The following is a 72,089-nucleotide window of genomic DNA, read 5'->3' on the forward strand; positions in this document are numbered from 1 at the left end:
TGTACCCACTTCTGGATAAGGGTTACCACCTGTACATGGATAACTTTTATACCAGTATCCCCTTGTTCCAGTCCCTTGCCACCATATCCAAGTCCGCTTGTGGGACAGTGCGGAAAAATCAACGCGGCCTCCCTGCTTTCCCCCTCCAGGTACCTATCCCCAGGGGTGCGACCCGTGCCCTTACCACTGGAAACCTGTTGCTGGTCAGGTATAAGGACAAGAGGGATGTCCTTATGCTGTTCACAATTCATGGTAACGGCATCACCCCTGTCCCTGTGCGAGGTACCGTGGCAACGGTCCTCAAGCCCGATTGTATCGTCGACTACAATCGGTATATGGGAGGAGTTGATCTCTCTGATCAAGTCCTCACGCCATATAATGCCATGCGCAAAACCCGGGCATGGTACAAAAAAGTTGCGGTCTACTTGGTACAGGTTGCCATGTACAACTCTTTTGCACTATCCCGAAGCGCTGGCAGCACAGGGACATTCCTCCAGTTCTATGAAGCAGTCCTCAAGGCCCTGATCTTTTCGGACCGGGAAAGAGCAGGCCGGAGTACCTCGGCAACTGGAGGCGCCCGGATCGTCCCTGGCCAACACTTTCCAGGTGTGGTCCCCCATACTGGAAAGAAGGGACGAACCCCAAAAAGGTGCAGAGTGTGTCACAGGAGGGGGATACGGAAGGACACCACAACTCAATGTGACACGTGCCCCGATCATCCGGGCCTCTGCATTATTGGTTGCTTCAGGGAGTATCAGACTTCCATGGAGTACTAAATAAAACCGTTCGCTCGTCCCGCAAAAAATGAGCCCCAACATAAGATAATCGGCTAAAAAAAATTAAAAAATGACCGACTTTAGAGATACAATTTTTTTTGTTTGTATCAAAAAGGATAATATAGTCAAAAACCTAAATAATTGTCAAAAAATTGACTTATTAGGTATCTCCGCGTCCGTAAGAATCTCCTCTATAAAAATATCCCATGACCTAACCCCCCAGATTAACACGGTTAACAAGGGTTAACAACCAAACAAAAGGTAATATTTATTACCCTGATACTGCAGTTTACAGAAATGCCATAAACTGCTGTATCTGTAAAAGGGAGGCCGCAAAAGGAAAGGACCGACATGGTTTCTGGAAGGCCGATTTTGATGGCCTTTTTTAATTACACCATGTCCCTTTTGAAGCCCCCCTGATGCCCTCCTAGAGTAAAAACTCCCTAAAAGTGACCCCATCTAAGAAACTACACCCCTCAAGGTATTCAAAACTGATTATACAAACTTTGTTAACCCTTTAGGTGTTTTTGGTAACCTTGCCTTACAAAAATGTAATATAGAGCAACCAAAAATCATATGTACCCTAAACATAGTCCCCCAAAAAATGCCACCTTATCCCGTCGTTTCCAAAATGGGGTCACTTTTAGGGAGTTTCTACTCCAGGGGTGCATCAGGGGGGTTTAAACAGGACACGGTGTAAATAAACCGGTCCATAAAAATAAGCCCTCCAAAAACCAAACGGCGCACCTAAAGGCTTAACAATGTATGTAAAATCAGTTTTGAATACCTTGAGGGGTGTACTTTCTTAGATGGGGTCACTTTTAGGGAGTTTCTACTCTAGGGGTGCATCAGGAGGGCTTCTAATGGGACATGGTGTAAATAAACCAGTCCAGCAAAATCTGCCTTCCAAAAACCAAACGGTGCTCCTTTCACTCTACGCCCCGCTGTGTGGCCATACAGTAGTTTACGGCCACATATTGGGTGTTTCTGTAAACTGCAGAGTCAGGGCAATTAAGATACAGTCTTGTTTGGCTGTTAACCCTTGCTTTGTTAGTGGAAAAAATGGGTTAAAATGGAAAATTAGACAAAAAAATGAAATTCTCAAATTTCATCCCCATTTGCCAATAACTCTTGTGCAACACCTAAAGGGTTAACAACGTATGTAAAATCAGTTTTAAATACCTTGAGGGGTGTAGTTTCTTAGATGGGGTCATTTTCGGGTGGTTTCTATTATGTAAACCTCGCAAAGTGACTTCAGACCTTAACTGGTCCCTAAAAATTTGGTTTTTGTTCATTTCTGAAAAATTTCAAGATTTGCTTCTAAACTTCTAAGCCTTAAAACGTCCCCAAAAAATAAAATATCATTCCCAAAATAATTCTAACATGAAGTAGACATATGGGGAATGTAAAGTCATCACAATTTTTGGGGGTATTACTATGTATTACAGAAGTAGAGAAACTGAAACTTTAAAATTTGCTAATTTTTCAAAAATTTTGGTAACATGTCTGTGTATTCTGTGGGGACAGTGGAGAGAGACGTCGCCAGACAGATTCTGGTGGCAGCTTATGTCACTAAAGAACAAAAACAAAACATTTCATTTCAGCAGATCCTTTTCTCCTCTGACATCATCTGTGAGGGGGGGGGGGGGGGGGGTCAGAAGCTCGCCAAACATATTAGGGGGGCAGCCAAACCTAAACCAAAAAAGTGGCCTAAACGGGTGAAAATGCTCCAAACCCAGACACTGTAGCGTGTCTATAACCGGGGGAGCAATTCCTCCGCATGAGGTCCGCAGACAACGGCAATCCCCAGCAAAAAATGCGTACAACGGAGGATGCCGGGGCGGACCGCATGCACCACAAGAACATCTTACACAAAATGGAAGATATTGGCAAAGTTCTCAGCTTTTATCATCGGCCTGAGGAATTAGCTAGTATTGTCAGTTGCGTATCATTTTGGTGCATTTTTTGCAGTGATTTGTGCAGCCAAACCTGCTGTTCTCAGTGGGTTCAGATGACAAAAGACTAATGTGTAAGTTTACCTTTAGACCGTCACTGATTACTACACTTCACTAACATTACAGTTGTTCAGACTGGCCATACTTATTAAGTGAAACAGGGCGATGGATGAAAGATAATTCAGGGAACATTCTTCTAAAGAAAGATCTTTCATCCCCACTTTTTTATCTGACTACTGGCTGAAAATTTCAAACACGGCCAACTTCTTTTGAGACGATGATGGGATGTCATCAGTCGGCTAAAACGATTGTTTGTTAAATTTCACCCAACGAATATTCCGTTTGTTGAAATCTTCCGTTTTGATCAACTTTAGACTGATGTGTATGGCCACCTTTACAGTCTACAAGAAAGAGCAGTGATCGTTCCTGTCATTCAATCCACAGGGTCCTATTTCCTCTGTTCTGATTATCAATTCTAAAAAACCTTGTTGTGCAGGTGCACAGTGATATCACACCTACAGGAAACAACCTGTTTCATACAGCAGACACCCTGGGCTAATGTCTGCGAATGGTGATAAATCTGATCACAGGTAATGGTCAAATGTGACCTCAGCATCTGAGAGTGCAAAATCCAAAAGTGCTGTGCTTCCGAGCCTGGAATGGCTCCCTCACACGGCTAGTGGGGAAGCTGTTCGTTGGATGTAAAAGGCTGGAGCCTGCTGGAGGTTCCGATGCCTTTCACATGTATAATCCAATGTAGGCCTGCAGATGGCAGCACTAGATTGCAATTTCCTAAATCTATTTTCAATGGATTAATTTCCATTGATATATAGAAGTGGCCTAAAAAAATGTAGGGAAAAAAGTAAAAAAAAAAAAAGTTTAAAAAGATATTAAAAAAATTAAAATTTAAAATCGCCCCCTTTCCCCAGAATAAAAATCAATAATTAAAAAAATAAACATCATAGTCATCGCTGCATCTGAAAATGCCCTTACTATTAAAATATAAAAATGTTTATCTAATATGGCTAATCTTGTAACAGAAAAAAGTCAAATTCACTTCACCTCTCAAAAAGATTAACTAAAAATTGATAAAAAAATCAAACATATTCCAAGATGGTATCTATAAAAATGACAATAAAAGAGCCCTCACTCAGCTCCACAGACATAACGATAACAAAATGCTGGGGGTCAGAATATGGCGATGACGAGAATTGTTTGTTTTTGTCTTCCAAAGGTTTAAAAAAAAATCAGTATTAAAACACAAGAAAACCATATAAATGTACATGTGGTGTCACTGTAATCGCACCGACCCGGAGAATGAAGAGAACAGGTCAGTTTTATCTCATAGGAAACGCTGTAAAAACAAAACCCCTCTACATCTTTGCTTCCCGGAGCACACAGAGCTCCCCCGGACCCTGCAGAGCATCACACCTTCATCTCCTCCTGTGAAAACATCTCCAGAACTTCCCCTCCCTCACAGGAATATGGTCACATGGTTGTGATGTCATCACAGGTCCTTTACTATAACTTCTCTACTGCTTAGCTCAACCCCCTCCTGATCACATGATGGTGACATCATCACAGATCCTCACCACCAATTTTTCTGTCCACTGCTGAGCTCCGCCCCCTGCACTGATCACATGTCAGTGACATCATCACTGGTCTTTCGCCACAACTTATACTTTCCACTGCTGAGCTCCGCCCCTCCTGATCACATGATGGTGACATCATCCCAGGTCCTTTAGCTCTTGTAGTATAGCAGATACAGAGCAGTTCCTGGTCGGTAGTCATTGCTGTGGTGTCTGGAGCCTCTTCTTCTCTCTGGTATCAGCCATTTCTCCAGAATCCCCCTTTATCCCCGGTGCTGGGGGCTCTGAGAAGCGGGGTCTCTCCAGGAGCAGTAAGTGCGGTTCTGGATCTCACTAATGCTCTTGTCCCTGGAGGATTTCCAGCCTCTCCTCTCCTCATAAAGGCGCCTGCAGTACTAGAAGCCTCCAGCTCCTCCAGTTCTCTCCTCTCCTCATAAAGGCGCCTGCAGTACTAGAAGCCTCCAGCTCCTCCAGTTCTCTCCTCTTCTCCTGAATCACCACCAAGGATGGACAGGAAGGAGATCAGCAGAAGAATATTAGACCTCACCTTGGAGATCATCTCCCTGCTGAGCGGAGAGGTAAACTTTTCTAGATTTCTCTCCTCTTTATTGTATTCTGTAACAAGTCAGACATCGGGAAGGAGAATCCATCATAGGAAGTGATAGGAAGAGTCCAGGGTCCTGGAGAACGGCCTGCAGACCTTCCAAGTGACGGGGAACTGAAGATCAGCCACCAGTATGGTCAGTGATGTATCATGGAGACCAATAGTCTAATGTTGTAGGAGGCATGAGAAGGTAAGTAGGCATGTTGTACCCAGGAGGAGAGGAAGCAGAGGAGGAGATGGCCGGAGTGTGGCCTGAAGGGAGGATTTCTACCACTAGTCTGATATCTAGATGATAGTGGACTGTAGCAAGGAGGCCTCCACTACGTCTAAAGGAAAGAAGGTTTCTCCACCAACTTAGAAGAGGATTCTTTACTGTAAAAGCAGTGAGACTATGGAGCTCTCTGCCAGAGGAAGGAGTCATGGAGGGATTCTCTAGAAGAGTCCAGAAGGGTCTGGAGGGTAATAATATTCCAGCTTCTAGTGACTAGATTACTGGAGATGGGGCCATGATCCAGGGAGGGATTCTGATTATAGATCTGGAGTCAGGAAGGAATTTCTTTCCCTAAGTGTCTCTCTCCATCCACAGGATTACACCATAGTGAAGAAGACATCGGAGGAGACTCCCATCATCCATGAGTCAGGAGGGTGGAGCAGGACCCCCATCACAGAGCCTCCCCCCCTGATACATGAGCAGAAGATCCTAGAACTCACCCACAAGATGATGGAGCTGCTGACTGGAGAGGTGACACTGCTGGGAATGCTGGGAAATTCTCCAGTAACAGCACTGGAGGGGTCTGGGTGATGACGGTGTCATTGTGTTGTCAGGTTCCTGTAAGGTGTCAGGATGTGGCGGTCTATTTCTCCATGGTGGAGTGGGAGTACATAGAAGGACACAAGGAACTGTACAAGGAAGCCATGATGGAGGCTCCCCGACCTCTGACATCACCAGGTAAGAAGAGACGAGGTGAGAAGAGGCCGTGTTAGAGCCTCAGTTCGGTCATGTGCAATGTGTACACGCGTGTAATTACATGTAATGTAGGAGCTCCACATGTTATTCTCCGGTCACATCACATTAGAGCCTACATTTCCCATATATATCACACTTCTCCATAGGCTCCATCCTCCTGACATATATAGTGTCCTTTTGGCCTCCATCGGCCGGTACAGTAGATGACACTATTCTATACAGAGGATCCTGCAGGAAAACCTGCGCCGTGCCGTATACATGGGGCTTATGTGTGACGTCTGCCCCTGTGTGACTATATAGAATGATAGGACTGTACAGGGGAGACGTCACCTCCTTCTATCTGAGATCTACTTTAGGAAGCCCTCCTGATATCTACCTCTGATGGAAGGCTCAGATGTGGTGTGAACACATCCTTATTCCAGTAGTTCTCCTCCCTTCATGTCTGGGATCCTCTAGTCTCTCCACAAGCAGAGTAGACACAAAGTGCTATATGTGACCGGAGAAGAAGGTGGGATCACCGGGCTCTTCTCTCTCCTCCTCCAGTTTGTGGTCCTGTCAGAGCGGACATGTGTCTTCTAGCAGTAGATGTACGGCTCTGAAGTGTATTCAGAGGTCGGGTGTCACCGCCAGCTCTGTGAGAAGATCTGGCAGATGTTCTTCTCTACCTGTTGTATGATGTTCTTTGTTTTGGTTTCACTTTCTAATATCCTTTCCTTCTCCCAGCTGTCACCTATTTGCACTGATTGTCTACCTTTATATTCCCTCCCATACTGCCTCACTTTACGATTTATACTTCTTCCTGGATTGTGTTCACTGCTGGAGGCTGCTTCTCCTGATTCCTCAGATAAGTTTATTTCCTATTTGTGTTTCCTTGCTGGCTTGATTGTAGGTGACCCTGACTCCGTCCGTATTAAGTGCAGGGAGCCGGTGGTCGTGTCCCTTCACTATTATAGGGTTTTCAGGTGTCCCATAGTATAAGGTACGAGGGCATGCTATAGTCTACCATAAAGACCTTTGCATGGGCATAGCAGTCAGGGAGAGCTCTAGGGGTTTTATAGGGCTCACCCATATGCTCCTTAGTTTGGGATCAAGCCAGTCGGATGTTTATTTATAAGTTCCAGCTTTCTGCAACACCATCCGTGACACCGGGCCGTAGGGTGGGTGGCTGGATGGTGCAGTAGTCGTACTCGCGGTTTTCTGAAGCTCTCTGGGCCAGTGTGTAGTGATGGGAAGGGCACACAGGTTCTTCCCTTCAGGACACACTCTGATTCTGGAGTTCTCTTGCCCGATGGTGGTCGAGGTGCCCTTGATGTTGATGTTTAAGGTGCGAGGCAGGGTCCCTTCAGTGCAACTGTAGGATAGAAATAATGAGTTAACAGCAAACAATTCTTTACTGAAGTTTAAAGTTCTGGTGCATTAATCATAGGGAGAGGTTAGCGAATCGAGCTTCAGATCCAAGATCCAAAGTCGATTTGTTGCAAAACTTTAATGCTGTATGGAGGCCTGTCTCTGTGCAGCATAAAAATGCACAAAAAAAGAGGAGAAGAAAAGCTGGTGGAGCGCCAAGTATTGAAAGAGGATTAATGGGAATTTGATACCACTGATAGAGGCTTGTAGTGCCTCCCCAGAAATAAAGAAGACCAAACGGTGTATAGCCAATAAGAAATAAAGATAAAAAAAATGTGTTCTTACATAAAAACAATAATCATCAAAGTGAGTATGTTCGCTGTATTATGTAACAGATTATATATATACACGCAATCGTGTTTTACTCACTTCACCAGGGAAGGGGGGGGCACAAGATAAAGCTCGAGACATGACGCCAGGAAACCCCCCCCCCTCGCCGAGGTCGCCTGTAGAATGTAAGTTCCCCTTGTCGTCCTGTTGATTGATAACTTACAGGACTTCAGACGTTGCACAAGGTAACTTTTATTAGATTACCTTGACGCATTTCGGGGCATAGACAACCCCTTCCTCAGGAGCATATACACATAGACAAATACAGAGCAGCTTTTTTAGATGGTCGCATAAAAAATGAGGAGGAGGAATCTCCACGTGGTGGAGCGCTTCCTCCCGGTCCTGTGAACCGGAACCGGAAGTGCGTTCCATCCGTGGAACGCATGTTTATTGCTTATATTCACATTAATTTAAAACTGCCCCTAGGGAAAATACATGTGGACACCTAATTAATTAGTATGTCTGCACGGGTGACTGCCCAGCTATGTTTGTAGTTTCACCCCCGCTTCTGTAGGTAGTTTCGGGGCCTAGATGTACGGGCCGGAGATTCACTTCCGGTCATGTGATGTCAGGTGGCGGACTTGCATTCCACCTGTGGAACGCATGAAGGGGCGATATGCGGCTTCAGGTCCTAACGGGGGCGTCTAGGGCCAGTATACCCGATGGTTAGAGGTATATTAAATGGAAAAAGAGGAACGGATAGGGATAGAGTGTAATACATATATATGGATTGGATAAAGGATGAGAACGCAAAGTGTCTGTAAACGATCCAATCAACTGACGAAACGTGATATTAGGTTTACTCGGGATTATTTTACCGATAACTGGATCTCAGTGGAGAATGGACCAATGTTTTTGTAGAATCGCTTTTATAGAATTATAAGGGGAGTTGTACCTAGTAAAAAAGTTCTTGTGTGTCTCGTGGTTCAGTTTTAGGGGTAGTCGTCACACAGTTAAACTTTTTTTACCAGGTACAACTCCCTTCATAATTCTATAAAAGTGACAGTTTGAAAAATATATTGGCACCCTCCTGTCCAAAACTGACCACCTGAAAACGTGATTCTACTAACGACAATACTATAGGTCCAGCCATAGGTTCCTTTAAATTCAGATCTAAACGCTGCATGTGCTGCAATAGCTGTCACAGCGGGGAGTGGGGAAAACCCCCTGCCGTGCAATTGCTGCGGCTGCTACGCCAAATAGCAGGGAACTGGGAGCAGGTCACCTCCTCACGTAACCCTAAACGCTCTCCCTAGACTCCTAGCGCATGAGCCGCCTCATAAGGTAAGGGGGCTCATGCTCACCAACCTAGGACCCTGCTATCCCTGCTATGCCCTAGGCCTGATGACAGGGCAGAGACCACCCATTCATCCTACACAACGGATGAAAAGGTGTCTCTAGAGACCCAGTGGCAGACAGGAAACAAGAACATGGGTAAAGCAGTACGGCAGGTAAGTTACACAGCAAAATAACAATGTTATCTACTCTTACCTGCCGCAGCCAAGATGGACGGAGGCTCCAGGCTGGGAAACCCATGGTCTTGCCTTCGCTTAACCCCTCCGGGAAAGCACGCCCCTTCCGGAGCAAAGACACCACCAGAAAACCTCCATACACCAACCACACCAATACAACATACACCAGGTGGGGGAGGAAAACAGAGACACACCGGAGGGGACACACAGCCAGGGTAAGGAATCAATATAATAAATAAGGGTGACTCACACAGACACAAAGACATACCGCCAGGGAGCAGAGCTCCTACACAGGCAGACAACAAAATAAGAATGACCACAGGCTCCAACACACCATCTTATAAAGAGGCCTGAGGTCACACCTACCACACCTAGCAGACACACCTAAATTAACCCCGTGACAACCAAAAAGGAAAGTGTACGTGCAGACAAAAAAACCTACACGTTGCCCCCGGCAACCAGTCTGCATGCAACAGCATCACGGTCAAACATAAATTGGCCGTGACAATAGCATTTCGGATAATGTCAATGTAGTGTTTGTCGCCAACACTGGGGAATCTATGTCCCTCAAGCATCATATGAACTGCAATTCCAGGAATGTGGTCTATATGTTGGAGTGCCCTTGCGGACTACAATATATAAGCCGCACCACCCAAACAGTAAGGGAAAGACTTATTAGTAGGGTTGAGCGAACCCGACCTGTAAAGTTCGGGTTCATACCGAACTTTAGGATTTTTGGACCCCGGATCTAAACCTGAACATTTCAGTAAAAGTTTGGGTTCGGTCTTCGGCGCTTTCTTGGCGCTTTTTGAAAGGCTGCAGAGCAGCCAATCAACAAGTGTTTATCTGTCTGACCTTAGAAGCCATCACAACCATGCCTACTACTGGCAGTGCAGCATGTGACCCAGGCTCTATATAAGCTGGAGTCACGTAGCGCCGCACGTCACTCTGCTGTTACTAGTGTAGGGAGAGGATGATGCTGGTGATTTCAGGGAGAGAATAGGAGAGAGTCTTTTCTCAAAATCTGAATCTAAACAATTAAAACAAACACTCGTTTGGGCAGAAAAAAAATTACTTGGCAGCCTTTGATGCAGATGTCATTGTGAGATACACCCTTAATACATTTGGGTTAGTATCTGATATTTGAAATACCGCCATTTGGTGCGCAAATCTTTAATTGAGGCCTACTGTGGGTCAGGCCGTGTGAGATACACCCTGTATATACAGGGCTTATATTCTTTCATTAATAAAGCACCCTTTTTGAGTCAAAATACACAATATTTCAGGCCTTGCAGCATCTTGGCGTTTGGAATTCCTGGGTTATATACTGCTGCCATATTGAGTTATTAGATTCAGATATTTGAAATACCGCCATTTGGTGCACAAATCTTTAATTCAGGCCTACTGTGGGTCAGGCCGTGTGATATACACCCTGTATATACAGGGGTTTGATTCAGGCAATTGAAATACAGACATTTTGGGCAAACAAATCTTTAATTGAGGCCTATTGTGGGTCAGGCCGTGTGAGATTGTCACCACCAGATCTTTGAGAAGTTCTGATAAACGTTCTTCAGTACCTCCTGCGTGATCTTCTTTTGTTTTGCTTATGTTTTAACATCTCTCCTCCCTCTCCCAGCTGTCATCTATTAGCAGCGATTGCCTCCCTATATATCTCCTCCTCCTTATACTGCCTCACCTTGTGGTTTATATTACATCCTGGATTGTGTTCTCTGCTAGAAGTTGCTACAGCTGTGTTTTCAGATAAGTCTATTTCTGTATTTGTTGTTTTCCTGTTGGCTTGGTTCTAGGTGACCCTGACTCCCTCCGTATTAAGTGCAAGGAGCTGGTGGTCGTGTCCCCTCACTATTATAGGGTTTTCAGGTGTGATTCAGTCTAGGTACGTGGACATGCAACCTTCTATCACTTTGCATGGGCTGAGAAGACAGGGAGAGCTTCAGGGCTTTAATAGGGGTCACCCTTTTGTTCCTTAGTTTTGGATCAAGCTATTAGGATCCTTATTTGTAACTTCTTGTTTTCTGTTACACCATCCGTGACAGAGATACACCCTTTACAAACAGGGGTTTGATTCAGGCATTTCAAATACAGCCATTTTGGGCAAACAAATCTTTAATTGAAGCCTACAGTGGGTGACATACTGTCATTCTATTCTACTATTAATTAAACACCCATTTAGGGCAAGATCCTAAATTCAAGAAATATAAGGAGAGCGTCAAATAAGGGACGTGGCCCAGGTCGTGGTGCTGCTGGTGGAGCTCCTGTTGCAGGGAGAGGACGTGGTCGATCTGTGCCAGCTACACGCACAAGTGAAAACCCTTCCTCAAGTGCGAGTAGGTGACAGAACCTGCAGCGGTATTTAGTCGGGTCTAATGCGGCTCTACGAATGGTGAGGCCTGAACAAGTACAGACGATAGTAGATTGGGTTGCTGACTGTGGATCCGGTTCATTAACTATGAGTGGGTGCTGCTAAGCTTGAGTGACTAACCCAGTCACAAATGGAAATAAATGTAATATATAGAAAGGCTGAGCACTCCCCCAATGGACCACACAGAAACTATTCAAAGATTATTAAAATTGATTGTGAAAATCAGGAGTTTGAGCAGCTCTCACCTTCCAAGGATTCCACTATTATAGCGCGGACCGGCTCCTTCACCCGAAGTAGGAGAAATAGGTATGAAAACGAAAAAGGAATGGTAGGTCCAGCTTGTATTCGTGGAAGTCCAAAGCTTTATTCAATATTCAATAAAAATCCAGGTACAGGAATGCAGGTCTACATGTTTCAGGCACAATCAAATCCTAGCCCTTATTCATGACATGTTCCAGCACACTGCAGAAAGTTTTTATAGAGAGGAGGGAGGGACCGACTTTCTCACCTGAATTAATCAGGCTGAAGTTCAACCACTCCCAACCCATCCACAAAACAACACTCCATTAAAAGCATACCATACATTTATGTGATGTATAAAAAACATAAGAGAAATACAGTTATAATAACGGAACTGGGAAAGGAGAATAAAAAAGAGATGGAGGAAAACTGTATGATCAATAATCAAAAGATCAATATTGTAGGATGAGGTCAAGTTTTTTATTCAGACCATGAGGTTGGCGACTTCCTAACTGGAAAATCCAGTAGGATTCTCTGTTCAAAAGTTTACGTTTTCTGTCACCACCTCTTAAGGGTTTTTTAACTTTTTCTATACCTTGTGCTGACATATATGAGACATCCCCACCATGCACTGTGGCAAAGTGGAGACTTGCCGCAGATACATTGCGATTGGCATGGTGCGGTATGTCTGATATATGTTTCCTAATGCGAGTTTTTATGGCATTTGTTGTACATCCTATATATTGCAGCTTGCATTTGGTGCATGTTATGCAGTAAATGGCAAAGGTGGTATTACAATTGAGAAATGAATGAATCTTGAAAGTCTGTCCATTGACAGTAGATTCAAAATTCTGGCTGATTTTCATGTATTTGCTACAAATACAAATGGAATGACCACATTTGTAGTTCCCTTTTGTAGATAACCAAGTGCTCTGAATAGAGTGAGATTTATCATTTCTAAAGAGGGAAGGACTTACTGAGCTAGCTATGGTAGGTGCTTTTTTAGCTGCACATTTTACACCCTTTTGTGCCATAGCTGCCCATGCCTTGTCGCAAGCCAGAACCGGAAAGTGTTTTTTTACAATATTACAAATTTGAGTATATTCCCTGCTGTATTGTGTTACAAAGATGTTTTTTCTTTCGTAATTCAGTGTCTCTCTGGTATTGTAGCTAGATTGTTTTACATTGTTAGTTAATAGTGAATTTCTATCAATGTTCAATACCTCTCTGTTACATTTGTCTAGCATTTTTTGTGAATAAGCCCTATGTGTTAATCTTTTGGTGATATTTTCTGCCTCTGTTTTGTAGGCTGACTCATCGCTGCAATTCCTTTTGGCTCTGATTAGTTCACCCTTAGGTATATTCCTGATGGTATGGGTGGGATGGCATGATTGTGCATGCAGTAGTGTATTACCCGCTGTTTGCTTTCTGTGTGTGCTGGTGTATATGGAGGCTGTGGTGGAGTCCCCCCTGAGTCTGAGATCTAAAAATTCGATGTCATTCATGCTGTGTTGAACGGTAAACTGGATACCATTCACACAGGAATTCAGATAATCCGTGAATAGCGGTACGGCCGCCACATCGCCCGACCAGATAAAGATCAGGTCGTCGATGTAACGGCCATACCACCTCACGTGATCCGAAAAAGGGTTGGTGTCGATGAGGAGAAAGCTCCTCTCCCACCATGCCATAAAAATGTTTGCAATGGAGGGAGAGAACTTGGCCCCCATCGACACACCTGATGTCTGCAGGAAAAACTTTCCATCAAACATAAAGTAATTTCGTCTCAGAAGGAAGTCCACCACAGCCACCACATACTCTGATAGCACCGCAGAAAAATTTCCAAAGTTTTCCAAGAACCAAACCAGCGAGATGTAAACCATATTATGAGGGATGCTAGGATAAAGAGCAATTACATCCGCAGTAACCCAAGAGAATTCCTGGGTCCATTCAAGCTCCTGTATCGCTTGTAAAACTGATTTGGTATCCCTTAAAAAACCAGGAATGTTGGGAATCAGAGGTTGCAGTAACGAGTCAACCCACTGACAGAGACGTTCAGAATAGGACCCTATACCCGAGACTATTGGTCTCAGGGGAGGTGGAAAAATCAACTTGTGAACTTTTGGTAGGGCATGTAGAATAGGGGTAACAGGGAAGGCAACATAGATATAATCATGGTCTTTTTGGCTAAGAATACCTAAGTTGGAACCATGCATCAATAACGTTTTCAATTCTGATTGAAAGGAGGGGAGCGGGTCACTTGGTAAACTCCTATAGGTCTTATCTTTTTGTAACATCTGATTAATTTGACATCTATAGAGTTCACTATCCAAAATGACCACAGCTCCCCCCTTGTCAGCTTGTTTCACAACAATGTCATCTCTATTTTGAAGACTGCGCAGTGCTAATGATTCTCTCTTAGTCAAATTGTCATTGTGAGAATCATTATGTTGTGAAGCTACAAGCAAGTTCAATGAGACAAGATCCCTTTCAACCAATTCCTGAAATCTATCCAGTGCATGAGACCTGGATTGCACTGGATAGAAATCACGGTTGGAAGGGTTAAAGTCTGGTGAGCGATGCAAAGTGTCAAGTGGGACACCAGTGTTTTTCAATTCTATTAAATCATAAATATGTAACATTTCAGTAAAAGACATACTGGTAACATTGGATATCTGATCTGATATAGAAGGAGCAATAACTTCATTAGGGTCCGGTTTAATATTGGAGGCGAACACACTGGTCGCAGTATCACTTAGATTACACAATTGTGAATCGGCTGATTGAAAATGCTGCTGCAGAGTTAGGCTGCGGGCCAGTTTGTTCACGTCCAATATCGTTCTATATAAATCAAAATGACAGGAAGGTGCAAAGGTAAGACCCCTTGCCTAGAACCTTAAGTTCATGTTCCGATATAATACATGCCGACAGGTTGATTATCTGTAGTTCATTTTCCCCCGTCTGGATCTTGCAGGATAACGACGGTTTTCTGTGTCTCCGTCCCCCTCTGCGTTTTTTGACGTTTGTCTATGTGAACCAGGACCTTGTGTGGAGCGAGTGCTTGGTGTCTCCATCTGAAGTTGATTGGTGTCACTTTCCGATTCGGCAGAGTCAGCTTCAGTTGAACTAAATGAAACTTGGCGGCGTTGGGCTTTTTTAGATCTTAAGCCTCTTAGGATGGATCTCGGTATGTGTGACCGCATTTCTGGCCAGGTATATACTTCCTTGCGGTTATAGTCCAATAGATCTCTGTTAAATTTGGATTGCTTCATTTGCATGAGGGCTTCCTCTGTAGCCGCAAGGTCCTCCTTTAGTTTGTCATCAAATTTCAAGAATGCTGGATTATTAATGTATTCCACCAGTGAATCTTGTGTGATTTTGATCTCCCTTCGTAAATCCTCCAAAGTCTGTTTTTCGTTTTGAACAATTAAGTCCATAAGTTTTAGGGAGCAGTTTGATAAAATGGATTCCCATTCCGTAAGAAATAAATCTGAATAAATGGTGGATGGTTTCTTTTTTAGGCGTAGGCCCCTGGGGATCATTTCTTTTTCAATATACTTTTTTAGTGACGTATAGTCCCACCAGGTGCGAAGCTCTTTTAGAAGCAGTTTTTCTAGTGTAGACATCAGTGTAATAGAACGCAAACTGTCCTGGATATCCTGCTGTGGCTGTTCAAAAATGGCATTTATTTTCAGGAATCTATCCTGTTCATCTTCCATCGGACGCAATGAAGCGTGTGCCATGTTGTTTGCCAGTATCGCAGGTAAAACAATGAAAATAGAAAGCTATGGGAGGGAGTGCACGCTCCCGGGTTCAATTCAAATTGTGAAAATCAGGAGTTTGAGCAGCTCTCACCTTCCAAGGATTCCACTATTATAGCGCGGACCGGCTCCTTCACCCGAAGTAGGAGAAATAGGTATGAAAACGAAAAAGGAATGGTAGGTCCAGCTTGTATTCGTGGAAGTCCAAAGCTTTATTCAATATTCAATAAAAATCCAGGTACAGGAATGCAGGTCTACATGTTTCAGGCACAATCAAATCCTAGCCCTTATTCATGACATGTTCCAGCACACTGCAGAAAGTTTTTATAGAGAGGAGGGAGGGACCGACTTTCTCACCTGAATTAATCAGGCTGAAGTTCAACCACTCCCAATATATAGATCTAAAATTCAACAAAATTACAATAAAACTATAATAAAAATAAAAATACTCTATAAAAATGCACTACAAGTGTGATAAAAGGTTATACAGATTAAGAGCATAATTAGTTAAATGGCGTTGGCTTACAAAAGTATAATGTATCTAACTTTGATGAAATATGTCCTGGATATGCAGAAAAATCAATGATAATTTGCAGATAATTCGATGTATAAATATTCGACAGTCAAAAAATATATGATGATATTTTCGGGTATATATTCGCATAAATGTCCAGACTGGAATTGAATATGTGCTTGCGATAATTAGTCAATATCCCCTGTGTGGCAATTTAAAGGAAACACTTACTCTTGCAGACAGCCGTCTGACTATCGCACACGGTGGCGTCCCACGTGGCTAATGGAGTTGAGTTTCGGCGGTGTCTGTTACTTGCAGTACAGCAGGAGCAGTGTAAGCGATATAGCCCTCCGTATAGAGATTCTTTGTAAAAAAAAGTTAAGATTGTAGCTCTACTTCATGGGACTAAATGTTCGCTTTATGCCATAAAGTTCCTCAGGGTAAAAGGAATCGATTCAAATTGTTAACATCGGGACGTCCATCAGCTGATGTGCGGGTCTTTTGAAACCAGACGCGTTTCGGGGTCTTTTCTTAGCCCACTGAGGAAGGGGCTAGGAAAAGACCCCGAAACGCGTCTGGTTTCAAAAGACATAATTTCCAGTTGCAAGCCAGTGTGTGTCAGGCCCACACAGACTGTACTGTGCCCACTGGCTAGGCCTCCACTCATACCGTTACAGGGTGTCATCCATTAAAATACCTTGCAGATAAAAAAAAATCTATTTAAAATTTGCCAGAGGATGTAGATAACAGGGATATGTCTCAGTCAGGCAGCATTACACACATGGACGTACAGTGTGATGATGATGTTGTACCCGCTGCTGCTTCCTTTGCTGAGGTGTCAGATACAAGTGAAGTGGTTGATGATGACGATGTGTCCGTGGATGCCACGTGGGTGCCTGCTCGAAGAGAAGAAGAGGGGGAAAGTTCAGAAGGGGAGACAGAGGGAAGGAGGAGATGAGTTGGAAGCAGGGGGAGGTTGTCGCAAGGAGCTAGTGGCACAGTCAGACAGCATGTATCGGCACCTGGGGTCTGCCAGACAGCACGCCAATCAACGCATGCTGTTGCCACCACCAGATTGCCGTCATTGCAAAGCTCAGCAGTGTGGCATTTTTTTTGTGTGTCTGCAACCTGTGCCAAAAGAAACTGAGTCGTGGGAAATCCAACACCCACCTAGGTACAACTGCTTTGCGACGGCACATGATCGCACATCACAAACGCCTATGGGATCAACACATGATGACGAGTAGAAGCAGCACACAAGCTCAAAGCCACCATCCTACTCCTGGTCCAGCATCTTCAGCCACGTCAACCACTGCTGTCCTCCTTGCCCCCTCTCAACCACCCGCCACTCAGCCTCTCACCTTCAGCAGTTCCATCTCATCTGCCCACAGTCAGGTGTATGTAAAGGAAATGTTTGAGCGTAAGAAGCCAATGTCACAGAGTCACCCCCTTGCCCGGCGTCTGACAGCTGGCTTGATGGAACTCTTAGCCCGCCAGCTTTTACCATACTAGCTGGTGGAGTCTGAGGCCTTCAAAAAATGTGTCGCTATTGGGACACCACAGTGGAAGGTACCCGGACAAATTTTTCTTTCAAAAAAGGCAATCCTAAACCTCTACTCAGTGATTGAAAAGGAAGTCATGGCATCTCTGGCATACAGTGTTGGGGCAAGGGTCCACCTGACCACTGATACCTGGTCTGCAAAGCACGGTCAGGGCAGGTATATAACCTACACTGCGCATTGGGTCAACCTGCTGACGGCTGCCAAGCATGGAATGCATGACTCTGGAGAGGAGTTGGTGACACCGCCACGACTTGCAGGCAGGCCTACTGCCACCTCCTCTACTCCTCCTACTCCATCCTCTTCCATAACCTCCTCGGCTGAGTCCTCTTCTGCTGCGGCGTCTGGCTGCACATCAACTAAACCCACCCAACTCCCCAGGGGCTATTCCACATCCCGGATACGACAGTGTCACGCTGTCTTGGGGTTGACTTGCCTGAAAGCAGAGAGCCACACCAGACCAGCACACCTGTCCGCCCTGAACGCACAGGTGGATCAGTGGCTGACCCCGCAGCAACTGGAGATCGGCAAAGTGGTGTGTGACAATGGAAGCAATTTGTTGGCGGCATTGAATTTGGGCAAGTTGTCACATGTTCCGTGCATGGCACATGTGTTGAATCTCAACGTACAACGCTTTGTGTCTAAGTACCCAGGCTTACAGGACGTCCTCAAGCAGGCCAGGAAGGTGTGTGGCCATTTCAGGCGTTCCTACACGGCCATGGCGCACTTTTCAGACATTCAGCGCCGAAACAACATGCCAGTGAGGCGCTTGATTTGCGACAGCCCGACACGTTGGAATTCAACACTCCTAATGTTCGACCACCTGCTTCAACAAGAAAAAGCCATCAAAGAGTATTTGTATGACCGGGGTGCTAGGACAGCCTCTGCGGAGCTGGGAATTTTTTTGCCACGTTACTGGACGCTCATGCGCAATGCCTGTAGGCTCATGCATCCTTTTGAAGAGGTGACAAACCTAGTCAGTCGCACCGAAGGCACCATCAGCGACCTCATCCCATTTGTTTTCTTCCTGGAGCGTGCCCTGCGAAAAGTGCTGGATCAGGCTGTAGATGAGCGTGAAGAGGAAGAGTAGTCACCATCACCACCAGAAACAGCCTTGTCATCATCACTTGCCGGACCTGCGGCAATGCTGGAATAGGAGTATGAGGAAGAGTAGTCAGAGGAGGAATGTGGCTTTGAGGAGGAGGAAGACCAACCACAGCAGGCATCCCAGGGTGCTCGTTGTTGTCACCTATCTGGGACCTGTGGTGTTGTACGTGGCTGGGGGGAAGAACAGACCGTCAATGACATCAGTGAGGAGGAGGAACGGGAAATAAGTAGCTCGGCATCCAACCTTGTGCAAATGGGGCCTTTCATGCTGTCATGTCTGTTGAGGGACTCTTGTATAAAAAGGATGAAGGAGAACTACCTGTACTGGGTGGCCACGCTACTAGACCCCCGGTATAAGCAGAAAGTGGCAGAAATGTTACCAAATTACCGGTCAGAAAGGTTGCAGCAGTTCAAAACCAAACTAAAAAATATGCTTTACACAGCTTATAAGGGGGATGTCACAGCACAACGGGAATCTAACAGGGGAAGAGGTGAAAGTAATCCTCCTCCTACCACGACCACGGCGGCAAGGACAGGACGCTTTACAGATGTGTTGTTGATGGAGGACATGCAGCGCTTTTTCAGTCCTACACATTGCCACAGCCCTTCGGGATCCAGCCTTAGGGAACAACTCGACCGACAGGTAGCAGACTACCTCGCCTTATATGCAGATATCGACACTCTGAGGAGCGATGAACCCCTTGACTACTGGGTGTGCAGGCTTGACCTGTGGCCTGAACTATCCCAGTTTGCGATAGAACTTCTGGCCTGCCCCGCTTCAAGTGTCCTGTCAGAAAGGACCTTCAGTGCAGCAGGAGGCATTGTCACTGACAAAAGAAGTGTCACGGCCACGGTTATGGTCGTGACTCCTTGGGAGCCGCATACAGTTGCCCGCGGTTGTGGTTGTGGTGTCAACCGCAGCTGAGGTATAATGTAGTTGGCCTCAGTGCGGTTGCCGCGGACAACAGCTATGTGTGCGGTTCCCGGGGAGTTGGGTGCGTGTGTGGATGCACTTTGTTTGTATGTCTGGTGTGCACTTGTTGATTGGTGCGCACGTACATCTTCCTTTCACTGTGGCAGCGTCTGGTATGTTGTACATGTGGTGGCAGTGTCCTGGCCTTCGGGCTGTCTTTCTGGACGGCTGCCACCCATGTCGTTGCCAGCGGCAACAGCCACAGTGTGATCTGTTGGACACTTCCCCTGTCTGTGACTTTCCCTTCTTTGGTGCTGGAAGGGTTAACTCCCTTCCCAGTGTGTGAGTGATGTCACTGGGTGTGTCTGACTGTGGGTGTGGCTTCTTGGCCTATATAGCCTGAGTGTTTTGCATGGTTCAGTAGGTTGCTTCAGCCCTGCTAGCTGGAGCAGCCTCCTGTGTATTTGACCTGCCTGTGAGAGCCACCCCTGTGGTCATAAAAATTATTGTTCTTGTTGATTGTCTCTATGTTGGTGAGGTTGTATGTTCTCCTGTTGGGAGCTTTCTATGTTTTGGTGCAGCTAATGGTTCTGGACTCCTGTCTCTTGAGGGATCCAGTCAGCAAGGCTGTGGCAAGTGTTGGTAGAACTACTTTGTTCGCCTGCCATTTCCATTAGCCTGTTAGTGTTCCCCTTTTCCCAACAGCTTGGCCACTGAGACTCCTGCTCCTCCGTGCCAAGGAGGAGTAGGTCGTCTACCCAGCTCCTAGCGCAGGGATCTACGGAGGGTAAGATAGGGCTCCGAAGTTCCTGCGCATGGGTCCTCCTACCTTTAAGGTCGGCCCATGCAGGTTAGGAGTTAGGGTCAGGTTAGGGATGCGTTGAGGAGGTGACCTGCTCCCTATCCTGTGCTCATGGCCGAGTAGCCACTACAACACCTGGCATCTCACAGCTGAGGGTTTCCCCCATCCTCAGCCGTGACAGTATGACCACAGCGGCATCTCATGTGGCGACTCCCTCGAAAGAGGGTAGAGCATGCACCGCCGTCTATGGATGGGGTGCATGCGCGCTCCTCGGAGGAAGAGCGTTATGGGGGTTTCGCTTCTGACGGCGCGGTGAGTGGCTTTTCCCCGCCACTTCCTCATCGTGTTCGTTTGGCGTCCCCTGTTACTTAAATGAAATTAAATTAAAATTAAAATGCAAAATCTGCAAAAAAAAATTGAAATTTTGAAATTTCACCTCTATTTTGCTTTAATTCCTGTGGAATACCTAAAGGGTTAACAACATTTCAAAAACCAGTTTTGAATAGTTCAAGGGGTGTCGTTTCTAAAATGGGGTCATTTATGGGTTGGTTCTATTATGTAATCCCCACAAAAGTGACTTCAAAACTGAACTGGTCCTTAACCCTTTAACCACTTCAGCCCCGCTAGGTGAAACCCCCTTCATGACCAGGCCACTTTTTACACTTCGGCACTACACTACTTTCACCGTTTATCGCTCGGTCATGCAACTTACCACCCAAATGAATTTTACCTCCTTTTCTTCTCACTAATGGAGCTTTCATTTGGTGGTATTTTATTGCTGCTGACATTTTTACTTTTTTTGTTATTAATCAAAATGTAACGATTTTTTTGCAAAAAAATGACATTTTTCACTTTCAGCTGTGAAATTTTGCAAAAAAAACGACATCCATATATAAATTTTTCGCTAAATTTATAGTTCTACATGTCTTTGATAAAAAAAAAATGTTTGGGCAAAAAAAAAATGGTTTGGGTAAAAGTTATAGCGTTTACAAACTATGGTACAAAAATGTGAATTTCCGCTTTTTGAAACGGCTCTGATTTTCTGAGCACCTGTCATGTTTCCTGAGGTTCTACAATGCCCAAACAGTAGAAAAACCCCACAAATGACCCCATTTCGGAAAGTAGACACCCTAAGGTATTCGCTGATGGGCATAGTGAGTTCATAGAACTTTTTATTTTTTGTCACAAGTTAGCGGAAAATGATGATGATTTTTTTTTTTTTTTTTTTTCCTTACAAAGTCTCATATTCCACTAACTTGCGACAAAAAATAAAAAATTCTAGGAACTCACCATGCCCCTCACAGAATACCTTGGGGTGTCTTCTTTCCAAAATGGGGTCACTTGTGGGGTAGTTATACTGCCCTGGCAATTTAGGGGCCCAAATGTGTGAGAAGAACTTTGCAATCAAAATGTGTAAGAAATGACCGGTGAAATCCGAAAGGTGCACTTTGGAATATGCGCCCCTTTGCCCACCTTGGCAGCAAAAAAGTGTCACACATGTGGTATCGCCGTACTCAGGAGAAGTTGGGGAATGTGTTTTGGGCTGTCATTTTACATATACCCATGCTGGGTGAGAGAAATATCTTGGCAAAAGACAACTTTTCAAATTTTTTTATACAAAGTTGGCATTTGACCAAGATATTTTTCTCACCCAGCATGGGTATATGTAAAATGACACCCCAAAACACATTGCCCAACTTCTCCTGAGTACGGCGATACCAGATGTGTGACACTTTTTTGCAGCCAAGGTGGGCAAAGGGGCACATATTCCAAAGTGCACCTTTCGGATTTTGCAGGGCATTTTTTACACATTTTGATTGCAAAGTTCTTCTCACACATTTGGGCCCCTAAATTGCCAGGGCAGTATAACTACGCCACAAGTGACCCCATTTTGGAAAGAAGACACCCCAAGGTATTCCGTGAGGGGCACGGCGAGTTCCTAGAATTTTTTATTTTTTGTCGCAAGTTAGTGGAATATGAGACTTTGTAAGGAAAAAAGAAAAAAAAAGAAAAATCATCATTTTCCGCTAAATTGTGACAAAAAATAAAAAATTCTAGGAACTCGCCGTGCCCCCCACGGAATACCTTGGGGTGTCTTCTTTCCAAAATGGGGTCACTTGTGGCGTAGTTATACTGCCCTGGCAATTTAGGGGCCCAAATGTGTAAGAAGTACCTTGAAATCAAAATGTGTAAAAAATGGCCTGCGAAATCCGAAAGGTGCACTTTGGAATATGTGCCCCTTTGCCCACCTTGGCTGCAAAAAAGTGTCACACATCTGGTATCGCCGTACTCAGGAGAAGTTGGGCAATGTGTTTTGGGGGGTCATTTTACATATACCCATGCTGGGTGAGAGAAATATCTTGGCAAAAGACAACTTTTCCCATTTTTTTATACAAAGTTGGCATTTGACCAAGATATTTTTCTCACCCAGCATGGGTATATGTAAGAAGACACCCCAAAACACATTCCCCAACTTCTCCTGAGTACGGCGATACCACATGTGTGACACTTTTTTGCAGCCTAGATGCGCAAAGGGGCCCAAATTCCTTTTAGGAGGGCATTTTTAGACATTTGGATCCCAGACTTCTTCTCACACTTTCGGGCCCCTAAAAAGCCAGGGCAGTATAAATACCCCACATGTGACCCCACTTTGGAAAGAAGACACCCCAAGGTATTCAATGAGGGGCATGGCGAGTACCTAGAATTTTTTTTTTTTTGCATAAGTTAGCGGATATTGATTTTTTTTTGTTTTTTTTCTCACAAAGTCTCACTTTCCGCTAACTTAGGACAAAAATTTCAATCTTTCATGGACTCAATATGCCCCTCAGCGAATACCTTGGGGTGTCTTCTTTCCGAAATGGGGTCACATGTGGGGTATTTATACTGCCCTGGCTTTTTAGGGGCCCTAAAGCGTGAGAAGTCTGGAATATAAATGTCTAAAAATTTTTACGCATTTGGATTCCGTGAGGGGTATGGTGCGTCCATGTGAGATTTTATTTTTTGACACAAGTTAGTGGAATATGAGACTTTGTAAGAAAAAACAAAAACAAACAAAAAATGTCCACTAACTTGTGCCAAAAAAATGTCTGAATGGAGCCTTACAGGGGGTGATCAATGACAGGGGGGTGATCAATGACAGGGGGGTGATCACCCATATAGACTCCCTGATCACCCCCCTGTCATTGATCACCCCCCCCTGTAAGGCTCCATTCAGACGTCCGCATGATTTTTACGGATCCATGGATACATGGATCGGATCCACAAAACGCATGCGGACGTCTGAATGGAGCCTTACAGGGGGGTTATCAATGACAGGGGGGTGATCAGGGTAATCAGGGTGATCACCCCCCTGTCACTGATCACCCCCCCTGTAAGGCTCCATTCAGACGTCCGCATGATTTTTTACGGATCCATGGATCGGATCCACAAAACGCATGCGGACGTCTGAATGGAGCCTTACAGGGGGGTTATCAATGACAGGGGGTGATCAGGGTAATCAGGGTGATCACCCCCCTGTCACTGATCACCCCCCCTGTAAGGCTCCATTCAGACGTCCGCATAATTTTTACGGATCCATGGATACATGGATCGGATCCGTAAAAATCATGCGGACGTCTGAATGGAGCCTGACAGGGCGGTGATCAATGACAGGGGGTGATCAGGGAGTGTATATGGGTGATCACCCGCCTGTCATTGATCACCCCCCTGTAAGGCTCCATTCAGACGTCCGCATAATTTTTACGGATCCATGGATACATGGATCGGATCCGTAAAAATCATGCGGACGTCTGAATGGAGCCTGACAGGGCGGTGATCAATGACAGGGGGTGATCAGGGAGTGTATATGGGTGATCACCCGCCTGTCATTGATCACCCCCCTGTAAGGCTCCATTCAGACGTCCGCATAATTTTTACGGATCCATGGATACATGGATCGGATCCGTAAAAATCATGCGGACGTCTGAACGGAGCCTGACAGGTGGGTGATCAATGACAGGGCGGTGATCAATGACAGGGGGGTGATCAGGGAGTTTATATGGGGTGATCAGGGGTTTATAAGGGGTTAATAAGTGACGGGGGGGGGTGGGGGGTGTAGTGTAGTGTAGTGTGGTGTTTGGTGGGACTGTACTGACCTACCTGAGTCCTCTGGTGGTCGATCCTAACAAAAGGGACCACCAGAGGACCAGGTAGGAGGTATATTAGACGCTGTTATGAAAACAGCGTCTAATATACCTGTTAGGGGTTAAAAAATTCGGATCTCCAGCCTGCCAGCGAGCGATCGCCGCTGGCAGGCTGGAGATCCACTCGCTTACCTTCTGTTCCTGTGAGCGTGCGCGCCTGTGCGCGCGCGTTCACAGGAAATCTCGCGTCTCGCGAGAAGACGCGTATATGCGTCCAGGAGGAATAAAGCAACCTCCTCCCGGACGCATATACGCGTACGGCGGTCGGGAGGTGGTTAAGGACCTATTACGTATCTGTACGTCTGATCCCTAAACATGGCGCCCACCTGCCCGCTGGCTCGCTCGTGCAGTGGGCGCCTTAGCCACAGAGTTTCTGCTATACTGCATCTTACCCTTCAGATGCCGTGGTCAAATGTGACCACGGCATCTAAACAGACCGCAACGGAAAGTGGCGCGCTCCCGGTCCGGTAACAGCTTTCCCCGGCTGAGATCGGGGAACCTGTTACATTGTGCTAATTGACCGAAGCCTCAAGCAGGCTTCAATTAGATGACTATACCAATACAGGCCACTAGGTGGCAGCCTTGTATTGATATAGTGCAAATGAAGTCTTCAATGATGGCTATTTAGCCATCACTGAATACTATGGGCAGTTTAATGATTGCCAGTTATTGTCACCCAAGCTGACTTTAAAAAAAGTAAAAAAAAAAAAAAAGTTTTTATAAATATAAAAAAACCTAAAAGTTCAAATCACACCCCTTTCCGTAAAATAAAAATACTAAACCAATAATAAAAAAAATTCAAACATCATGGGCATCACCACGTGCGAAAATGCCATACTATTAAAATATAACAATATTAATGACATATGGCAGATGGAGTAGCGGGGGGGAATAAAAACATCAAATTTTCAATTTTTTGTCACTTCAACTAACATAGTAACATAGTACATAAGGACGAAAAAAGACATTTGTCCATCCAGTTCGGCCTGTTTTCCTGCAAGTTGATCCGGAGGAAGGCAAAAAAAAACCTGTGAGGTAGAAGCCAATTTTCCCCACTTTAGGGGAATAAAAAATTCCTTCCCGACTCCAATCAGGCAATCAGAATAACTCCCTGGATCAGCGACCCATCTCTAGTAGCTATAGCCTGTAATATTATTACACTCCAGAAATACATCCAGACCCCTCCTGAATTCCTTTATTGTACTCACCATCACCACCTCCTCAGGCAGAGAGCTCCATAGTCTCACTGCTCTTACCGCAAAGAATCCTCTTCTATGTTTGTGTACAAACCTTCTTTCCTCCAGACGCAGAGGATGTCCCCTCGTCACAGTCCTGGGGATAAATAGATGATGGGAGAGATCTCTGTACTGACCCCTGATATATTTATACATAGTAATTAGATCTCCCCTCAGTCGTCTTTTTTCTAAAGTGAATAACCCTAATGTTGATAATCTTTCAGGGTACTGTAGTTGCCCCATTCCAGTTATTACTTTAGTTGCCCTCCTCTGGACCCTCTCCAGCCCTGCTATGTCTGCCTTGTTTACAGGAGCCCAGAACTGTACACAGTACTCCATGTGTGGTCTGACCAGTGATGTGTAAAATGGTAGGGCTATGTTCTTATCACGGGCATCTATGCCCCTTTTGATGCAACCTTTTATCTTATTGGCCTTGGCAGCAGCTGCCTGACACTGGTTTTTGCAGCTTAGTTTGCTGCTTATTAAAATTCCTAGATCCTTTTCCATGTCAGTGTTACCGAGTGTTTTACCATTTAGTATGTACGGGTGACTTGCATTATTCCTTCCCATGTGCATAGCTATACATTTGTCAGTGTTAAACCTCATCTGCCACTTATCTGCCCAAGCCTCCAATCTATCCAGATCCCTCTGTATACTGCTGTCCTATGTAGTGTGTGTATATATATATATATATATATATATATATATATATATATAGTATACTGTCCTCTTCAGTGTTAATTCACTGCAAAATTAACACTGTCATCTGCAAAAATTTACACTTTACTATGCAAGCCTTCTACAAGATCATTAATAAATATATTGAAGAGAATAGGGCCCAATACTGACCCCTGAGGTACTCCGCTAGTGACAGTGACCCAATCTGAGTGTGTACTGTTAATAACCACCCTCTGTTTTCTATCATTGAGCCAGTTACTTACCCACTTACAGACGTTTTCTCCCAGTCCGAGCATTCTCATTTTATATACTAACCTTTTATGTGGTACAGTGTCAAATGCTTTGGAGAAGTCCAGATACACAACATCCATTGATTCACCGCTGTCAAGTCTAGAACTTACCTCCTCATAGAAACTGATTAAATGAGTTTGACATGACCGATCCCTCACAAAGCCATGCTGATATGGCGTTATTTGCTTATTTCCAATCAGTTGCTCTAACATCGCATCTCTCAGAAAACCTTCAAACAGTTTACCCACAACAGATGTTAAACTTACCGGCCTATAATTTCCAGGCTCTGTTTTTGGACCCTTTTTGAATATTGGCACCACATTTGCCATTCACCAATCCTGTGGGACATTCCCTGTCAGTATAGAGTCCGCAAATATCAGAAATAAGGGTCTGGCTATTACATTGCTTAATTCCCTTAGGATACGGAGGTGTATGCCATCTGGTCCTGGTGATTTGTCTATTTTAATCTTTTTAAGTCGCTGATGTACTTCTTCCTGGGTCGGACAGGACACTTTTAATGGGGAATTTATTTCAACATTCGACATGTCATCTGACAGTTAATTTTCCTCAGTGAATACATTGGAGAAAAAAATATTTAACAGCTTTTCTTTCTCCTCGTCGCTCTGCGACTCCCCCCTCATTACTCTTTAAAGGGCCGACACCTTCAGATTTATACTTTTTACCTTTATATAATTGACGAACATTTTAGGGTTAATTTGACTCTCTTTGGCAATTAATTTCTCGGTCTCTAGTTTGGCCGCTTTTATTTGTTTTTTACGTGTTCTATTTTTTTCCTTTTAGTTTTTCAGTGCTTCCGTGCTACCCTCCTGTTTTAGTGATTTATATGCTTTCTTTTTGTCATTTATTGCTTTCTTTACAGTTCTATTTATCCACATTGGTTTCTTTTTGTTCCTTAACCTTTTATTCCCATACGGTATGTACCTCTCACAATGAGATTTTATGATGCTTTTAAAGTTATCCCATTTTGTGGCTGTATTTTTATTTTTGAGGACTTTGTCCCAGTTAGTTCGGCCTATGGCCTCTCTTAGTTGGCAAAATTTAGCTTTTTTGAAGTTTGGTATTTTTGTTCCTCCCTGTAGAAACGCTCTTTTGAATGATAATTGGAAGGTTATTACTTTATGGTCACTATTTCCTAGGTGTCCCCCAACCTACACGTTTGTTGTTCTGTCAGGCCTATTGGTTAATACTAAGTCCAGTATGGCCGTCCCTCTAGTCTGGTCCTGAACCAGTTGGGAGAGGTAATTGTCTTTGGTTATTGCCAAGAACCTGTTTCCTTTATGAGATATAGAAGTTTCAGTTTCCCAGTCTATATCTAGGTAGTTGAAGTCCCCTATAATAAGCACCTCATTATGATTTGCCGCCTCGTCTATCTCGTTTAGTAGTAGATTTTCTGTGGACTCCGGTATATTAGGTGGTTTATAGTAAACTCCTATTAGTAATTAAATGTTGTTTTTAGCTCCATGTATCTCTACCCACAGTGACTCCACATGTCCATGTCCCTCACTTATATATTCCCGGAGTGTGGGCTTTAGACAAGACTTTTCATAAAGGCAGACCCCTCCCCCTCTCCGGTTTTGACAATTTTTTCTAAACAGACTGTAACCCTGTACATTAACTGCCCAGTCATAGCTATCATCCAGCCATGTCTCAGTTATTCCCACTGTCATAGCTATCATCCAGCCGTGTCTCAGTTATTCCCACTGTCATAGCTATCATCCAGCCATGTCCCAGTTATTCCCACTGTCATAGCTATCATCCAGCCATGTCTCAGTTATTCCCACTGTCATAGCTATCATCCAGCCATGTCTCAGTTATTCCCACTATGTCATAGTTCTCCTCACACATCACTAATTCCAGTTCCTCAGATTTATTAGTCAGGCTTCTGGCATTAGTATACATACATTTGAGAGGTCTATGTATATTTTTTACCCTACACCTTTTCTTCTAAACTATTCTAGTCCCTCCTTCCATTCCTCTCCCGGTCTCTATCTGCACTATCTTCCCCTCCTATAATGTAATTTCTCTCCCCCCAGTCCCTAGTTTAAACACTACTCCAACCTTCTAGCCAACTTTCTCCCCAGCACAGCTGCCCCTTCCCCATTGAGGTGCAGCCCGTCCCTACGATAGAGCCTGTAGCCGATAGTGAAGTCGACCCAGTTCTCCAGGAACCCAAACCCCTCCTTCCTGCACCAGTTCTTGAGCCACTTGTTAATCTACCTAATCTCCCGCTGCCTTTCTTGTGTGGCTCGTGGTACCGGCAGTATTTCGGAAAATATTACCTTTGAGGTCCTTGCCCTAAGCTTTTGATCTAAATCCTTAAAATCATTTTTAAGGACTCTCCACCTACCTCTAACTTTGTCATTGGTGCCGATATGGACCATGACCGCTGGATCTTCTCCAGCCCCTCCCAGTAATCTGTCAGCCCGATCCGCGATGTGTCGAACTCTAGCCCCAGGAAGACAGCACACTGTTCGGCGATCACGGTCTTTGTGACAGATTTCCCTATCTGTTCCCCTAATAATGGAGTCTCCCACTACCAGCACCTGTCTGCCCTGCTCTCCTGGTCCCTTGCTTACTGGAGCTGACATTCCCCTGACTGGCAGAGGAAGTGTCCGGCTGCAGCAGTGCCGTCCCTGGACTAACATCCCCCTCATCTGCCAAACGTGCAAACTTGTTGGGGTGTGTCAGATCAGGGCTAGCCTCCCTGGCACTCTTCCCTCTACCCCACTTTCTAACTGTTACCCAGCTAGCTACCTCACTTTCCTCAACCTCCTCTCTGTCACCCTCCCCCTCATCTACCCCAAAAAGTGCTTGCTCGGTGAGAAGCAAACTCTTTTGCAAATTGTCAATGCCTCTCAGTGTTGCAACTTGCCCGTTTAGAAACTCGATTTGCGATTCCAAACGGGTAATTTTCTCACATCTTGACCAAAATCTTGACCTCTTTGTCTTAAACTCCTTTTCCTTTAACTCGACATAATGAGAAGCCCACTTAGTACAGCAAGCCTCAGGAAGAGCCAATCATTTTTTTATAAAAAGTGATCAAAAGTTCGCACACACTTAAAATTTGTATCACTGAAAAGAACAAATCAACCCGCAAAAAATGAGCCCTCACACAGCCCCGTACACATAGCTACAAAAAAGTTATAGGGGTCAGAATATGGTTATTGAAAAAAATAAATTCCTCAAAGGTTTACATTTTTTCAGTATTAAAACGCAAGAGAAATTATACAAGTGTGGTATCGTTGGAACCGTACTGATCTGGAGAATGAAGATAACAGGTCAATTTTACTGCATAGTGTACAGTGTAAAAAAAAAAAACGCTTTTCCAGAATTGCGTTCTTTCCCAATTCTACCCCATTTGGATTTTTTTTTACCACTCTCTTCTACATGGTATGCAACCCTAAATGGTGCCATTAGAAAGTACAACATGTCATGCAAAAGATAAGCCCTCATAAGGCTGTGTAAATGGAAAAATAAAAAAGTTAGGACAATGGGAAAGCAGGGAGTGAAAAACGAAAACACAAAAATGGAAAATGCCAGGGTCCTTAAGGGGTTAAAAAAGTTGACTTGAAATTTCTTTAAAATTAAAAAAATTGCTTCTAAAATTCTAAACCTTCTAACGTCCTAAAAAAATAAAATTACACTAAAATGATGCCAACATAAAGAAGACGTATGGGGAATGTTAATTAAAAAATATCTTATGAGGCATCACTATATGTCTTAAAAGTAGAGAAATTCAAATAAAAAAATTGTGAATTTTTTCACATTTTCTTTAACGCTTGGATTTTTTTTTTATAAATAAAGGCGAAACATATTGACTCAAATTTACTATTAAATGAAGTACAATGTGTCACGAGAAAACAATCTCAGAATGGCTTGGATAAGTAAAAGTGTTCCAGAGTTATTACCACATAAAGTGACACATGTCAGATTTGCTAAATTAGGCCTGGTCAGGAAGGGGGCAAATTTCCCGGTCTGGAAGTGGTTAAAGACGACGATATCCCTGTTCACAGGATGGGATAAATATGTGACCACTGAGACCCCACTGATCATGACAACGAGGGTCCCGTGTCCTTGTTGTGGATGTAACAGACGTTCTCATAGATATCTCCAGCATTTTCACTGACCGTGACGGGAGCAGCAAACATGTACAGCCACCACTCCATCCATGTGAGGACACAGGACCCCTGTTCTCATGATCTAGGAGGGTCCTAGTAGTGGGATTTCTATGTGGGGTGACTGTAAGAGTTTGGGGTTTGGTAGAAAGTGGGTGAGGAGCGGAACATTGTTATTTAGGCCCCAATAACTAAACCTAGAAGTGAAGGAGCTGAGAGAACAGTCTGATCTATAGTCAGATATACAGGAGGCCATGTATTCAGTCACTGTGTTCTTGTGTCTCCACAGATGGATCCAGGAGGAGAAATTCCCCCGAGAGATGTCCCAATCCTCTGTATTCCCAGGACTCTCCAGAGGAGAAGCTCCCAACGAACCATCAGGTAGATGGAGCTGAAGTCTCCCCAGAATCTGACCAGAAAGTGATTGGACCAAAGATGAATTTAAATTTTTCTTGTTTAGGATGAAAATCTGATTGATATTAAGGTTGAGGTTAAAGATGATGATGAAGAGGAGATGGATTTATGGGGCGATCATCAGTGTAAGAATTGTCTGCATTGAGGGTCACCTGGATGCTACTACCATCATCTTATCATCACATGTAATCAATCTATCCTTTCACTATGTGATTCTTACAGATGGAATCATAGAAAGAAATCCCCCCAAGAGATGTCCCCGTCCTCTGTATTCCCAGGACTGTCCAGAGGAGAAGCTATCAGAGAACCATCAGGTAGATGGAGCTGAGCCCTATACACATCTATATAGTGGGGTCCTGCAGTCATAGAGGGGTCATAGATGGTGGGGGTCTCTTATGTGGATCTGTTAGATTTCCCACCTGTCTGCTGTATTGTCCTGAATTGTTACAGATGACAAATCAGGGGGAAGATCTGACTGATATTAAAGTGGAGGATGAAGAAGAGCGGATGATGGGCGATCCCCCGTGTAATAGTGAGGTGGAGGAGGACATTTCAGTCCATGTGACCACAGGTATGGAATAATGAATGGAGAATGGCGAACTCTGTGTGCACACCAAGCTAGGTGTGTTTAGGCCACTCATTCAGCTGACCGCTATCCCTCCGACTCCCCCATATACCTCCATGCTTGGCTCGGCTAAGTGTCAGGGTTTTCAGTGGGGCGTCCAGATACTTCTTGTGGATATTTATCTCCCGGGAGAACAAAATGATCGGTTACTGAAATTCCGAACACCCGATTCTTCTCTCCCATGACCTGATCTGCCCTCAGTGAAGCAAGGCTGTTATTTTATGTTCTTTTTCAGTAGTCTCCATTATTCTGACTGCTATTGATGTTCTGCTGCTGGTCCATGTATACCAGCTCCAAAGGAATAGGAAATATGAAGGGAGGACGTCTCCTCCTCCTTCTTGCTGGATCCACTTCTGGATTTGGCTGAAAAACTCCATCAAAACCTCAACCATTTTCATTGACCATTGTAGCCCATTTACTCCAGGGGTCCTAGATGTTATGATATCTGCTTAAGTTGTCGGTTTTTCAAAGTATCTTCTCATTTCCTAACATAGGATTTTAAGATGGCCTCCCTCCCATACCCGTATCTGTCCCCTGCACAGTTTTTAGTATCTTTTGCTCTTCCTGAGGCTTGCTGTACCAAGTGGGCTTCTTATTAAGTGGAGTTAAAGAAAAGGAGTTTAAGACAAGGAGCAAGAAACTAAGGTTGGATATAATTTCCTTGTGTGTTGTTGGCTTGATTCCAGCTAGTCCATCAACTACTGCAGACAGGGTCTAATTCTAACTCATATTTACTGTTTTCATTCTTTACTCTTCATCCCCAATAAACATCTGCTCCATGGACAATGCCACCAAGTGTGTGTCCTATGCAGTGTGTCCGTGCCTTGAAGAGCTGATTTAGGGTGAATACATTTGCACTAGATGCAATCATGTTGCATATTTGGAAGCCCAGATCTTGGATCTAAATAAGCAGCTTGAAATACTTAGGGGCATTGCAAAACTGGAGAGAGGAAATGGGGGGGGTCAGCAGTTGGGTTAATGTAGAAAGAAGGGGTAGAGGTAAAAGTCTTAGGGAGGCTAGTCTTGAGCTGGCACACTCTAGTAAATATGCCTGTTTGGCTGATATTAGGGATGAAAGCCCAGGGCCAGCAACACTGCAGCAGGTAGTTTCTCCTAACAACCAGGAGGAAGACCGCTGCAGGAAGGATGGGGAAAAGGAGTGCAGCAAAGGTCAGACAGATGCTGGTGGTAGGGGACTCTATTATTAGGCGGACAGATAGGATCATCTGTCGCCGAGACCGTGAATGCCGAACAGTGTGTTGTCTGCTGGGTGCTCGGGTTCGGCATATTGCGTATCAGATTGACAGATTGCTGGGTGGGTCTGGCGAAAACTCGGCGGTCATGGTACACATTGCACCAATGACAAAGTCAGTGGGAGATGGAAGGTCCTTTAAAAATGATTTTAGGGAGCTAGGTGAGAAGCTCAAGTCCAGGACCTCCAAGGTAGTGTTTTTAGAAATACTACCAGTGTCACGAGCCTCACCAGAGAGACAACAGAGCTTAGAGAGTTAAATAAGTGGGTCAGAAGCTGGTGCAGGAAGGAAGGGTTTGGGTTCATGGAGAACTGGGCCGACAGTAGGGACGGGCTGCACCTCAATGGGGAGGGTGCAACTGCCCTGGGGGAAAAAATAGTTAGATGGCTGGAAGAGCTTTTAAACTAGGATCTGGGGAGGGGTGGGGGGGGGGGTCATACTAATAAGGGGGTAGATAGTGTAGATCATGGGTGTCAAACATGCGGCCCGCAATGAATATCTTTGCGGCCCGGCAAGTATTTCTGAACATGAGCGCGCTGCTATCGGCGCTCTCATGTTCTCTCAGCAGCACGGGGAGAAGGAAGCTGTCCTCCCTCCCCCTGTGCTGCTGCCGCTGCCACCAATGAGAAGAGAGGGGGGGGGAGGAGGGGCGGGCGCACTGCGCCACCAATGAGAATAGAGGGGGGGAGGAGGGGCGGGCGCACTGCGCCACCAATAAGAATAAAGGGGGGGGAGGAGGGGGGGGGCGCACTGCGCCACCAATGATTGGACTATTTCCACACAGAGCGGCGCCCAGCACTCACCATTAGTCCTGGGCGCCGCTCCGTTCGCCCGCAGTGCCCCATTACTGTCTCCTCTCCTGCTCCACATGCTGCTGATTACTATCGGAGCGATGGGAGGAGACATCAGCTTCACTAGTGGGCGTTCCTTCTCCCTGCGCTGCGATTGGACAGCGCTACAGCCAGGAAGAAGGAACGCCCACTAGTGAAGCTGATGTCTCCTCCCATCGCTCCGATAGTAATCAGCAGCATGTGGAGCAGGAGACAGTAATGGAGCACTGCGGGCGAACGGAGCGGCGCCCAGGACTAATGGTGAGTGCTGAGACATCGCTGGGTGCCGCTCTGTGTGGCCTGATAGTGAAAGAAGTTTAACACAATACAGGAGGCGGGTGCCGGCAGCAGAATCGCATTGCCGGCACCCTGCCCCTGACAGGGAGCTGCGATCAGAGGCAGTTAACCCCTTAGGTGCCGCACCTGAGGGGTTAACTGCTGATCTGCCAGTACCCGCCTCCTGTATAAAGGGGTAATTTATCATTGGTGGTGCAGTGTGCCCCCCCCCTCAACCCCCCCATCCCATTAAAATCATTGGTGGCACAGTGCGCCAGCCCCTCTCAACCCCCCCAGTATTGAAATCATTGGTGGCAGTGGCCACAGGGACCTCTCCCCTCCCCCTCATTGGTGGTGCAGTGGCAGCTTCTGATCGGAGCCCCAGCTGTGTGAGCCTGGGGCTCCGATCAGTTACCATGGCAGCCAGGACGCTACAGAAGCCCTGGTTGCCATGGTAACATCCCTGATGCTGTGTGCACAAGGCACAGAGCAGCAGGGACAGTGTGAAGTCCTATTCACCCTGATAGAGCTGAATAGGACAAGGGATGAAAGATCCCAGGTTCTCGCCCCTAAGGCTACTTTCACACTTGCGTTCAGAGCGGATCCGTCTGAGACGGATCCACTCATATAATGCAGACGGTGGATCCGTTCAGAACGGATCCGTCTGCATTATATTGTAAAAAAAATTCTAACTGTGAAAGTAGCCTGAACGGATCCGTCCAGACTTTTACATTGAAAGTCAATGGGGGACGGATCCGTTTGAAGATTGAGCCATATTGTGTCATCTTCAAACGGATCCGTCCCCATTGACTTCCATTGTAAGTCTGGACGGATCCGCACGCCTCCGCACGGCCAGGCGTTTTTATGCGGCCCACATAAACTTAAATTTTTTTTTTTTGGCCCATGTTAGCCTTTGAGTTTGACATGCTTGGTGTAGATAGAAAGCGGGTTATAGAAGGGGACAGTGGGGATTTAGTGGGGGCCGGGGTTAGCAAGGAAAATAGGGAGAAGACTGGGAATAACGATACATTTATAAAACATAGAACTGCTGGTAACAAGAACCTGTTACATACAAAAATTAACCAAGGTAACAAAAAAAAAACGGATAATCACTTTACAGGTAATAGTAATTTAAAATGTATCTTCACAAATGCCAGAAGTCTAGCTAGAAAAATGGGAGAGCTGGAGGCTATGGTACTAGAAGAACACATAGATGTAGTTGGTGTGGCTGAGACATGGTTGGACTCTTCGCATGGCTGGGTTGTTAATATTGAGGCTTTTACACTATTTAGGAAAGACCGGGTCAATAGAAAAGGTGGTGGCGTGCGCCTGTATGTGAGGAGTTATCTGAAGACAAGTGTGAAAGAGGCAATTGTGGGTGCGGATGGTGAGGATGTGGAAACCTTATGGGTGGAAGTTCAAAGGGCTATAAACACTGAAAAAATAATACTTGGTGTAATCTATAGACCCCCTAACATCACAGAGGAGATATAAACGCAACTGTATAACCAAATAGAGCGGGCGGCACAGGCGGGTACAGTGGTCATAATGGGAGATTTTAACTTCCCAGACATTGACTGGGGTCACGGTTCTGCGTCAACTGCAAAGGGGAGAAAATTCCTCAACTTGATGCAGGACCACTTTATGGGCCAGTTTGTAGAAGCTCCCACTAGGGGCGATGCTCTGTTGGATCTGGTAATTTCTAATGATGCAGAGCTTGTTGGTAATGTTACTGTTCGAGAAACACAAGGTAATAGTGACCACAATATAATTATATTCCCCCTAAACTATAAGAAGCAAACTCTGTCAGGCAGAGCAAAGACACTGGATTTCAAAAAGGCTAATTTCCCTGGGTTGAGGGCAGCATTTCAGGGCATAGACTGGGAGCAGCTACTGTCACATAATAATACTGAGGATAAATGGGAGAGCTTCAAATCCACATTGAGTAATTGCACTTAAAAAATCTGCAAAAAGCAGATAAAATTTGCAAAGGTACAAAACGAACAGCAGGTAACAAAAGAAAGCAAAACAAATCCCAAAAAGTTTTTTAAATATATAAATGCTGAAAAACCTAGGTCTGAGCAGGTAGGTCCCCTAAATAATGGTAAAGGGGGGAGGGGTAGTCACTGAAGATAAGGAAAAGGCAGAGTTCCTAAATAGGTTTTTTAGCTCTGTATATACAAATGAAGAGAAAGGAGCTGATATCTGTGGCGCCAGGGTTGTTAGTACATCCAGCGATATACTCAATTGGCTAACTGTAGATATGGTCCAAGAGAACATAAATGGGGTCAATGTGAATCCAGATGGATTACACCCAAGAGTGCTTTAGGAGCTCTGTTCAGTCATTGCTGTGCCCCTGTTTATAATTTTTAAGGATTCTTTAGGGACTGGTACAGTGACAAGTGATTGGCACAAGGCAAACGTGGTGCCCATATTCAAAAAACGATCAAGGTCCTCCACAGGTAATTATAGACCAGTTAGTTTAACTTCTGTTGTGGGAAAAATGTTTGAAGGAATCTTAACCCCTTAGGGACCGATGATGTACTGGTACGGCATGGTTCCTGAGTCCGCCCGGCGGGCGGTGATCGGAACCCAGTGCCTGCTCAAATCATTGAGCAGGCACCTCGGCTAAATGCGTGGGGGGGTCCCGTGACCCCCCCATGTCGGCGATCGCCGCAAACCGCAGGTCAATTCAATTGCGGCTTTTACCTGGGGGGGGCGGCGGTGGTGCCATTGGTTCCCCATGGGGCTGCAGGGGGGAACCGATGGCATGGAAGGCAGCGCGATGCCTTCCTGAGGCATCGGCGCTGCCTTCCTATGACGTGCCTGTGAGATCCAGCCCCCTGGATCTCACAGGCCGGTAGCTATATGAGTAATACACACGGTATTACTCATACAGCCAATGCATTCCAATACAGAAGTATTGGAATGCATTGTAAAGGATTAGACCCCCAAAAGTTAAAGTCCCAAAGTGGGACAAAAAATAAAGTGAAAAACAAAGTTGAAAAAATAAAGTTTTCCCCCCCAAAAATTAAAAGTTTCAAGTAAAAATAAACAAAAACGTCATTTTCCCCAAATAAAGTAAAAAAAAAAGGTAAAATATAGGGGGAGTGGGGGGGGGAGGTATACATATTAGGTATCTCCGCGTCCGTATCGACTGGCTCTATAAACCTATAACATGACCTAACCCCTCAGCTGAACACTGTAAAAAATAAAAATAAAAACTGTGCTAAATAAACCATTTTTTGTCACCTTACATCACAAAAATAGTGATAGCAAGCGATCAAAAAGTCATATACACCCCAAAATAGTGCCAATCAAACCGTCATCTCATCCTGCAAAAAATGACACCCTACGTAAGATAATCGCCCGAAAAATGAAAAAACTATGGCTCTCAGAATATGGAGACACTAAAACATGCTTTTCTTTTTTTTTTTTTTTATTATATTATTGTGTAAAACTTACATAAATAAAAAAAAGTATACATATTAGGTATCGCTGCGTCCGTATCGACCGCCTCTATAAAAATATCACATGACCTAACCCTTCAAATGAACACCGTAAAAAATTTAAAATAAAAACTGCTAAATAAACAATTTTTTGTCACCTTACATCACAAAAAGTGTAATAGAAAGAGATCAAAAAATCACACGCACCCCAAAATAGTGCCAATAAAACCGCAAAAATCATACCCTACACAAGGTAATAGCCCAAAAACTGAAAAACAGACTATGGAAACACTAAAACATTATTTTTTTTGCTTCAAAAATGAAATCATTGTGTAAAACTTACATAAATAAAAAAAAAGTATACATATTAGGTATCGCCGCATCCGTAACAACCTGGTCTATAAAAATATCACATGATCTAATCTATCAGATGAATATTGTAAATAACAAAAAATAAAAACGGTGCCAAAACAGCTATTTCTTGTTATCTTGCCTCACAAAAAGTGTAATATAGAGCAACCAAAAATCATATGTACCCTAAACTAGTACCAACAATACTGCCACCCTATCCCGTAGTTTCTAAAATAGGGCCACTTTTTTGGAGTTTCTACTCTAGGGGTGCATCAGGGGGGCTTCAAATGGGACATGGTGTCAAAAAAAACAGTCCAGCAAAATCTGCCTTCCAAAAACCGTATGGCATTCCTTTCCTTCTGCGCCCTGCCGTGTGCCCGTACAGCTTTTTAGGACCACATATGGGGTGTTCCGTAAATTACAGAATCAGGGCCATAAATATTGACTTTTGTTTGGGTGTTAACCCTTGCTTTGTTACTGGGAAAAATTAAAATGGAATATTTTCCCAAAAATTTAAACTCTAAAATTTAATCTCCATTTGCCAATAACTCTTGGGGAACACCTAAAGGGTTAACGACGTTTGTAAAATCTGTTTTGAATACCTTGAGGGGTGTAGTTTCTTAGATGGGGTCACTTTTATGGAGTTTCTACTCTAGGGTTGCATCAGGGGGGCTTCAAATGGGACATGGTGTCAAAAAACCAGTCCAGCAAAATCTGCCTTCCAAAATCCGTATGGCATTCCTTTCCTTCTGCGCCCTGCCGTGTGCCCGTACAGTAGTTTACGACGACATATGGGGTGTTTCTGTAAACTACAGAATCAGAGCCATAAATATTGAGTTTTGTTTGGCTGTTAACCCTTGCTTTGTAAAAGTAAAAAAAAATATTAAAATGGAAAATCTGCCAAAAAAGTGAAATTTTGAAATTGTATCTCTATTTTCCATTAATTCTTGTGGAACACCTAAAGGGTTAACGACGTTTGTAAAATCAGTTTTGAATACCTTGACGGGTGTAGTTTCTTAGATGGGGTCACTTTTATGGAGTTTCTACTCTAGGGGTGCATCAGGGGGGGCTTCAAATGGGACATGATGTCAAAAAAAACTGTCCAGCAAAATCTGCCTTCTAAAAACCGTATGGCATTCCTTTCATTCTGCGCCCTGCCGTGTGCCCGTACAGTAGTTTACGACGACATATGGGGTGTTTCTGTAAACTACAGAATCAGGGCCATAAATATTGAGTTTTGTTTGGCTGTTAACCCTTGCTTTGTAACTGAAAAAAAATTATTAAAATGGAAAATCTGCCAAAAAAGGGAAATTTTGAAATTGTATCTCTATATTCCATTAATTCTTGTGGAACACCTAAAGGGTTAACAAAGTTTGTAAAATCAGTTTTGAATACCTTGAGGGGTGTAGTTTATAGAATGTGGTCATTTTTGGGTGGTTTCTATTATGTAAGCCTCGCAAAGTGACTTCAAACCTGAACTGGTCCTTAAAAATTGGGTTTTTGAAAATGTCTGAAAAATTTCAAGATTTGCTTCTAAACTTCTAAGCCTTGTAACATCCCCAAAAAATAAAATATAATTCCCCAAATGATCCAAACATGAAGGAGACATATGGGGAATGTAAAGTAATAACTTGGAGGTATTACTATGTATTATAGAAGTAGAGAAATTGAAACTTGGAAATTTGAAATTTTTTACAAATTTTTGGTAAATTTGGTATTTTTTTTATAAATAAAAATTATTATTTTTTATTACTTCATTTTAACCAGTGTCATGAAGTACAATATGTGACAAAAAAACTGTCTCAGAATGGCCTGGATAAGTCAAAGCGTTTTAAAGTTATCAGCACTTAAAGTGACACTGGTCAGATTTGCAAAAAATGGGCAAGTCGAGAAGGTGAAATAGGGCCGAGTCCTTAAGGGGTTAAGGGACTATACACAGGAGTATGTGACTATAAATAATATTATAAGTGATAACCAGCATGGGTTTACCAAGGACAGAAGTTGTCAGACTAACCTGATTCGTTTTTATGAGGAGGTTAGTAGTAGTAGCCTGGACAGAGGGGCGGCTGTGGATGTAGTGTTTCTGGATTTTGCAAAGGCTTTTGATACTGTCCCTCATAGACGCTTTATAGGTAAAGTAAGGTCTATAGGCTTGGAAAGTATAGTTTGTAATTGGATTGAAAACTGGCTGAAGGACCGTGTCCAGAGAGTTGTGGTCAATGATTCCTTTTCAGATGGTCCCGGGTTATAAGTGGTGACCCCAAGGTTCAGTGCTGGGCCTTTTATTATTTAATTTATTTATTAATGATATTGAGGACGGGATTAATAGCACCACATCTATTTTTGCAGATGACACTAAGCTGTGTAGAACTGTACAGTCTATGGAAGATGTCCACAAACTACAAGCTGACTTGAACAATCTGAGTGATTGGGCATCAACTTGGCAAATGAGGTTCAATGTGGACAAATGTAAAGTTCTGCATCTTGGTAGTAATAATCTCTGTGCTTCATGTCCTAGGTGATGTAGCACTGGGAGAGTCACTTATAGAGAAGGATTTGGGTGTCCTTGTGGATGGTAGATTAAATTATAGTATACAATGTCAATCAGCTGCTTCTAAGGCCACCAGGATATTGTCATGCATTAAACGAGGCATGGACTCGCAGGGCAGGGATGTAATACTACCACTTTACAAAGCGCTAGTGCGGCCTCATCTGGAATACGCAGTCCAGTTCTGGGCACCAGTACATAGAAAAGATGCACTGCAGCTGGAAAAAGTACAGAGGAGAGCGACTAAAATGATTAGGGGCATGGAGGGTCTTAGTTATGAAGAAAGATTAAAAGAATTGAATTTATTTAGTCTTGAGAAGAGACGTCTAAGGGGGGACATGATTAACCGGTACAAGTATATAAATGGGCCATACAAAAAATGCAGCGAAAAGCTGTTCCATGTAAAATGTGCTCAAAAGACAAGGGGGCGCTGCCTCCGACTAAAGAAGAAAAAATTCAGTCTCCAGAAGCGTCAAAGCTTCTTTACTGTAAGAACTGTGAATCTGTGGAATAGACTTCCTCAGGACATGGTCACAGCAGGAACAGTGGACAGTTTCAAAAAGGGTTTAGATGAATTCTTAAAAGTAAAAAACATAAATGCTTATGAAAACGTGTAGAAATCTGAGTCTCACTTCCTTCTGGGATTCGCGTCCCCACCTATCCCTTGGTTGAACTTGATGGACATTTGTCTTTTTTCAACCATATTCACTATTTAACTATGTAACGGTGCTGATAACTTCCCTGTGATCTGTGCATCTGGGGGCAACACCACCACATCTGTTTCCGGCTTCCACAACTACAACACTCATCATTCTCATGAAAGCCAATTCTATACAAAATGTATAATACAATCTTCGTAGATCTCTCTCAAGGACTCTGAGATACTGTTTGGAAATTTCTCGCTATTATATCCTAGGTCGACTCGAGAGGATCCACCCGCCATTTCTCATAGCGTTTTTGAATATTTTTCAGTAACCGGCTTTAACCCCTTAAGGATGATGACTTTTTAAAAATAATTTTCATTGTTAACTCCTCCCCTTTCCAAGAGCCATAAATCGTAGTCTGAAGTTATTTACTGAAGTCTTGCGAGACTTCAGAGATAATTTCCCTCGCCAGAGCGCATACATTTGAATGGATGGATCTCCATGCAGCATTAAAACTAAGTTTTGAGATCTATAATCCAAAGCTCAATTCGCTCAACACTATTGAAACCATTGAAACTTCAGTGATCGGTTTTAAAGCCCCAAAATTTCATCAAAGATAAATGAGCAGATAACGAAGACAGATAAAACAGTCAGAAGTAGCTGCTAAGGAGCATCTAATCCAACTATTTTACCAGAGAAATGTCCTTGATTGGTTGGATCTGACTCTGGTTTTAGCTTATGCAATAAGCCGCCGCCCAGGGTCCTATTGCGTTCCAGGTTTAGTGGAATGCAGAGTGGTTTGGTGCGGCCTATATGTGTCACGGTGCTCCTACCTGGGGACAATGGACCCCAGGCTTAGGCTCCCAAGCAAATAAAGGGGAAATAGTTGAGGTAGGGGATAAAGAATAACTTGAATCCAGACCTTGGTAAACTTTAACAGCAGCTTTACTTGGGTAAACTTGATTCCAGACAATATTCAGGCTTCTCTTACATTCAGGCTTTCTCTTGATTCCAGCAGGCTTTGGCATAAACTGGCAGGCAAACTTGATAACTCTGCTTTCTCTCTTTCTCTGCTGGGCTGAAAGGCTTGCTTAATAACTCTGATTTCTTTCTCTCTGCTGTGCTAAACTCTGCATGGGTCTAGTTACTGGACTTTTGGTAGGTTCTGGTATACTTGGATTGGGGTGCCTTGGGCTGTTATCCTCCTCCTGACACTCAGTAAAGTAAATTAGCATGGATTCCGAGTGCTCTCCAAGCTACCCCCCTTTGGTGGCTCCTGCTCCAGCCAAACTTCTTTCAGGTCTTCTTAGCTCTACTATTGAGTCTAAAACTGGAACAATCTAGAACTGTAGCCCCTCACTTCTGGTAGGAAGCAGGACTTGCTAATTCCTGCCCAAAAAGAGGAGAATGGAATGGTAAGTTTCATTATATCCATAGATCTATCTCTCTTCCAGATACGCTGCCACCTGCCGGTGAACCAGGCATATTACATGTACAAAACAGTTGCATAACAATAATATCAATGCACAATAGTGAAGGACCTGGAAGTAAATACAAAGATGACATTCATGTTAACCATATTAGACAGTAGCGGAGTGCAGAAATGGTAATACCACTCCAGGATATTACACTTATTACAACTTTTTTCAGACTGATTCCCTTTTTCATTTGAATTTCTATTGCATGTCTCAACTTCAGATAGAAAGTGCATTAGGTAAATCATATTCTAATAAAATACATACAAATAGGGTCATTTATCAAACTGGTGTAAAGTAGAACTGTCTTAGTTGCCCATAGCAACCAATCAGACTCCCCCTTTCATTTTTGACAGCTCCTTTACAAAATGAAAGGTGGAATCTGATTGGTTGCTATGGGCCAGTAAGCCAGTTCTATTTTACACCAGTTTGATAAATCACCCCCAAATTATTTTACCCCAGACATTGTCATCTGGGGTAAACTCAATTTTTTAAACAAAAGTTGCATCTATAACTCTCCTACTATCCTTCATTTCAGTAACCTCTTCCTAATACAAAATCTAATTTTAACCCTAACAGAAAATCTCAAGAATTCTGAGGAAAATGTCATATTAACAGTAGACTATAAAGAAAAAGATGAAGATATCGGGCAGCGCTCTTCAGAAGAAAACCTAATTACCTGTAATGTACATCAAGGACTTAACTTTACAGACCCGTCATATAATCCTCCTAATCATGAGGAACCTGCTCCTGACCAATCACAGATTGTTACCACAATTATTGGGCAGGAAGGGGGTAAAAGGTTTAATTGTGGGAAATGTGGAAAACATTTAAAAAACAGATCCACTCTTAATGCCCACAGAAAAATTCACATTGGAGAGAAAGCATTTTCATGTCCAGAATGTGGAAAATGTTTTACAAATAAAGCACATCTTGTTAGACATAAGATAATTCACACAGGAGAGAAGCCATTTGCATGCTCAGTGTGTTCAAAATGTTTTTCAAATAAACCCGGTCTCATTATACATGAGAGACGTCACACAGGAGAGAAGCCATTTTCATGTTCAGAATGCGGGAAAGGTTTTAAAAGTAAATCAGAACTTGCTGCCCATCAGAGAAAACACACAGGAGAGAAGCCGTATTCATGTTCAGAATGTGGGAAATGTTATAAAACAAAAGTCATACTTAAAGAACATAAGAAAATTCACACTGGAGAGAACCCAATTTCATGTTCAATATGTGGGGGCCGCTTTAAATGTAAATCAAGTCTTACAAAACATATGAGAACTCACACAGGAGACAAGCAATTTGCATGCTCAGTGTGTTCAAAATGTTTTTCAAATAAACCCGGTCTCGTTATACATGAGAGAAGTCACACAGGAGAGAAGCCATTTTCATGTTCAGAATGCGGGAAAGGTTTTAAAAGGAAATCAGAACTTGTTGCCCATCAGAAAAAACACGCAGGAGAGCAGCCGTATTCATGTTCAGAATGTGGGAAATATTTTAAATCAAAAGCCATACTTAAAGAACATCAGAGAATTCACACTGGAGAGAAACCATTTTCATGTTCAATATGTGGGAGCCGTTATATAAGTAACTCAAGTCTTACTAAACATGTGAGAACTCACACAAGAGAGAAGAAATTTGCATGCTCAATGTGTTCAAAATGTTTTACAAATAAACCCGGTCTCGTTATACATGAGAGAAGTCACCTAGGAGAGAAGCCATTTTCATGTTCAGAATGTGGGAAAGGTTTTAAAAGGAAATCAGAACTTGTTGCCCATCAGAGAAAACACACAGGAGAGCAGCCGTATTCATGTTCAGAATGTGGGAAATATTATAAAACAAAAGTCATACTTAAAGAACATCAGAGAATTCACACTGGAGAGAAACCATTTTCATGTTCAATATGTGGGAGCCGTTTTATAAGTAAATCAAGTCTTACTAAACATGTGAGAACTCACACAGGAGAGAAGAAATTTGCATGCTCAATGTGTTCAAAATGTTTTACAAATAAACCCGGTCTCGTTATACATGAGAGAAGACACACAGGAGAGAAGCCATTTTCATGTTCAGAATGCGCGAAAGGTTTTACAAATAAATCAGATCTTGTTAAACATCTGAGATATCACACAGGAGAGAAGCCGTATCCATGTCCAGAATGCGGGAAAAGCTTTGTTACAAAAACCAAACTTAAAGATCATCAGAGACTTCACACAGGGGAGAAGCCATATTCATGTTCAGTATGTGGGAAATGTTTTGCAGAGAAATCATATCTTAGTAGACATGAGGAAATTCACATAGATAGATCAAATGTAATAATATATCAAGGAGGTCAAACTGTGCTACTGCAAGTGCTATAAAGATATATTGGGTTTTATTATACATCAGAGAATTTACAGGAGTGAAGCCCTTTTCATGTCCAGAATGTAGAAAATGTTTTACAAGTTAGTCAATTCTTGATGTATATCAGAGATTTCAGACAGGAGAGAAGCTATTTACATGTTCAGAATGTGGGAAATATTTTAGACAAAAGTCAAGTCTTGTTGCACATGAGAAAAATCACACGGGAGATAAATGATTTTGATGTTCTTTGGGTACTATATGTTTTACACCATCATAAAATCAAATTTTGAAACTCACATACAGAAAAAAACACCCAAATTCGATTAACCTGAGGTCAACAGTGATCAGGATCAATGGAGGAAAAGTATTGTGGATTTGAGGAAGAAAATAAGAGCCTTGTTTACTGTAGAGCAGTGAAGATGAATTGTCACAATGAACCTTGCTTCCTACTGTATTCATACCTCGACTCCAGGCTCGGACTCACTCACAGGGAAACAGGTGAATACCTCTGTGGTCCACTGACAAAGATGGGCCCTCAGTAACCCATTACAGCCTCTCAGCCAGCCTACATCCATACAACTCAGTGGTTAAGGTGACTTCTCGGTACAAAAGCAAGCCAGACAACCATAACTTTGACTTTTCAGTGTTGAAACATGTTTCATTTGTGATATGTTTGCAACAGTCTGTTGTGCAGTTCAGCCCTTCTGGAAGTCCTTAGGGTATGAGTACCAAGATCTATTGTTATCTATCGGGCTGGCAAAGGTAAAGTCCAGTTCTGCAGTCTGTGTTGTTGCCAATACAAGATACTCACCAAAAGACACAGATGTCAATGAGGCCGTACTGTCTACTGGTCTCTTACATGTGAGGTATGGTTTCCTATTCTTCCATGAAGAAGCATAGCATTCTTATAAAGGCTAAGGATTACTAGAGCGCACAAGGACTAAACATTAAAGTATAAAGCTTTAATACAAAAACTGTATAATTGTGTTACTATCCACACAGCAGGGATTCTACATGAGCCGGTCCTGACACAATCATCTCCCATCAACCTGCTCTGTACATTATAACATTGTTGTGATCATAGATACACTAACAGCTCAGCTTCATATGATTCGGTCATGTAACCAGTGGTACGGCCACTTCTCCAAAGTCTCCCAAGAGACATTTTTTTAATAACTGTTCCAGGCTGCATATTTTTTATGCTACTGTGAGCAGGATGTGTGTAAACGTGCTACCATGGCCGCAGTATCTCCAGACTTGTCTCCCATCAAGCACTTCTGGGGATATTGGTTAGAAATTGCAAATGGAGCTGCCATCGGCGGATCTTGATGATTTGCGTGCCCAAGTGCATTCAGCATGGTAGAACTTTCCTCAGACCACCATTAATAACCTCTTTGATGGCATGCCAAAACGTGTAAGTGTGTGTATATCTGCACGTGGCACTTATACCCCATACTAGATAAATTGAGATGTTTTCAATGTGTTGCCTATCATCTATATGTATATTGATCCTGTGATTTCCATAATGCCATGTCTTTTCATTCTTGATGTTGAAATTTCAATGTTGAAAAGTGTAATACTTTAAAATCCTTTTGTGACTTTTCAAATAAAAACATCTTGAAATTCTAGTTTTCTTGGCCGTCCTACACAGCAGAACTCAAGAACAGTTAACTTAAGTCACCAGCTGCTGGTAATTCACATGATGAAAAAAAAGGCCCACCAAGCCGCCCCACCCTCGTCTGTTTTTCTACTACTCTGCTGGACGGGTGGCATTCTTCCTTGTGTCAGGTTTGGTATTTTTTCATGTTTAGTTTTGCTTTGATGGAGCGTACTGGTTCATTAAGGTTCATGAACCTTTTTGACTCCTTTCTAGATTGGCATGTGGTTTGCTTCCTGGCAGTAAGCTTGACGGCCACATTCAACTGGTTCTTGAAGCCTGCCCCTTTTGGTGATGCATCTAATGACACAAGCAGGTCCAGGTTATTCGTGACGTGGGTGCAATCTTGGTGGAAGTAGAGTGTTGTCTCCATTGTTTTTTGCACATTTTTTCCTAAGTTTCAAGTGGTGAAGCTTGTTTCTTCAAATTCCTCTGGGAGTGGGCTTACTTTTGGGTTTTTAAGGATTATAGGGATTTTCATTTGGTCTCCACTCTGGTTAGAGCAAGGTTGCTCCGAGGATGTAGATGGGTGAAGTTTCTGTCATCAAACATTTTTAAGGTGCAATTTGATTTGTGTCTTCGAATGCTTTCTCAAGGCCTACTGGAATACAGTGGCTATGCTGTTAAGTCCCCTGCCATGTGTCTTATCTTAATTACAAAACATCACTAAATCTTCAACAGATAGTTCCAGATGAAAAGATATCAAAATTCATGTATAAAACACTCTTATTAGCATAAACAAGGTGGTCATACACATTACACAGAAGTTGGTTGGTAGTTGCACAATCATCTGGTGAACAAGCGGTTTGCAGACATGTCAGAAATTAAATGCCTCATTCGATGGTCAAATTTCTCCACAACAAAGCATCCGAATGCACTTGGGCTTTGAAACAGCTCATACACATTCAATAGGTGTCAACCAACAGCTATCTCTCCCAAATCCCTCCAGTCTCCAGCTTGGCCGAACATGTCTGTGTATTCTGTGGGGACAGTGGAGAGAGACGCCGCCAGACAGATTCTGGTGGCAGCTTATGTCACTAAAGAACAAAAGCAAAACATTTCATTTCAGCAGATCCTTTTCTCCTCTGACATCATCTGTGGGAGTGGGGGGGGGGGGGATGTCAGAAGCTCGCCAAACATATTAGGGGGGAAGCCTAACCTAAACCAAAAAAGTGGCCTAAATGTATGAAAATGCTCCAAACCCAGACACTGTAGCCTGTCTATAACCGGGGGAGCAATTCCTCCGCATGTGGTCCACAGACAACGGCAATCCCCAGAAAAAATGCGTACAACGGAGGATGCCGGGGCGGACCGCATGCACCACAAGAACATCTTACACAAAATGTAAGATATTGGCAAAGTTCTCAGCTTTTAACATCGGCCTGAGGAATTAGCTAGTATTGTCAGTTGCGTATCATTTTGGTGCATTTTTTGCAGTGATTTGTGCAGCCAAACCTGCTGTTCTCAGTGGGTTCGGCTGACAAAAGACTAATGTGCAGGGCCGGCTCCAGGTTCATGTGTGCCCTTGGGCGATAAATCCCAGTGGGCCCCCATGAGGCATTTTTTTACATTGACATGTCCCCCTGTGGCTCCCACACGTTATAATGACCCCCAGTGGCCCCTATACAGTATAATGACTACTAGTGGCCCTTCACACAGTATAATGAACCCCCAATTCCCCCCCCCCCCCACTGTATAATGACCACCTGTGGCCCTGCATTCAGAATAATAACCCCCAGTCGCCCCCATTCAGAATAATGACCCCCAGTAGCCCCCACACTGGGGGAATACTGTATGGAGGGGGCTCTGGGGGTCATTATACTAAATTGGGGACACTGGGGGTCATTATACTATGTAAAGGGCCCTCACAGTATAATGACCCCACAGTGACCCTCCATTCAGAATAATGACCCCCAGCCGCCCCCACACTGGGGGTTATACTGTATGGAGGGGGCACGAGGGGTTATTATATTTAATGGGGGCTCTGGTGGTCATTATGCTAAATAGAGGGTCAATGGGGATCATTATACTAAATGGGCGGCACTGGGAGTCATTATACTGTGTAAGGGGCCCTCACCGTGTGATGAATGACCCCCCAGTGGCCCCCTCACATACCTATCATTGCAGGGGAGCTGGCGGTCCTGTCATTCAATAACCGCAGCTCCCTGCGCTCCTTCTCTCCGGCGGCCGCTGCAGTGAGCCCGGCCTGGAGGAGAGAAGGAGATGTGCAGTGATGTAGCTAGAACTGACTGGGCCCCACAGCAAATTTTAGTACGCCCCCCTCCCCCCCAATGTGTGTTCACATCACGTTTTTCCTATCGGTTTGATGTATACCAGGCATATCCAAACTGCGGCCCTCCAGCTGTTGCAAAACTACAACTCCCAGCATGCTCTAATAGCTGTAGTCTATCCAGGCATGCTGGAAGTTGTAGTTTTGGAACAGCTGGAGGGCCGCAGTTTGGACATGCCTGATGTATACAAATGTGCAGCATTTCACGTTTTTGTATCCTGCAGAGTCAAGTAAAAAATGCATATGTTTTTTTACAATGGAACTGTGTAGTGAACGGACGCCACTGTACGGCATCAGTCTGAGGATTGTATAGTGAACGGACGCCACTGTACGGCATCAGTCTGAGGATTGTATGGTGACCGGACGCCACTGTACGGCATCAGTCTGAGGATTGTATGGTGACCGGACGCCACTGTGCGGCATCAATCTCAGGATTGTATGGTGACCGGACGCCACTGTATGGCATCAGTCTGAGGATTGTATGGTGACCGGACGCCCCTGTAAGGCATCAGTCTGAGGATTGTATGGTGAACGGACGCCACTGTGCGGCATCAGTCTGAGGATTGTATGGTGACCGGACGCCACTGTACGGCATCAGTCTGAGGATTGTATGGTGACCGGACGCCACTGTACGGCATCAGTCTGAGGATTGTATGGAGGCAAACTGCTTAATGAAACAGTAATACAACTAAATAGAATGAAGCAGCAGCCGATCGAAAAGTCCCCCCCTTCTGTCCCACAGACAAGAGACAGTCACAGACAGTGCAGACTCACTCACAGACTGTCTACACACTTCTCTGCTCCAGCCTCCAGCCCTCCGGTCTCTCTCCTCAGGCAGCATGTGTCCTGTGTAGAGGGGGCATGTCTGAGTCTCTGCAGCTCAGGGGGCGTGTCTGAGTCTCTGCAGCTCAGAGGGCCCACCAAAGGGGTACTGCGTAAGTGAAGTGACGACAGTGAGAGCTCCCATCTGTATTGATGGAAGTGCTCATAGCAGCTCAGTGGGCCCCCCAGGAGCATTGGGCCCCGGCACTTGCCCGGGGATGCCGGGTTATGACGCCGGCCCTGCTAATGTGGCCACCTTTAGACCGTCACTGATTACTACACTTCACTAACATTACAGTTGTTCAGACTGGCCTTACATATTAAGTGAAACAGGGCAATGGATGAAAGATAATTCAGGGAACATTCTTCCAAAGAAAGATCTTTCATCCCCACTTTTTTATCTGACTACTAGCTGAAAATTTCAAACACGGCCAACTTCTTTTGAGATGATGATGGGATGTCATCAGTCAGCTAAAACGATTGTTTGTTGTTAGTAGTAACAAATTCTCCTTTCTGATAGTCGATTTACGCTTACTTAATCGATCTTTAATTCTCATGGAGGTTTCTCCCACATACATTAAACCGCAGGGACATTTGAGAATGTATACAATAAATCGACCATCACAGGTGAAGACTCCCCTAGAGATACGGGACACTTTTTGTCAGAGATCGGTACATTAGTGACTGATAAGAACTGCATACTCGTCACATTCCATGTATGTTGTTTATACACCTCGATCACACATGAGAAGGGCCTGATAGCGGTTAGAGAACTATTGAATACTAGTGTTATGGACTATTGATACAAAATGGATACTTGCTTGTTGAGCTAAGATGGCGGCCAGGCATTCTGCCAACACCTATAAACTAGAATCTTACTTTGTGTTTTTATCATATGTTTCTTTGTGGTTTCCGTTCAGCTCAAGCAAGCAGTTACAAAGAAAGAAGTAGTAACGGTTTCACCCAGAAACAAGGGGGGGGGAGGGAGGAGGAATTTCCTCTGGCCGTCAAGGTTACAGAAAAGTAGAGAGTTCATAGCCAATAGAAAATATATACTTTATCTTTCACCCCCCTTCCCCTCCCTCCTCTCGTGAAAACTATGTATTGTCTGTTTTTTTAGAAATAAACCAGAGATCCTTTTTAACTCCATGTAGTGAGTTGTCTGTCTGATCTCTCCGTGCACGTATCTTAATTAATTTGGAGCAGTACATCAACTGAACTGGCAGCTTTGTCAGAACCAGAACAATTTTGGCGCCAATCGTGGGGCTCGAGGATTGGACCCTCTGTTCCCGTACCCCCAGAGACCAGACGAGAAGAGGTGCACTAACGGACACCGGGATCGTAACCCGTGATATGAGGTAGGAAAATTGAGTCATCTTGCCCATAAAGTGTCCCCTGGTGTAGCCTCTTGGTGTTCGTCTGAGGGAGGGGTGCGGAAGCAGTCTGGGACGTCCTCGAGGGCATGAAAGTAAGAACCCCATATGTTTTCTTAAAGTCTTGATGTACTGTGTTGTGCCTATAAGTTGTGAAGACCCTGTTGACAAGTATCATTGAATGAGACACGGAGTTCTCCTGTGTACCTGTATCGGAGTTCAGCCCGGTGTCTGACTCGAATCTCCATAAAGGGGACGATCACAGATGGGTGGAGAGCGGTTCGCGGTAGCCCAGAGTGTGCTGACCGGGACTCAAAGGTCTTCACGTCCAGTGATTACTCTATGCAGAGATCTTTAGGCGGCTTCAGTAGGTACGAGAGATAATGGGAAATGAGGAAAGTGTCCCGAAGGGTTACTGTTCACCTGAACAGTATGTGGCGGACAGGAGAGGCAAACGTTTCATAAAAGGATTAACTAAGTTGGAGAAGAGTTATAGTGTCTGTAAAGGAGGCATCCTATGTAGTGCTACCTGGCAAGTGTTGTTAAACGAGAAGAGAGGGAAGTTAGAAGATGATAAATTGACAGACATGGTCCGTGTGGCGGAGCCTGACCTCGCTTCATGGCGGTTGCATCGGAATAGAGCTCCCGTCACCAAGCTCTCCATAAGCCTGTCTATAGCACGTTTTGCCTACTATGGTGAAGATTCAACCTAAAGACTCTGTAGAGAAGATGTCCAGCGTGAGTAAAGTCGCTAAGCAGGACAAATCTATGGAGAAATACCTGAATAAACCGAGACCTCGCACGGATACAGTGCAGCCCAAGATGGCGCAGGCTGGCGCGAAGCGGAGGGACGGAGGGGCCGGTGGCCTGATTGATAGCTCGGACGCAGAGGAGGATTACATTTCTGCATCTTCAGGAGCAACGGCTGACCCTCTGTTGACTGCAACTTACTTGGACTTAGCCTTGAGTAAGGCTTTAGCCCCGCTAGCTGAAGATCTTTCCCTCATTAAAGCTGATATCCGCCATATTGGGGACAGGGTTGAAACCCTGGAACAGCGGAGCGAGGATCAGCAAGCTCTCAATACAGAGGTCAGACAATCATTGTCATTATGTCAAACGGCGCTTAATGACTCCATCGCGATGATAGAAGATCAAGAAAATAGGAGCCGGAGGAAGAATTTACGGATTAGAGGCTTCCCAGAAGCATCCGATAAGGAAAATCTGTTCAGCATTATGAAGGAGCTGTTCTCTTTCTTGGTAGGCGCTGACCGGGCCACATCCATAATAGTGGAGCGTGTGCATTGTTCCCTCCGACCCAAGCCCTTGCCCTCGGAGAACCCGAGAGATATTATTTGTGGGTTGCTCAGTTATAGAGATACGGAGGCTTTGCTGAAGAAAGCGCGGGACCTTCCTGATGTCTTTATTGGCAGTTCAGAAGTCCAGGTGTTTCAGGATATCTCTCCCACCACACTACAGAAGAGAAGGGTGATGAAACCCCTGACCGTGGTACTGAGGGAAGCTGGGATCAACTACCGCTGGTTATTCCCATTCGGTCTCCTGATCTCCGCAAGGAATAAGAGATTTACCATCCGCACCCCAAGCGATCTGGAGCAGATATGGGAGCCCTTGGGGATCGCTCCGATTAAACTCCCGTCATGGCTTCCTGTCGCCATACTACCCGACTCACCTGCTGCCAAAGCTACGTCAAGCTGGTCCACTGTCAGGAGACAAAAGTTCCACAAACATCAACGCTCTCTCCAGCCTGACTCTAACGATTGAGAGGGAGTTGGAGTCATCCTTCGTCTATCTTCCTACCAGTTCCAGGAGTTCCTGAGGACTTCTTTATCCTACCCGGCTGGACTAGAATTCCTTCGCTTCTATGTTTTAACTACTAGTGGCCTCAGCACCTATTCCCGCTTAACGGGTCTCGTCATAGATGGAGGTAATTGGGATCGTGCCTCCCCACGGTGGCCGGCTGTGGGGCTACAATTTTGACCCGCATAACTTTAGATAGCTTTCAGGTTCAGGAATGACTGAATTATGAAGTACTAGCCAAGAAGTTATTTAGTCGCCACTGTTAACTGTAAGGTTGTTTTGTGCTAATACCTTATTTGCGCTTTTTACATGCGCCATAGAGGTGAACTCTCCTTTAGCTTTAGTGTGGAGAGTTTGGGCGGATCAGGCTTTTTTTTACCTCTATATTGTTTATCTGCCCCTGCTCTAATTCCATCGGAGCCAAGTATATCTACTATTCGTTCATTTTACTGTTCATTATGTTTATCAATATGTTGTCACAATTCTGGATCACTTTTGGGGTGAGCGGGTGGCTACTAAGCGGACTGCCTCCTGATAGACTGTTATGGCCCCGTTGAACTTAACAATTACCTCCCTTAATGTGAAGGGATGTAACCATCCCGTTAAAAGGAGCCGTATTATGCAGTTGCTCAGGAGGGAGTCAGCAGACATCCTGCTACTGCAGGAGACCCATTTTAAGAAAGGACGCATCTCTAACATGAATAAGTCAGGTTATTCCACATGGTACCATGCTTGTTTTGATAAAGCTTCCAGAGGAGTCAGTATAGGTGTCCACAAAAACCTTCCTTTTGTGATGTCCTCCATGATATCTGACCCTGAGGGGAGATATATCCTACTGAGAGGTAGGCTAGGCTCAAGAGAGATTACGGTCTGCAATCTGTATGCACCCAATACGGGTACGGCTAGGTGGCTGTGCAAATTGCTCACCATTATTTCACAGTTTACATCAGGCCTTTTACTAATAGGGGGGGATTTCAACCTCACCTTGAACCCAGCACTCGACTCCTCGACGGGAAGATCAGCGGTTCCAGCTTCACTACTGAGGAAGTTGAACAAGCAATTGCATGATATGGGCGTGTGTGATGTGTGGAGGTCTTCACATGGTGACACTAAAAATTATACTTTCTACTCTGTCCCCCACAAGTCCTATCATAGATTGGACTATATATTTATTCCTGACAGGTCGCTTATCAATGTGTGCAGGTCTGATATACTTGGGATTACGGTCTCTGACCATGCTCCTGTAGTGTGTGTAGTTGCTCTTCCGGAATTGGAGGGGTTTGAGTGGACATGGCGGATGAATCCCACTATTTTGGTATCGGTCTCGCAAGTTACAACTTTGAACGACAAATTATCTGACTATTTTAGATACAATGACACCCCCGAGGTCTCCCCAACTACTGTTTGGGAGGCTCATAAGTCAGTCATTCGGGGTGAAATGATTTCTCTTAGCTCACATCTTAAAAAGAAGAGACAGGAGCAAGTCCCCTCACTGCTCGCTAAAATAACGGAATTAGAAGCTACTCACAAAAGTTCCTTGACCCCTGATATTCTTAAAACTTTGACTGCTCTAAGGAACGAATTAAAATCAGTCCTAAATATTAAGGCTGCTCAAGCTTACCTTAGACTTAGGCACAGACAATATGCCCACGGCGATAAAGGCAATAAACTCATGTCTACCCTAGTAAAAAAACAGATCCAACGTTCCTTTATCTGTCAAATGGCTGATGAAAAAGGCAAAAAACATACCTTCTCCTCAGAAATAGCGGGAATCTTTGCCAGATTCTACCAATCCCTTTATAACATCAGGTCAGGGGAACGGGAAGGTGAGTCTGCTCACATATCCCAATCAATTAAAACCTTTCTAGACGCCCTTGAGCTGCCGGTTATTCCTGAGGAAGCTAGGTCCTCTCTTGTGGCTCCAATCACTTTGGATGAGGTGAGCAAAATATTATCCTCTGTTCCAAAAGGCAAAAGCCCAGGCCCTGACGGGCTACCTGTCAATTATTACAAGAAATTCTTTCCCATCATAGGTCCCTATCTAGTAAAATACTTTAACTCTCTGCTTTCAGGAGCATTGCCAGCTAAACAAAACTTAGAAGCTTTTATAGTGGTCATACCGAAACCTGACAAGAACCCTGAATCACCAGCAAGCTATAGACCAATTTCTCTGCTGAACGCAGATTTGAAGTTATGGGCAAAGATTTTGGCTCACAGAGTGGCTCCATTGTTGCCTGGATTGGTGTCTCCCGAGCAGACAGGCTTTGTGGGGGGTAGAGAGTGCAGAGATAGTACATTCCGAGTTCTTCAAGCCATTGATTATGTTCTGAAGCACGGGTCCCCTCTTGCTTTGCTCAGTACAGATGCTGAGAAAGCATTTGACAGAGTGGATTGGGGTTTTATGCAAGCTACATTTACAAGGTTCGGCTTTCCCCAGACCTTCATTTCTGCTGTGCTCTCTCTGTACTCCTCCCCCCATGCCAGAGTACGTGTAAACGGGATATTATCCCCCTCATTCCCAATAACTAATGGGACTCGGCAAGGCTGCCTGCTTTCCCCCTCCCTTTTCATTCTATGCCTGGAGACACTGATCCAGGCGATACGACAGGAGGAGGCGGTGGAGGGGTTGCAGGTGGGTCCTGTGACACATAAAGTGGCGGCATTTGCGGACGACATGCTCCTCTTGTTGTCTAAACCTGCGACAGCTTTCCCTGCCTTACTTAAGTTACTGGAGACTTATGGGGACATATCCAATTTTAAAATAAACCTTGCCAAATGTAACGCTCTCTCCATTAATCTCCCCCACAAAACTGTCTCGAATCTAGCCGCTAACTTCCCCTTCGTATGGGCCCCTTTACATATTAATTATTTGGGAATAAGGATCACCTCTAAGCCTTCGCAGCTCTGTGACCTTAACTATAATCCGATACTGACAGAGGTTAAAAAACAATTAGATGAATTGCGCATCCCCTTCATGTCCTGGTTAGGCAGGGTACACATGATAAAGACCTATGTGCTTCCTAAAATTCTCTATACTATACAGACACTCCCAGTGTATGTCCCCGAACAATTTTTCACATCTCTGCGCAAAATTCTCTCCTCCTTTATCTGGAAACAAACTAAACCTCGATTATCTCATGATACGCTGATACGCCAGAAACATAAAGGTGGAATCGGACTGCCAGATTTTAGATATTATTATTTATCCTCCTTCCTTCGGTTACATTCAGAACTACTAAACCCTAATAATCACAAATTAGGCTGTCAGATTGCGAGACAAGTTCTCACCGCTACTGAAATTGCTAGAATTTGGAAGGTCAAGAGTGTCTCTGGTTCACCCACACATCGGCACCGCTGGGTCTTGTCGAATTCCTCACCCTTCTACCAAGGTGTCCTTTCAGCCTGGCAGAAGATGTCACATCTTTTAGGTTTCCAGACGGGCCCATCGCCTTATATGCCGATCAAACTCCTCCCATATTATCTGCTTCATGGATATTCAGATACATTTAGCATGTGGTCGAGGCTAGGGAACCACACTATTGGGGATGTACTGACTAACAATCGTGTACCATGTGAAAAGGATCTCCTGGAGTCACACAGGTTAGATAGCTGGTCCACATTACATTACGCCCACTTCAGCTTCTTCTGTAGGCAATTTCTAGACATGACCCACACGGCATATCTCCCCTCCTGGTATGATGTCCTTCTGACAACAACATCACCAGTGAAGAAAGTTCTTTCATTAATATACAATAAAACTCTGGAGGCTAGCTCCGAGTTTACTCCCCCGTTTATTACTCATTGGGAAAAAGATTTGGGCGACTCTCTAGAGGCAACGGACAGAGGGGACATTCTCAGCCATTCCTATGGCTTCTTTAGGTGCGTCCGTATCCAAGAGAACTCTTATAAACTTGTCACCCATTGGTACCGTACACCTGCTATTTTGCATAAAATAGACCCCACCTATTCTCCATATTGCTGGAGATGTAACGAAGATTTGGGCACGACTTACCATGTGTGGTGGACATGCTCCGAAATCACAGCGTTTTGGGAAATGGTGTCTAAGGACGTACAGGATATCTGCTCTTTAAGTACCCCTTTGACTCCCAAGATTGTCCTACTGAACCTGCCAACTAAAGACTACCCTCTTTCCAAAACTTCACTAGTTTCTCACCTAATAGCCGCAGCCAAGATCCTTATCCCACGACACTGGCTTTCGACGGACCCTCTGTCTAGAGGGGAGTGGATAGAGGGAGTTAGAGAGATTTGTAGATTCGAGGAGTTATCCAGTTGGGAAACCTTCACTCATGATAAATATCTTAAACAATGGGCACCTTGGTTTGCCTGGTGTAGCTCCAACGTGTAAGATAACTCGCATTCTATCCTTTCACGTATGGTCTGGCCCTCTCTGACTGCTCTTCCTGACTACCATGTTCTCCAGACAAGCTCCAATAAATTGGCTACTTTATATTGTAAACTCACTGCATGTATTAGGGAATTTGCTCATTTGAATTCACCAAACCAGCTGCAGCGAAACTGTCTTGCCCTTTATGTGATCCACGACTTGTGTCTTTTTTGTGTTTATTGTTTATGTTTCCTTTATTGTTTAATCGTTTAATTGATACGCTTATAGCCTGTCCAGATGTATCAGGCATTTGATGTACAGGGGTGTAATACTGCCTATATGATATTCGGTTGATGTGTTGTGTATGCACAAACTGGAATGTATGCCCTGTACTATTTGCTATGACTCAATAAACAAAGATTTGAAAGAAAGACATGGTCCGTGTGTGGTTGGACTGGAGTAAAGAATTTGAACAGACCGGCGGGGAACAAAATTTTGATGAGAAAAGACAGAGATATTTCTATAAGCCTGGTGTTGCATTGATACATGACTTGCCACCACCCTATAATGGCGCCGGGAAGAAAGCAGATGGGTGGACCTGCAAAACATGTGGTCAACAGAATCCCTCCTCCCGTGATACGTGCCTTCCCTGTGGGGTTCCCCACCCACAAAACCACACTTTGGTAACTACTCCCCGGCACGTCCCATCACTTCCCGTGTTAGCTACAGCGCCATCTTGTCCCCAGGCAACGCCCATGAACGGACCTTTAATATCATTCGGTCCGAACCCCCCTGTCACTCCTATGTCACCCTTGCCCCTTCCTACTACCTTGTACCCCATGGTTAACCCGGACGGTACATTCATGCTACCCCACTCACCTGCCACCCTTACTCCTATAATGGTAGGGGGGCAACCTGATGAAGCAGAACAGGGGGATGCAGACGGTGCTGCAGAATCCACAATGGGCATACAAAATGCACCGGGTAATATGCAGACTCCTTCACGGGGTACCCCGACAGACTACGGGGATCCGCCAACTTTATCCCTGGCACCACAGTGGACTGTACCCATGACCGTGCGCCCATCACGACGTTCACAAGATCAAATACTGCAGGGTCAGATTACAGAGTTACAAAAGAACTTACAGAAAATTGAGCAGGGAAACCTTGAGACACTGAAAGAAGCCCTAGCACTTAACCGGCCACAGGGACCCCACAACAGTTATTCACCATAGTGAATTTACTGCCTGACCCTGAGACCCATCCCATGCCCTTTTTCAGGAAACTGTCCCAAGTGCATCAAACCTATGGGTGCACATGGTCGGACCTGCAAAGTATAGTGGAAAACAAGACAGGCTAATACTCCTCACTGATAATGGATCAAATCCACATCCCTGAACTTAAAGGTGCTAACTTTGACCCCCGGGATCATGAGTCTGGAGAATTCTTTATAGAACAACTACAGAAATGGGCGAAAGCAAGATTAGCAGATCATTCCACCACATTACAAGATATGACACAGGAAAAAGTTGAAACTGTCGAGAAATTTGCTCAGAGGATTAAACAGAATTACAAAGACATGGGTTTTAGTCAGAATGAGCCTGTTCATCTCAGACTCTTGGCCTGCTCGTTTGTCGATGGTCTATGACCAGAGATAAACAAAGCCCTTGTGACCTGTCGCCCTGAGTGGAAATCCTTGACACTAGATATGCTGGAGCAGATTGCAAAGGGTCTAGAAAGTAACACAAAGAAAACCCGTGCTGCTGTGATAGCCGTAATGTCAGGAGAAGATGGTGTAGAACACCCACCCCCTTATGTCTGTTATGGGTGCGGCAAGCCCGGACACATAAAACGGCACTGCCGTAGCAAACATCTGTGGCCAACCAATCAACGGCGACAGGGGGGCACTCAGCCCCCTTCATCGCAATAGGATGCTGGCAAACCAGTGCAGGGAGGGGACATTCCATATATGACAGTCTCTACCCCTCCTACCGGTCCCGCCCCTCAAGTGACTCTCGAGGTTGCAGGGAAGGAACTTTCATTTCTTGTGGACACTGGTGCAGCCCGCAGTGTATTATGTGAGACTGCCATACCTCATTCTTGGCTCACTGACATTCAATTACCTTGTTCTGGACTGGAGGGGGTTGTGCAACATAACTCTGTGACCAAGCCACTCACAGTCACTCCCCCTAGATTCTCCCGGACTAAAACCCCCCACCTCCACCTCCCTGCAGGAGTCATGTCGCAGTTTGTTGTCAGCCAAACATGCCCCTTCAATCTGTTAGGCTCTGATTTTCTTCAGAAAATCCAGGCTAACATACAGTTCAAAGAGGATGGAACAGTCACCCTCGGTACAGCCCTACACCCGGAGGATACTTGCCTCCTTATGGCATTAACCACACTTCAGGATGCTGACTCATATGAACAAGGGGATTCGCTGCAAACCATTTTGCACCTCATCCCCGATACTCTCTGGACCAAAGGACCCCAAGCTATCGGACGCCTCAATGTCCCACCGGTCACTGTGACCCTGAAGGATCCCAAGGTTCTGCCATACAAAGCGCAATATCCGCTTTCTATCTCACAACAGGATGCTATTACCCTCCAGGTGCAGGCCCTCCTGCAGAATGGGGCAATCAAGATCACTACTTCTCCCTGTAACTCACCCCTTTACCCAGTACGGAAGAAAAGGGAGAAAGGACAGCCTCCAACGTACCGCATGGTGCAGGACCTCCGAGCTGTCAATGAGGCTACTGTTCTTGAGACACCTATTGTCCCCAATCCGCACACGCTCCTTGCTGGCATTCCACCCACTGCCACTACTTTCACTGTCATTGATCTGGCCAATGCATTCTTTTCTGTTCCTTTACATGAGAAATGTCAGTTTCTTTTTGCTTTCACACATGCAGGCAAACAGTACACCTGGACTGTTATGCCTCAAGGGGCTCAAAACAGCCCTTCCTGCTTCAGCAAGGCTATGTCCTCTGTTCTGCAACCCTGGCAAGCAGATCACCCGGATGTGGAACTCTTCCAGTATGTGGATGACCTTCTCCTCTGTGCGGTCTCTCCCCAAATCTGCATGACAAAATCTGTCTCACTTCTCCCGTTTTTAGCATCTGCTGGATGTCGAGTCTCACAAGCCAAACTACAACTGTGTCTCCCCAAAGTTGTCTTCCTAGGTCATTGCATCTCTAAAGGTCACAAGCACCTCACTGAGGCGAGGAAGAAGGCTATCTCTGACATCCAACTCCCGGACACTCCTCATCAGCTGCAAACCTTTCTGGGACTCATCTCCTACTGCAGGCCTTGGATATCTGATGCTTCTGTCCTCATGCAGCCCTTATATGACTGTATACCTCGTAATGCTGCTACTCCTTTCCAGATGACAATGGAGGCCGGAGAGGCTTTTCAGTCATTGAAGGCCGCCATTGCATCTGCCCCTGCGCTTGGCATCCCTAACTACAACCTTCCTTTCCGGCTGTATGTCATGGAACGCCAAGGTCACGCTACTGGAGTCCTCACTCAAACTCATGGTGGCCGCAATCGACCCTTGGGTTACTATTCTAAGCGTCTTGACCCGGTAGCCAGAGCCGCCCCTTCCTGTGTCAGAGCTATCCATGCTGCCAGCTTTCTTCTGAACGTCACATCTGACGTTGTGCTGGGTCATCCCCTCACTATTCTGGCTCCCCATGACATTTCTGCCATCCTCCAGCAGACTCAACCTAAACACCTCACTGCACAGCGCCACCTCCGGCTTCAGTGTAGTTTGCTTCTGCCAGATAATGTCACCATTCAGAGGTGAATAATAACACAACCGATTATAGTCGGTCAAACTATGGTAATATCTGATATGCTAGACCCTATGGATCCAAAAAAATTATATTAAGAGTAGTGGGTAGCTTATTTAAGTTAAAACTTAACGTTTAATAAAGTATTTGAGATAAAATTATAGGCCCTTTAATATCAAACACAAGGTTTTTGTAGCCACTGGTCACACTATTCTCCTAATAGATGGCGGAGGTGGGAGAGGACCGTATATAGGGACAGTAAAAAAGGGTTTTTGACAGGCAGGATGAAGGGTACGTGATTACTTAGATGGAAAGATACAGTGCTGGGACGAAGCCCTACACAGCCCTGTCAGTCTTTCTTGATCACCCTAGCTGATACTGACCTAATTGTCACCCTCCCTAAATGTGGACTGCCCAGCTTTGCCCTAAAGACAGAAAACGGTCCTATTGGTGAAGGGCCTAATGGGTTGCAAAGAGGACATATAGACTGGTTTAATATGTGCAATGAGTGGGGTCCGATATAGATGTCCTATAAATATAGGGCACCCATGACACCACACTCGGTTTTACTCGCACACATATCCATCCATGTAAGTATATATGTTAGTTTGTGTATATATATGTTTTTATGTATCAACAGTTGCGTATTCTAGACAACATAAACATACACATACATACACTAACAAAAAATCACAGTGTCCCACATCCTCAATCCTGCTGCACTCCTTCCTCTTCCAAGGGGGGAGTATAATGGAGATTCTGAAGATTTTATTGATCTACATGCTGAAGAGGATCTTCAGGAAGAAGAACTATGGGCCTCAACCGACTCTCTTTACAAGGAACAAGAACATGATTGCATCACAATGATGGAAGCTGAAGTAGGGACACCACCATCAGTCCAAGACACTCCTCTGAGCATGAAGTGCTGTGTGCAAGACAATTGCGCCCAGACCAGTCAGCACAAGAAGCTGAACTCATTGCCCTCACTGAAGCCTGCCTCATGGCAAAAGACTCTACCGCCAATATCTACACAGATTCTAGATATGCCTTTGGAGTGGTTCATGACTTTGGACTAATATGGAAGGCCCGGGATTACATCACAGCTGCAGGAACCCCGATTAAGAATGCTGCAGCAGTAGCAGCCCTGATGGCAGCAGTACTCCTGCCCAACCAAGTGGCAGTGATCAAAGTAAAGGCCCATACTCGAGCTGACACCCCTGAGGCCAGAGGAAACGCCCTAGCTGACCAAGCGGCCAAGGAAGCAGCAGTGAAAGAGGAAAGAGTCCAGTCAGACCAGATTATGATAACACAGGAAGACCTGGAACAAGAAGAAATCACATGGGACCTCCTGAAACAAATGCAGAAACAGGCCACTCTCAGGGAAAAGGAAATCTGGCTGAAAGAATCAGCCCTCAAAGAAGAATCTGGACTCTGGACACAAGGAAAGAGAGTCTGCCTACCCAGAGCTCTTTATCCCCTAATAGCCTCAGTGGCCCATGGGCCCACCCACCAATCCAAAACCATCATGAAAGAACTAATTGACAAAATATGGGTGGCCCCAGGGATAACCCCTGTCCTGGTGAGACATACTCAAGCATGTCTCATCTGTGCAGAGTGTAACCCCGGCAGAACCGAGCCCACTCCCAGAAAATGTCTCCCGAAAGCCTTATATCCCTTTCAGAGGATACAAATCGATCATATCCAGATGCCAATGTGCCAAGGGTTTAAATATGTGCTAGTAGTGATAGACTTGTTGTCTGGGTGGCCAGAAGCCTACCCCGTCCGAAACCAGACAGCAACCACTACTGCAAAAAAACTGATGCAGGAGCTTGTCTGTAGGTTCGGAGTACCTGAGGTCATTGAGAGTGATCAGGGCCCAGCATTCACTGCTAGTCTAACCCAAGAGGTCTGGAAGATGGTAGGGTCACACCTGGCGTATCATACCCCATACAGGCCCCAAAGCAGCGGCAAAGTCGAAAGATTGAACGGGGTGTTAAAATCTAAAATGCTGAAGATGACCAGGGAGACTGGGCTTAATTGGGTTCAGTGTTTGCCTATAACCCTCTTTTCAGTTAGGCATACACCAAGGCCCCCACACAAACTAACCCCATATGAGATCTTATTTGGGACAGGGCCAAGAATGGGACAGTATTTCCCACAACAGTTACAAATGCATTATGAATCTGTTGCAAAATATGTGATAGCCTTGAGCAAGCAATTGTCTAATATACATGGACAAGTTTTCTCTTCCATTCCAGATCCTAACTCCCTAGAGGGAAGCCACACTCTCAAACCTGGAGAGTGGGTGGTGGTCAAGAAACACGTCAGAAGCACCCTCGAACCACGATACGAGGGACCTTATCAGGTGTTGCTGACCACTCCAACCTCTGTGAAACTCGAAGGGAGACCCACCTGGATCCACGCTTCTCATTGTAAAAGAGTGAAGGCTGTCCCACCGTCCCAGGAACCATAAGCCATGAGGATTCACATACTGATCATGACTTTGACAGTGGGCATATCTGCAGTATTCACGCCACTGGGTGATGAATGAGACAATTCACTGATACGGCACCATCAAATTTTAGTCCAGGGGTTGAAGGAGACTGAAACTCTGAGAGATTGTTGGATCTGTACCCACAGTCCCGTGAGTTCAACCAGTATGCCTTATTTTGCAATACCCCTGGACCTTTCTGAACTGATTGACCTGTCTAATTCTACCATCTTTCTCACTAGTATACACCAAGTTAAATCCAGTACAAACAAGGACAGGGAAATAGCCTTACCTGTTGCAGGGTGGGCAGATGCCCCATGGCTCATGATAAACAGATCAGGACCCTCGGTAGATTATAGCTCTACTCCTTGGCAAGAGGGACACTGGGCTAATATCACATGTTTTCCTAGCTGGACACACTGTTATTGTCTCCAAGTACAAACCAAAGGTATGACATTTAGTCCACACATACACTCAGGTTGCAATGATTCAAAAACAGACAGCCACGTGCAGTGTATTGGTGTAGATGCTGAGAACGGAAAGGATCTGCCCTGTAACAACCGTACTGTACAGGATCTCCTGACAGGTATATTAGCTAACGACACCGAAAGTCAGTCAAAAGGATATGAGTTGGCGAAAGGGACACAATTAGCCAAACTAATTACCCGATTATTCAATGGCACAGCAGTAGCAGTTCCAGACGACATATACTTAGTTTGTGGACACAAAGCATACAAATGGTTATCCGAGAATGTCACAGGACTGTGCACCATCGCCAGGCTTACTCCTGCTACCTTTATAGTACCACACTCTGAAATTGACATAAATGCAGTACCTAAACACACCTTGTATCGTAGGGCCAAAGATAACACACCCAGACCAAATGGCAAGCCACATGTAGTAGAGACGAGCATTACCAACAAAATTGTTAGTTCCATCTTCATATAGCCCGTCATAGCGCAGATGTGGGATCATCTGGTAGTAGCAACAGACTACCTGGATGACCAAATATGGGAAGTGATGAGACTTATGAATACCTCAAACATTGTGCAAAACCAGGTAATCATTGTCACCAACCAACACACATTAGTTCTATATTATGTTACAGCTAAAGATGGAGGTATGTGCCAGATTGTGGGACCCTCTTGTTGCCATTACATAGACCCGCAGGGTAATTTGCAAGTTAATGTGGATATAGAGAAGATGGCGGATTTAAGAGATAAGTGGCTGGATGCACATAAAGCTGATAAAGATACATGGTGGTCTGATACCTTCTCTCCCCTTAACCCCAATAACTGGTTCAAAGGTATTGGGGGTTGGCTCATGGGAATTGTCCAGGTAATATTGCAGGTAGCCCTAATAATATTGGTGATATATGTAGTGATTAAGCTCGTTCTTATTTGTGTGACCCGCTTTTCAAAAAGAATGAAGAAAACTGATGAACGACCTATTATGCTCCTCTACGATGAGGAAGGACAGAAGGAAACATCGTTCAACACAGCTCCCCCTCCTCACAATGATGCCTGGCTGAGATAGGGTGAGATGAATCCCAGGGTATTACCACAAGTCCGAGCAACCGGGAGCCTACCTATAAGGGGTAGGTTGCCGCCACTGCGGGTGAAGAGGATACGAATGGTATGCCCAGGGGATTCGCTAGGCGAAGGGAAAGTCTACAATCAAGTCTCCAAGGGGGGACTGTTATGGACTATTGATACAAAATGGATACTTGCTTGTTGAGCTAAGATGGCGGCCAGGCATTCTGCCAACACCTATAAACTAGAATCTTACTTTGTGTTTTTATCATGTGTTTCTTTGTGGTTTCCGTTCAGCTCAAGCAAGCAGTTACAAAGAAAGAAGTAGTAACGGTTTCACCCAGGAACAAGGGGGGGAGGGAGGAGGAATTTCCTCCGGCCGTCAAGGTTACAGAAAAGTAGAGAGTTCATAGCCAATAGAAAATATATACTTTATCTTTCACCCCCCCCCCCTTCCCCTCCCTCCTCTCGTGAAAACTATGTATTGTCTGTTTTTTTAGAAATAAACCAGAGATCCTTTTTAACTCCATGTAGTGAGTTGTCTGTCTGATCTCTCCATGCACGTATCTTAATTAATTTGGAGCAGTACATCAACTGAACTGGCAGCTTTGTCAGAACCAGAACACTAGCACTTACAAAACTTTAGAATTTTTTTTTTCCTATTTCTTCTTAAAATCGTGCTAGAGCGCAATTATTTTCTATTCCAGGATACCTTCTACCAACAGTGCCGTGGGACCTTGCAGAACTTGCACTTTATATATAATTGAATATACAGGAAAGAATGTTTCCTAACAATTTTTCCTGTAAAATTGTTTTTGTTTTTTTTGTGGGGGGGGGGGGTTGTGCGTATTTTTGTCAGTCTGTAAAAGTGGCGTACAACTCGGACAACATGGTTCCCAGCAGCAGCCTTGTAATCTGGAGGTGGATACAATCTAAACAAGTAAGATTTGCTTTTTAAAAATCTTTCCCCTCTTTACAATGGCAGACCTAGTTATTTGCAGGAATTGTTGTGCTTTTATTTCAGGTTCCACTCTTCAGAGGTTTGGATGCACTCTGGTCTGTAGACAGCTCTCCATAATGCAGCAGGAAATTGCCTTTTTGAAAGGCTGATCTGATCTCTCCATGCACGTATCTTAATTAATTTGGAGCAGTACATTAACTGAACTGGCAGCTTTGTCAGAACCAGAACACTAGCACTTACAAAACTTTAGAATTTTTTTTTCCTATTTCTTCTTAAAATCGTGCTAGAGCGCAATTATTTTCTATTCCAGGATACCTTCTACCAACAGTGCCGTGGGACCTTGCAGAACTTGCACTTTATATATAATTGAATATACAGGAAAGAATGTTTCCTAACAATTTTTCCTGTAAAATTGTTTTTGTTTTTTTTGTGGGGGGGGGGGTTGTGCGTATTTTTGTCAGTCTGTAAAAGTGGCGTACAACTCGGACAACATGGTTCCCAGCAGCAGCCTTGTAATCTGGAGGTGGATACAATCTAAACAAGTAAGATTTGCTTTTTAAAAATCTTTCCCCTCTTTACAATGGCAGACCTAGTTATTTGCAGGAATTGTTGTGCTTTTATTTCAGGTTCCACTCTTCAGAGGTTTGGATGCACTCTGGTCTGTAGACAGCTCTCCATAATGCAGCAGGAAATTGCCTTTTTGAAATATGAGATTTGTAAATTAACCATTAAACAAACTCAGGCTGAGAACATTGCAATGCCACTGCCACAGAGGCCCTCTAGAAATGGAAGATGGGTTAATGCATGTTCTGGTAGACTGAGAGTTTTGAATAGAAGACATGTCCCACAGTCTGTGGCTCTCCATAATTCATTTGCAGCATTTTCAGAGTGCAAGAGCAACATGAAGGATGGCTTGAGCACAGTGGGTGAGAAACAATCATCTCCCATGCCTAAAGTATGCAAGACTGCAGCCAAAAACAAAAAGAAGAAGGTGAGGACTGATAGTAAGCAGCTGTTGGTGGGCGATTCCATCATAAGAGGTGTGAAGTTTGAGGAGAATGGTGTTGTGAGAGGTCTCCCTGGTGCTACCGCTAGCAGGGATAGACGACAGATCATTAATATTGTTAGGCAAGCAAAGCAGGAAAGTGGATGTTATTGTCCATCTTGGGACAAATGATCTGGCTTGCAATGAGGTTTCAAAGGTAAAAGAAGCTTTTCACATACTTGGAAAGAATATACGGGAGGTTGCATCAAATGTTTCATTCTCTGCAGTTTTGCCTGTGCATAACCTTCAGCATGAAAGGAAGATGCGCATTAAGGAATTCAATGTATGGCTTGGTGAATGGTGTCAGAACCAAGGGTTTGGCTTTGTGTCTCATGTTAGCTCTTGTTAGAATGGAAAAGAACTGTACAAGAAAGATGGTTTGCATCTTTCTCTCAAGGGAATGAATGTCCTCGGTGAACAGTTCCAAGTATTTGCTAAGGAGCATTTAAACTAGGAAAGGGCGGCAAAAGAGTGATAATCCAGCAGTCCGACTGCCCCCCGGAACAATGCCAGAAGATGCCAGTAGCACAAAGGTTAAGAAATGACAAGCTCAGATTCTTGTCTACAAATGCTCGCAGTTTATGGAATAAGATCAATGAACTTGAGACTATAATGGCATCTGAGAATACAGATTTAGTGGCTGTTACTGAGACGTGGTTTAATGGGAGTAATGACTGGGATATAACAATACCAGGGTTCTCTATATACAGGAAAGACAGAGAAGGCAGGAAGGGGGGAGGGGTGGCCCTGTATGTGAAAGATAACATAAAATCGAATTTGATACAAGTTAGCGAGAACAATTAAGAGTCAGTTTGGAGCAGTACATCAACTGAACTGGCAGCTTTGTCAGAACCAGAACACTAGCACTTACAAAACTTTAGAATTTTTTTTTCCTATTTCTTCTTAAAATCGTGCTAGAGCGCAATTATTTTCTATTCCAGGATACCTTCTACCAACAGTGCCGTGGGACCTTGCAGAACTTGCACTTTATATATAATTGAATATACAGGAAAGAATGTTTCCTAACAATTTTTCCTGTAAAATTGTTTTTGTTTTTTTTGTGGGGGGGGGGGGGGTTGTGCGTATTTTTGTCAGTCTGTAAAAGTGGCGTACAACTCGGACAACATGGTTCCCAGCAGCAGCCTTGTAATCTGGAGGTGGATACAATCTAAACAAGTAAGATTTGAATGTCCTCGGTGAACAGTTCCAAGTATTTGCTAAGGAGCATTTAAACTAGGAAAGGGCGGCAAAAGAGTGATAATCCAGCAGTCCGACTGCCCCCCGGAACAATGCCAGAAGATGCCAGTAGCACAAAGGTTAAGAAATGACAAGCTCAGATTCTTGTCTACAAATGCTCGCAGTTTATGGAATAAGATCAATGAACTTGAGACTATAATGGCATCTGAGAATACAGATTTAGTGGCTGTTACTGAGACGTGGTTTAATGGGAGTAATGACTGGGATATAACAATACCAGGGTTCTCTATATACAGGAAAGACAGAGAAGGCAGGAAGGGGGGAGGGGTGGCCCTGTATGTGAAAGATAACATAAAATCGAATTTGATACAAGTTAGCGAGAACAATTAAGAGTCAGTTTGGGTTACCTTGCAGCTTGAAAATCATAAGGTAACTCATGTAGGTGTGATATATAGACCACCTAGCCAAGTCAAAGAATTAGATGATCTACTAGTTGAGGAAATAGCTAAAATGACCTTGAAGGGGGAAGTTATTATTATGGGAGACTTTAATCTTCCTGATGTAAACTGGAAAACCAAAATAGCTAGTTCTGCCAGGAGTACAGATATTCTAAATTCCCTACTGGGATTATCTCTACAGCAAGTAGTTGAAAAGCCAACCCGGAAGGAGGCCATTTTAGATTTAGTATTCACAAATGGGAATTTGGTATCTGATATTACTGTAGGGGAAAGCTTGGGATCTAGTGATCACCAGTCAGTGTGGTTTAGTATAAGGACAGTGACTGAGTCACACCACACAAAAACAAAAGTTTTAGATTTTAGAAAAACTGACTTTTCTAAAATTAGATTAGTGGTATACAAGTCCCTATCAGATTGGAACAGTTTCATTGGAGTCCAGGAGAAATGGGACTACTTAAAAGTGGCACTATTGAAAGCAACAGAAAATTGTATTAGGCTTGTCAGTAAAAGAAAAAAAAAAGGAAGGAGACCACTGTGGTACTCAGCAGAAGTGGCCAAAATCATTAAAAATAAAAAGATAGCATTTAGGAATTATAAAAAAAAACAAAAAAAAATAAAAACGAGGATGACAGGCAAATTTATAAGATTAGGCAGAGAGAGGCCAAACAAGTTATAAGAGCTTATAAAGCACAGGCAGAAGAGAAATTAGCTCAGTCAGGGAAAAAAAGGCGATAAGGCATTTTTCAGATACATAAATGAAAAAAGGAAACTAAAACAAGGAATTACCAAATTAAAAACAAAAGAAGGAAGGTGTATGGAAGAAGATAAAGAACTAGCTGACTGCCTCAATGAATACTTCTGTTCAGTTTTTACAAAGGAAAATGAAGGAGAAGGACCTCAGTTAGGAAAGAAGACTAATGAATCTTTTGATGCAGGTGTCTTTACAGAGGAAGAGGTTCTAAGTCAGCTGTCTAAAATCAATACAAATAAGTCACAGGGGCCTGATGGGGTACACCCAAAGCTATTAAAAGAGCTCAGCGGTGAACTAGCAAAACCATTAACAGATTTATTTAACCAATCACTGGCAACAGGAGTCGTCCCAGAAGATTGGAAATGAGCAAATGTTGTGCCCATTCACAAGAAAGGTAGTAGGGAGGAATCGGGCAACTATAGGCCAGTAAGCCTGACATCAATAGTGGGGAAATTAATGGAAACCATACTTAAGGAGAGGATTGTGGAACATCTAAAATCCCATGGATTGAAAGATGAAAAACAGCATGGGTTTACTTCAGGGAGATCATGTCAAACTAATCTTATTGATTTTTTTGCTTGGGTGACTAAAATAATAGATGGCGGAGGTGCAGTAGACATCGCTTATCTAGACTTTAGTAAGGCTTTTGATACTGTCCCACATAGAAGGCTTATCAATAAATTGCAGTCTTTGGGCTTGGACTCCCATATTGTTGAATGGATTAGGCAGTGGCTGAGGGACAGGCAACAGAGGGTTGTAGTCAATGGAGTATATTCAGACCATGGTATTGTTACCAGTGGGGACCTCAGGGATCTGTTCTGGGACCCATATTGTTTAATATCTTTATCAGCGAAATTGCAGAAGGCCTCGATGGTAGGGTGTGTCTTTTTGCTGATGACACAAAGATCAAGGTCAAAAATCTGGCAACTAAAATTTTATGTTGATAAGTGCAAGATAATGCAACTGGGGCGTAAAAACCCAAGAGCAGAATATAAAATCAGTGATACAGTCCTAACCTCAGCATCTGAGGAAAGGGATTTAGGGATCATTATTTCAGAAGACTTAAAGGTAGGCAGACAATGTCATAGAGCAGCAGGAAATGATAGCAGAATGCTGGGGTGTATAGGGAGAGGCATTACCAGTAGACAGAGGGGGGCGCTCATGCCGCTCTACAGAGCACTAGTGAGACCTCATTTGGAGTATTGTGCGCAGTACTGAAGACCATATCTCCAGAAGGATATTGATACTTTGGAGAGAGTTCAGAGAAGAGCTACTAAACTAGTACATGGATTGCAGGATAAAACTTACCAGGAAAGATTAAAGGACCTTAACATGTATAGCTTGGAAGAAAGACGAGACAGAGGGGATATGATAGAAACTGCTAAATACATAAAGAGAATCAACAAGGTAAAAGAGGAGAGAATATTTAAAAGAAGAAAAACTGCTACAGGAGGACATAGTTTTAAATTAGAGGGGCAAAGGTTTAAAAGTAATATCAGGAAGTATTACTTTACTGAGAGAGTAGTGGATGCATGGAATAGCCTTCCTGCAGAAGTGGTAGCTGCAAATACAGTGGAGGAGTTTAAGTATGCATGGGAAAGGCATAAGGCCATCCTTCATATAAGATAGGGCCAGGGGCTATCCATAGTATTCAGTATATGGTTCTTATCTGCCGACACATTCTGTGTTTCTATGATGCATCTAGACTTCCTCCCCATGCTGTTCCCGATCCATTTCGGTGGTGTTCCTGTCACTTTCTGACCTTTTCCAATGGACCAGGCACTAGAGATGGCCTTGCGGTTCGCCAGGCGGTCATTTCGCGGCGAACTTTGTGTGTACGCGATTCGCCAAACATGCGAACATATGGAGAAATTTGCGCCCGCCATATTCTTTTACATTATGAAGAATTTTGACCCATGACACATCCATCAGGTGGTACAGGACAGCCAAATGAGACATTTCAGCACATGGACATACCCCCTACCTTATAAATAAACCTGATCTGGCCGCCACTTTACATTCAGTGTTTTGCCAGTGTAGGGACACCAAACACTAGCTAATAGGGCCACAAAAGTCCTTTTAAGGACTGATATAGGTGTGCTATCTATATGTGTGATACACAGAGGGGTGCGATATAATTATAATAAACTTTTATAATGAGTCAAAAACACATAGATCTATATAGTGATCACCTGGAAGTCAGGGGCCTAGGGGCTTACTTGGGCCATTTTTATATAGGGAAGGTTCCGGACGGGGTCGCTCTTATCAAGGGGGTGGTCTGTGGTTAGGCTATCAGGGCCAGAATAGCACCCCCTGTAGGGAAATATCAGGGACAGTTCTTTGCCCACCCTGTCCTTAAGCCCAGGGATAGATGGTTTTTGCTTTCCCTCCGGGATTCATGGATGTGCACTGGAGCCCCCCGGACTGTTGTAGGGCATATGGTTTCTGATTTG

At 44.2% G+C, this 72,089-nt stretch overlaps 1 protein-coding gene across 1 annotated transcript; it reads left to right on the forward strand.

Moving 5' to 3' along the window:
- Positions 1–5,642: 5,642 nt before the first annotated feature.
- On the forward strand, positions 5,643–47,127 carry LOC122935215. The gene is made up of 8 exons (XM_044290979.1): positions 5,643–5,666; positions 5,750–5,873; positions 31,190–31,281; positions 31,361–31,439; positions 31,537–31,628; positions 31,765–31,817; positions 43,304–43,560; positions 46,985–47,127. The coding sequence occupies exons 1-8, from the start codon at positions 5,643–5,645 to the stop codon at positions 47,125–47,127; spliced, it is 864 nt and encodes a 287-aa protein (XP_044146914.1).
- Positions 47,128–72,089: the final 24,962 nt, after the last annotated feature.

This window comes from Bufo gargarizans, chromosome 4 (assembly GCF_014858855.1).
Source record: "Bufo gargarizans isolate SCDJY-AF-19 chromosome 4, ASM1485885v1, whole genome shotgun sequence".
NCBI classification, from domain to species: domain Eukaryota; kingdom Metazoa; phylum Chordata; class Amphibia; order Anura; family Bufonidae; genus Bufo; species Bufo gargarizans.

Excerpts from the sequence above, each read along its gene's own strand:
- LOC122935215 (XM_044290979.1), top strand. The coding sequence starts at position 5,643 with ATGATGGAGCTGCTGACTGGAGAG. Across the intron at positions 31,282-31,360 it reads AGCTCCCAACGAACCATCAG|GATGAAAATCTGATTGATAT; the intron begins GTAGATGGAGCT and ends TTTCTTGTTTAG. Across the intron at positions 31,818-43,303 it reads AAAGTGGAGGATGAAGAAGA|TAACCTCTTCCTAATACAAA; the intron begins GCGGATGATGGG and ends CCTTCATTTCAG.